General features: G+C 38.6%; 1 protein-coding gene and 1 non-coding gene across 11 annotated transcripts; both read left to right on the top strand.

The window, feature by feature from the left end:
• The first annotated feature begins 2,496 nt into the window (after positions 1-2,496).
• On the top strand, positions 2,497-2,600 carry LOC127742210 (small nucleolar RNA R71). The gene has a single exon (XR_008003397.1). It is a non-coding gene; the product is annotated as a small nucleolar RNA R71 (small nucleolar RNA).
• A 24,038-nt stretch (positions 2,601-26,638) lies between these two features.
• Positions 26,639-48,304, top strand: LOC107465441 (branched-chain-amino-acid aminotransferase-like protein 1). Of its 10 annotated transcripts, none has more exons than XR_001587346.3 (21): positions 26,639-26,820; positions 26,910-27,008; positions 27,074-27,145; positions 27,331-27,423; positions 27,697-27,834; positions 28,106-28,164; positions 28,385-28,487; positions 28,770-28,958; positions 29,040-29,140; positions 29,343-29,397; positions 29,512-29,598; positions 30,082-30,133; positions 31,639-31,724; positions 31,896-31,949; positions 32,368-32,451; positions 32,751-32,822; positions 33,345-33,425; positions 34,148-34,183; positions 47,762-47,831; positions 47,913-47,969; positions 48,080-48,303. XR_001587346.3 is itself a non-coding variant. In XM_021130407.2 (21 exons), exons 1-21 carry the CDS (start codon positions 26,710-26,712, stop codon positions 48,101-48,103), a joined length of 1,677 nt encoding a protein of 558 aa, XP_020986066.1. In that variant the 5' UTR covers positions 26,639-26,709; the 3' UTR covers positions 48,104-48,304. The 10 variants fall into 10 exon arrangements, 7 of the variants coding, with proteins under 7 accessions (XP_020986066.1, XP_015939902.1, XP_052110428.1 ...); XR_008002725.1 differs by lacking the exon at positions 48,080-48,303 and adding an exon at positions 44,330-44,461; XR_002367177.2 differs by lacking the exon at positions 48,080-48,303 and adding an exon at positions 44,330-44,461 and having other exon boundaries at positions 47,772-47,831; positions 47,913-47,927.
• Positions 48,305-63,993: the final 15,689 nt, after the last annotated feature.

Genomic DNA, 63,993 nt, shown 5'->3' with positions numbered 1-63,993 from the left:
CGTTCTACATGCAACAGAGCTTGAATGCGTATCTCTTAAATTCCCCAACAGAATCTTCGTGGTATAAGCTAGATAGATGGCGGCATTCATGAGGATCCGGAAAGTCTAACCTTGTCTGTGGTATTCCGAGTAGGATCCTGGGAATCCGGAAAGGCTAACCTTGTCTGTGGTATTCCGAGTAGGATTCCGGTATTTAATGACTGTGACGAGCCTCAAACTCCTGAAGGCTGGGCGTGATGACAAACGCAAAAGAATCAATGGATTCTACTCCAACCTGATTGAGAACCGACAGAGAACCAACCGGTGATTAGCCGTACTGTGACAGAGTGCGTGAGCATTAGTTTTCACTGCGAGGATGGGATGTAGCCATCAGCCATGGGTGATGCCTCCAGACGATTAGCCGTGCAGTGACAGCGCATAGGACCATTTTCCCGAGAAGATTAAAAGTAGCCATTAATGATGGTGATGCCCTACATACAGCTTGCCATGGAAAGGAGTAAGAAGAATTGGATGAAAGCAATAAGAAAGTAGAGATTCAAGAGGAGCACAGCACCTCCACATGCCTATCTAAAATTCCCACTATTGATCTACATAAGTATTTCTATCCCTTTTTATTTTCTATTTATTATTAATTTTCGAAACCCATAACCATTTAATCTGCTTAACTGAGATTTACAAGGTGACCATAGCTTGCTTCATACCAACAATCTCTGTGGGATCGACCCTTACTCACGTAAGGTTTATTACTTGGACGACCCAGTTCACTTCCTGGTTAGTTGAACGAGATTGTGGAAAGAAAGTGCTGAGTTAATGTTTTTATGCACATGCTAAAGAGCCATTATTGTTTATCACAATTTCGTCCACCAACCACCAAACTTAGAGTTTGGTTGTGGCCACCCAACACCAAACTTAGAGTTTGACTGTGGGGGCATTGTTTGACTTTGTACTGAGAGAAGCTCTTCATGCTTACTCTCCATGTATACAGAAGAATACCCTTGGGTCTTAAACACAAGGTAGTCCCCATTCAATTGAAGGACTAATTCTCCTCTGTTAACATCTATCATAGCTCCTGCTGTGGCCAGGAAAGGTCTTTCAAGGATGATGCATTCATCCTCCTCCTTCCTAGTGTCTAAGATTATGAAATCAGCAGGGATGTAAAGGCCTTTAACCTTTACTAACACGTCCTCTACTAATCCATAAGCTTGTCTTGCTGACTTGTCTGCCATTTATAATGAGAATAAGGCAGGATGTACCTCAATGATCCCCAGCTTCTCCATTACAGAGAGTGGCATAAGATTTATGCATGACCCTAGGTCACACAGAGCCTTCTTAAAGGTCATGGTGCCTATGGTACAGGGTATTAAGAATTTGCCAGGATCTTGTCTCTTTTGAGGTAAAGTTTGCTGAACCCATGTATCTAGTTCACTAATGAGCAAGGGAGATTCACCTTCCCAAGTCTCATTACCAAATAATTTGGCATTCAGCTTCATGATAGCTCTTAGATATTGAGCAACTTGCTCTCCAGTTACATCTTCATCCTCTTCAGAGGAAGAATAGTCTTCAGAGCTCATGAATGGTAGAAGGAGGTTTAATGGAATCTCTATGGTCTCAATATGAGCCTCAGATTCCTTTGGGTCCTCAATAGAGAACTTCTTCTTGCTTGAGAGACGTCCCATGAGGTATTCCTCATTGGAATTCACGTCCTCTCCTTCCTCCTTAGGTTCGGCCATGTTGAGTATGTCAATGGCCTTGCACTCTCTTTTTGGATTCTCTTCAGTATTACTTTGGAGAGTACTAGGAGGAGTTTCAGTGACTTTCTTACTCAGCTGGCCCACTTGTGCCTCCAAATTTCTAATGGAGGATCTTGTTTCACTTATGAAACTTAAAGTGGCCTTAGACAGATCAGAGACTATGTTTGCTAAATTAGAGGAGCTCTGTTCAGAATTCTCTGTCTGTTGCTGAGAAGATGATGGAAAAGGCTTGCTATTGCTAAGCCTGTTTCTTCTACCATTATTAAAGCCTTGTTGAGGCTTTTGTTGATCCTTCCATGAGAAATTTGGATGATTTCTCCATGATGAATTATAGGTGTTTCCATAAGGTTCACCCATGTAATTTACCTCTGCTATTGCATGGTTCTCATGATCATAAGCTTCTTCTTCAAAAGATGCCTCTTTAGTACTGTTGGATGCATTTTGCCATCCATTCAGACTTTGAGAGATCATGTTGACTTGCTGAGTCAACATTTTGTTCTGAGCCAATATGGCATTCAGAGTATCAATTTCAAGAACTCCCTTCCTTTGAGGCGTCCTATTATTCACGGAATTCCTCTCAGAAGTGTACATGAACTGGTTATTTGCAACCATGTTAATAAGTTCTTGAGCTTCTGTAGGCGTTTTCTTTAGGTGAATGGATCTACCTGCAGAATGGTCCAATGACATCTTAGAGAACTCAGATAGACCATAATAGAATATATCTATCATGGTCCATTCTGAAAACATGTCAGAAGGACATCTTTTGGTCATTTACTTGTATCTTTCCTAAGCTTCATAGAGGGATTCACCATCTTTTTGTTTGAAGGTCTGAACATCCACTCTAAGCTTGCTCAGCTTTTGAGGAGGAAAGAACTTAGCCAAGAAGGCCGTGACCAGCTTATCCCAGGAGTCTAGGCTATCTTTAGGTTGAGAGTCCAACCATGCTCTAGCTCTATCTCTTACAGCAAAAGGGAAAAGCATAAGCCTGTAGACTTCAGGATCTACTCCATTAGTCTTAACAGTCTCACAGATCTGCAAGAACTCGGTTAAAAATTGGTAGGGATCTTCTGATGGAAGTCCATGAAACTTGCAGTTTTGTTGCATTAGAGCAACTAATTGAGGTTTCGGCTCAAAATTGTTTGCTCCAATGGCAGGAATTGAGATGCTTCTTTCATCAAACTTGGAAGTAGGTGTAGTATAATCACCAAGCATCCTTCTTGCACTATTGTTGTTGGGTTCGGATGCCATCTCCTTTTCTTGTTCGAAAATTTTAGCAAGGTTGTCTCTGGATTGTTGTAATTTAGCTTCTCTTTGTTTCCTCTTCAGAGTCCTTTCAGGTTCTGGATCAGCTTCAACAAGAATACCTTTTTCCTTGTTCCTACTCATATGAAAGAGAAGAGAACTGAAAAAGAAGAGGAATCCTCTATGTCACAGTAAAGAGGTTCCTTATTGTTAGTAGAAGAAGAAAGGGAATAAAGAAAGGAGAATCCAAACACAAGGGTGAGAATAGGGGCAGTGATTTGAGATGAAGAGAAGTGTTAGTAAATGAATGAATAAATAGAATAAGATGAGAGAGAAGTTTTTCGAAAATAATTTTGAAAAGGAGTTAATGATTTTCGAAAATTAAGATAAGAAATAACATTAAAATTAAAATTTAAAATAATTAATTAATTAAAAATAATTTTTAAAAAAGAGGGAGGTATTTTTGAAAATTAGAGAGAGAAAAGTTGTTAGGAGGTTTTGAAAACGATAAGAAATAAACAAAAAGTCAAATAGTTAGTTGAAAAAGATTTGAAAATCGAATTTGAAAAGATAAGAAGATAAGAAGATATTTTGAAATCAAATTTTTTTTTGAAAAAGATAAAATTTAAAAAGATATGATAAAAAGATATGATTAAAAAGTTATGGTTGGAAAAGATTTAATTTTTAAAATTTAAAATTGATTACTTGACTAAAAAGAAACTAAAAAATATGATTCTAGAATTTAAAGATTGAACCTTTCTTAACAAGAAAGTAACAAACTTCAAATTTTTGAATCAATCATATTAATTGTTAGCATAATTTTCAAAAATTATGAAATAACGATAAGAAAAAGATTTTGCAGATTAACTTTCAAAATTTTCGAAAAATAGAAAAAAATGAAAAAGATTTGATTTTTGAAAAAGTTTTGAAAAGATAAGATTTTTAAAATTGAAAATTTGACTTGACTTACAAGAAATAACTAATTTTAAAAATTTTTGACTAAGTCAACTCAAATTTTCGAAATTTTGAGAGAAAAAAGGAAAAGATAATATTTTTTTTTTATTTTTGAATTTTTAATTATGAGAGAGAAAAACACAAATATGACCCAAAACATGAAAATTTTGGATTAAAATCAATGATGCATGCAAGAACACTATGAATGTCAAGATGAACACCAAGAACACTTTGAAGATCATGATGAACATCAAGAACAAATTTTTGAAAAAATTTTTATGCAAAGAAAACATGCAAGACACCAAACTTAAAAATCTTTTATGCTTAGACACTATGAATGCACAAATGCATATGAAAAACAACAAAAGACACAAAACAAGAAAACATCAAGATCAAACAAGAAGACTTACCAAGAACAACTTGAAGATCATGAAAAACACTATGAATGCATGAATTTTCGAAAATTGCAACAACAATATGAATATGCAATTGACACCAAACTTAAAACATGACACAAGACTCAAACAAGAAACACAAAAATATTTTTTATTTTTATAAATCAATAAAAATCCCAGAAATCATACCAGGTTAGTCTAAAGCTTGATGGCCAGCCAAGCTTCAGCATACCATTTTGAAACTCTAGAATTCATTCTTAAAAACTCTGAAGGATTTTTCAAAAATAGAGGGAGAAAATCTTTGAAAATTATTTTTGAAAACTTTTTGAAAAGAAAATAAAAAACGAAAATTACCTAATCTGAGCAACAAGATGAACCGTCAGTTGTCCATACTCGAACAATCCCCGGCAACGGCACCAAAAACTTGGTGGACAAAATTGTGATTCATACTTAAATTGTTGTTCGAAATTGATTCCCTGGTAATGGCCCCAAAAACTTGGTGCTCAATACCATGATCTAACATAATTTCACAACTTCGCTCAACTAACCAGCAAGTGTACTAGGTCGTCCAAGTAATAAACCTTACGTGAGTAAGGGTCGATCCCACAGAGATTGTTGGTATGAAGCAAGCTATGGTCATCTTGTAAATCTCAGTCAGGCAGATAATAAATGGTGATAGAGTTTTTGAATAATAATAGTAAATAAACAGAAAATAAAGATAGAAATACTTATGTAGATCATCGATGGGAATTTCAGATAGGCGTATGAAGATGTTGTGCTCCTTCTGAATCTCTGCTTTCCTACTGCCCTCATCCAATCCTTCTTACTCATTTCCATGGCAAGCTGTATGTAGGGCATCACCGTTGTCAATGGCTACATCCCATCCTCTCAGTGAAAAAGGTCCAAATGCTCTGTCACAGCACGGTCTAATCATCTGTCGGTTCTCGATCATGTTGGAATAGAATCCCTTGATTCTTTTGCGTTTGTCATCACGCCCAACAATCCCGAGTTTGAAGCTCGTCACAGTCATTCAATCCTGAAATCCTACTCGGAATACCACAGACAAGGTTTAGACTTTTCGGATTCTCATGAATACCGCCATCAATTCTAGCTTATACCACGAAGACTCTGATCTCACGGAATGGAAGGCTCGGTTGTCAGGCGAGGGCAACCATGTATCGTGCATCAGGAATCCAAGAGATACACACTCTAGCTTTCGCTTGTAGAACGGAAGTGGTTGTCAGGCACGCGTTCATAGGGACGGATGATGATGAGTGTCACGGATCATCACATCCATCACATAAGTAAAGGTCCAGGCATGGCCGAATGGCCAGCCCCCAAAATATTATATGAATTCGAAAATAGGGAGAAGGACCTATGGTCAAAAGACCGAATGGTCAAAGACACTGAATACAATAGTAAAAAGTCTTATTTATACTAGATTAGCTACTAGGGTTTACAGAAGTAAGTAATTGATGCAGAAATCCACTTCCGGGGCCCTTGGTGTGTGCCTGGGCTGAGCTTGAACTTTACATGAGCTGAGGCTTCTTTTGGAGTTGAACGCCAAGTTGTAACGTGTTTTTGGCGTTCAACTCTGGTTCGTGACGTGTTTTTGGCGTTTGACTCCAGAATGCAGCATGGAACTGGCGTTGAGCACCAGTTTACGTCATCTAATCACGAATAAAGTATGGACTATTATATATTGCTAGTAAGCTCTGGATGTCTAATTTCCAACGCCGTTAAGACCGCGCCATTTGGAGTTCTGTAGCTCCAGAAAATCCATTTTGAGTGCAGGGAGGTCAGAATCCAACAACATCAGTAGTCCTTTGTCAGCCTTTTATAAGAGTTTTGCTCAAGTCCCTCAATTTCAGCCAGAAATTACCTGAAATCATAGAAAAATACACAAACTCATAGTAAAGTCCAGAAATGTGAATTTAGCATAAAAACTAATGAAAACATCCCTAAAAATAGCTAGATTATACTTAAAATTATCTAAAAACAATGCCAAAAATTGTATAAATTATCCGCTTATCACTTCGTATGGTGCTTGGCGTTCAATTTGGGCTTTGGGTGTTGAACGCCCATTAGGGTGTGAGCTCGCTACCTTTTGCTCCCTGGCTGGCATTGAACGCTAGCTTTGGGCGTTCAACACTGGGCTTGCTCCTCTTTGGGTGTTGAACTCCAGATGTGGACGTTCAACGCCAATATTGGGCAGTGATTATGGAAGAAAAGTGTAGACTATTATATATTTTTGGAAAGCTCTAAAATTTAACTTTCCAAATCCGCTGAGACTACATTGATTGAACCTCTATAGCTTAAGATATGCTCGTTGGAATGCACAGAGGTCAGAATTTGACAACATATGCTATCCTTTCTTCGTCTCTGAACAAGACTTTGTAAATTTTGCCGAAAAATCTCCTAAAATCATAGAAAAAACACAAAAACTCAAAGTAGTATCTAAAAGATGGATTTTGAACTAAAACATACTAAAACTTAATAAAATATAACTAAAAAAACTATGAAAATGCTATGAAAAAGGGTATAAGATATTTACTTATCACAACACCAAACTTAAACTATTGCTTGTCCTCAAGCAACCGAAAACAAGATAAGACTAAATGGAAGAGAAAAATATATCAGGTCTTAGAGTTTATCAATAAAGCTTAGTTCTAATTATTCAATGGGGCTATTAACACTTTATTTCTGAATAGCCTTGGCATCTCACTTTCCATTGAAGCTCAGAAATATTGGCATCCTTTGGAACTAGAATCCGGATGATATTATTGATTCTCTTCTTTTAGTTTTTCTTGATTCTTGACCACAGATTTTTCTTTTGGTGCTTTTCACCTTTTGAGCCTAGTCGTGACTCTAAGCGTTTTGTTTTCAAGTATTACCACTGGATGCATAAACGCTACAAGTACTTAACTGGGGGAACCCTTTGGATTTGAATTTAGCTTTGCTTTAAATTCCCAGACAATGGTGCTCAGATTTCTTAAGCGTACTCTTTATTTATTTGAATCACAATTTTAACTGCTCAATCTCAAGATTTTCTTGACACCTTCACACCACAAGCGTATAGTTATGGATAGCAACTCATTTGAGCTTTTTAGGCCAATTTTGACCCTGCTGACCATTGATGCTCAAAGCCTTGGATCCTTTTTCTATTTTTTTTTCTTTTTTTTTTCTTTTTTTTTTGCTGTTTCTTTTGCTTCAAGAATCAATCTATTTTATTTTTTAGAGGATCAATAATACTTCTCTAAATTCACTGTTCTTTTAAAAGTCAACATGCTCAACCTCAATATCAATCATGCACATTTAATTCATACATTCAGAAAATAAAAGTAGAGCCACCACTTTGAGATAAGTAGAACGACTTGAAATAGAACTCAAGACCTTTTGTATTTTATTGCTTCTTAATTAAAATTTTATTTAAGTTCAATGGGGGATACGTGAAACATCTTAAAATTTTACTAATAGAAATAGAAATTAACTACTAAATTAGAAAGTGGGAAATCCTAATAGTGATCATGTAACTTAAAATTGAAAAACATAAAGCAAGGTGCTAAAAATAGGGATTGAATAGGGGAGATAGAACTCAACCACCTCACTCATGGTGACTGTCGCCCTCTCCGAAGAATCTCTGGTGCTTCAACTCCTTTAATTCTTGTCCCTGGCTTTCCTACCCTTCGGTCAGCTTGTGAAGCATTCGAGATTGGTCTCTTTACTCCTCTTTTAGTTGGTCCACAGTGGATCTCAATTATTCAGTGGATGCTGCCAGTTGAGTCTAATATTCAATCGGAGGGATGCTCTGCTCATGAGGCCACTCAAGCATCTTCCTCTTAGAGGGGGAAACTGGCCTCTGAGTTTTGGCTTGCGCCAATTTCCTAGTGTGCTCCATGCTCTCCTTGGTGATTGGGTCGCCTACTATAATTGAGTTGAAGTCTTGGCTGCGATTTTGTACATCTCACGAAGGATCAATTGATGAACTTCCACTTTATTGCCAAGCATGATGCAGTGGATCATCACAGCCTACCTCACGGTGACCTCAGACCGGTTGCTAGTGGGGAGGATAGATCGCCCAATAAAATCCAGCCACCCTTTAGCAACGGACTTGAGATCCATCCTCCTTAGTTGGAGTGGTTGACCCTTTTTGTCAGTTTTCCACTATGTTCCGGGGAGACATATGTCCTTTGGGACTTGGTTCAGCCTTGGATCAGCATGTACTCTCCTATTAAAGGAGTTAGGGTCATCCTTTAGTGTGGGTAATCTGAAAATTTCCTTACTTTATCCAAATCAAAATGCAGGGTCTTTCCTCAGACCATGGTGCGCCATAGGTTGAATTCCGGTCTCTCTTTCTTTTTTTTGTCCGTCATCCATAGATTTGCATAAAACTCTCGAACTTTTAGAACTCTAACCTTAGTTGTAGGGTTGGCCAGAATTTCCCAACCCCTCATTCAAATTCGCTCTTGAATTTTCAGGTATTTGTCATCCTTCAGTTCAAACTTGACTTCCGGAATTACTGTCTTCTTGCTTACTACATTGTAATAACGTTCCTCATGAAGCTTGGAATAAAATCGGTAAGGTTTATACGCGACTGTTGAGGGTGCTCTTTCTTTCCTATTTCTTGGCATGGATCCTCCAACCTTTAGTGCCATGGGAGATGAAAAGGGTGAGAAAGCGGAGCATCCTCAACACCAAACTTAAGAGTTTTGTTCGTCCCGAGCAAAGAGAGAAGAACACAGGGGAAGAAGAAGCAATGGGGACATAAGATAGAGGAGTGGGGCGTGAGAGAGAGAAGGAGAAAATGTGTATTAATAGGAGTGAGAAGGTGGGAATTTTGAAATTAAATTTAGAAACAGATGGGATAAGATAACAAAGTTTTGAAATTTATGGGAAAAGAAAAGAACAATGATCAAGAAAGATAAACAAGATATGAGTGAAAAGATATGATATGCAAAGATATGGGTTGGAAAGCTATAAAATATTTGAAAAAGATTGGATAAAAAGAAGAGTTAGTTTTGAAAAGATTAGAAATGGGAATATGTGATTTGAAAAGGATATGGTTTGAAAAAATAAGATTGGAAAACATTTGATTTAAAAAGATTTGAATTTGAAGAGATTTAATTTTTAAAATGTAGGTTGAAAAGATATCAAATGGAAAGATATGTTTTAAAAAGATATGGTCGAAAAAGGTTTGGTTTGAAATGTCAACTCTCTCTCCTTCTTTTGAAAATTCGAATTCTTGCCCTCCCCCTTCTGGGCGTTCAATGCCCAGATCTAACGTTGAACGTCAGTTGGGGATCAAAATATTTTTTTGCAATGGTGGGGTGTTTAACGCCATGAATGGATGTTGAACGCCACATGGGGACCAAAAAATTGGGTCTGGATGCTCCTGAGTGGATGTTGAACGCCCAATTCCCTTCCCCTTCTGGCGCTGACCGCTAGTTCTGGCGTTCAATGCCAGTAAGGGGTACCTTCAGGACGTTCTGTTTTCAATCCTAAGTGTTTCTGCTTCTGTTTTAGGTGCTACACATGATCACAATAATTAAATAAAGGAAAAACAATGGAAATAATTGGAAAATAAAATAATATGCAATCAAACTAAGATAAACGAAAGAAAGAAAAAAGAAGTACTATACATATAGTTAGTGTTCATACCCTGACCCAGCTATCAGGTCCGGGACGGATTAAAGCAAAACAACCGACCTCTTTAAAGGTTGGTCGACCAAAACGAGATCTTCCCAAAGAGCTCGACCAAACCGCCATAGAGACCCAAAACAGGCCCAAAGCAGAGGATCACAGCCCACCTGAAGGCGGCTGGCCAAAAGATAAGTGATCTCACCCACAAAAGATAAGATAAAGATAAACTAACTTATCTTAAGAAGGGTCACTCCACACTACTATAAATATACTAGAGCACCCAGGTATAACTCATACTCTAATTCTACAAAAAACCTGCCTAAATCCCATGCTAACTTAAGTATCGAAGTCTCTTGTAGGTACCACCACCCTCCGGTGACCAAGGATCAGCAGCACCTTAAGGTCCAGCAAGTCGGACACAATAGCTCCGATCACACCAGAAGATCTCATCCGAGATCGACCTTCAGTTTCAGGTAACCCTCGGAACATTGGCGCCGTTGTCGGGGACTCTGGAAGTCATCCCATCAACATGGCAAACAACCATGCCAATGACCTTAACTCCGGATTAGAAGAAGGAACGCCACTCAAGAACATGGATGCCACACCAACCTCCCCAAAAGACACACATCAATCCAAGGGAGACAAACAACCTCAAAACACAGAAATCTTAGATGCCATCCGTGAACAGCAGGATCGCCTCAAACAGCTCGAAGAAGAGGCCGAACGTCAGTGAGAGGCCGAGAGAGACCTCCAGAGAGAAACAAGATGGAGTCGAGATTTGGAGGACAAGCTCCTAAAGCTCGAAGCCGACCTCAAAACTAAGGCAGCTCGATTTGGTCGTGAAGATAGCCCTCACAAGGACCAAGACCCGTTCACAAAGGAAATCATGAAAGCTTAAAGTCCCAGAAGACTTAAAAGCCCCCGACATGACCCCGTACGACGGTACGTCTGATCCGAGCCATTATCTCAGCAATTTCAGAAGTCGGATGTATCTCACGAATGCCTCAGATTCAATCCGTTGCAAAGCCTTCCTGACCACCTTGACCAAGACGTCAATAAAGTGGTTCGACAACTTGCCACCAAGGTTGATAACAAGCTTCGTTGACCTCGCCAAGAAATTCTTAGCTAGATTTTCCATCCAAAAAGACAAAGCCAAACACGCTCCAAGCCTGCTAGGGATTAAGCAAGGAGATCAGAAAAGCCTCCGTAGTTACATGGAGAGATTCAATAAAGCATGCCTGGACATACAAAATCTTCCAACAGAAGCAGCCATCTTGGGTCTCATCAATGGCCTACGAGAAGGAAGCATCCAACATCTCTCAACAAGGTTCAAGAACGAGTGAAAAAAGATATTAATATGGAGGAGAACTCCCGATTGGGAGAAACCTCGAAGACTGGATTCTCCTACCCACCTCGGGACAAGGATAAAGAGTCCAAGAAAAAAGAAGACCAACCTACTGAGAAACCTAGAAAGTACCACAACTATACCCCTCTTCGGGTGTCTCTTGTGAATGTTTACCGGGAGATATGCAACAATGAGAAGATCCCACTGCCTCGCCCGATTAAACACAAAAGAGGAGGAAGTCGAACAGAGTATTGCAAATACCACTGAATCTATGGGCATTCTACCAACGAGTGCTACGACCTAAAGAATGTCATAGAAAAATTGGCACAAGAAGGGAAACTAGATCGGTTCTTAGCCAATAGAGTGGATGAACCAAAAAAGAGAAGAAGGGATGAAGAGGTCGGACGAATTGAACATCCCCCTCACACCCCTGAAAGATATGTTCATATGATAAACAAAGGATTCGCAGGAGGAGGGATATCTAAGTCCTCCCGCAAAAGACACATAAAAGAGGTGTATCATGTCGGAGAAGGGGACAAGTCACCCGACCTCCCCACTATTATCATCATTCAAAAAGACGCCATAGGCATCATCCCAGGGCATGATGACCCTGTGGTCATTACCATCATACTCGCCAACGCCAATCTCCACCGAACGTTGGTAGACCAAGGAAGCTCCGCAGATATCCTGTTTAAATCCGCCTTCGATAAGCTCAGCCTACAAGAGAAAGAGCTCAGAGCATATCCAAATAGCTTGTTCGGGCTTGGAGACGCCCTAATCCAACCACTTGGGTACATCCCACTGCACACAATATTTGGAAAAGGAACACGGTCAAGAACGCTGAGCATAGACTACATCGTAGTCGACGTAAGCTCCGCATAGAATGCCCTCATAGGTCGGACAATGTTAAATCAGCTCACCGAGGTGGTCTCCACTCCACACCTATGCATGAAGTTTCCAACCACAAAAGGGATTTCTACCGTAAAGGGGACCAAAAAACTCGTGCGACACTGTTACATCGAAAGTCTAAACCTTAAAGGCATCCTCAGAGGAAAACAAACCAATACTAAAGAACTCGGGGGAATCCGAGCTCGCGAAGAACTCCACCCTCAACCGGAAGGTGAGACCGAAAAGGTTCAAGTCAGAGACACTCCAGACAAAACAACAAACATAGGGGCAAATCTAAAAGGAGACCTAAAGGAGCTACTAACAAAGCTCCTAAAGGATAATTCTCGACTCTTTGCATGGAAGGCCGCGGACATGCCTGGCATTGATCCCGGACTAATGTGCCATAAACTGGCAGTATACCCTGGATCTCGGCCAATACAACAGACACGAAGGAAACTCGGCCCAGAGAGATTGCAAGCAGTCAAGGAACAAGTACAAGCTTTGTTATAGGCAGGGTTCATAAGGAAGGTAAAGTACCCATTATGGCTAGGCAATGTCGTACTGGTCAGAAAGTTAAATGGGAAGTGGCGGATGTACACCGTCCATAACAAAGCCTGCCCAAAAGATCCCTACCCACTCCCGAACATAGACACACTAGTCAACGCTTCATCGGGGTATAAGTATCTCTCCTTCATGGACGCTTACTTGAGATACAATCAAATCCCGATGTATTAATCCGACAAGGAGAAAACGTCATTCTTAACCCCAAGAGCAAACTACTGCTATATAATCATGCCCTTTGGACTCAAGAACGCATGAGCTACATACCAGAGACTGATGAACAAAGTATTTGCCAATCACATCGGGAAGCTAATGGAGGTTTATGTAGACGACATGCTAGTAAAGACACAAAGAGGGGAAACGTTGTTATCCGACCTCACTGAAGTGTTCAACACCATAAGAAAGTATGGGATAAGACTTAACCCTGCAAAATACACTTTTGCGGTAGAAGCTGGCAAATTCTTGGGCTTCATGCTCACCCAAAGAGGAATTGAAGCAAATCTGGATAAGTGTCAAGTCATACTTAACATGAAAAGTCTGACCTGTGTTAAAGAAGTCCAGCAGCTCAACAGAAGACTAGCGGCTCTATCTAGATTCCTAGCTGGAGCGGCCTTAAGATCTCTCCCTTTTTACGTAACATTAAGGAAAGGAAAGAGGTTTGAATAGACCTCAGAATACGAACAAGCCTTCCAAGACTTCAAAATATTCCTAGGACGACCACCTATCCTAACCTGACCCAGGGAAGGTGAAGAGCTAATCCTATACCTCGCTGTAGGAAGTCAAGTAATAGCTTCAGCAATGGTCAGAGAAAACGAGAACGGACAGCAACCTATCTACTTCATCAATAAGGCTTTGCAAGGGGTTCAACTAAACTATCAAAAGATAGAAAAGTTCGCCTACGCTCTTATACTTACTTCTCGACAACTCCGACCATACTTTCAGGCCCATACTATCAGAATATGAACCAATCAACCTATAAAAAGTATTCTACAGAAAATAGACTTAGCTGGAAGAATTCTATAATGGGCAGTCGAGTTGTCCGGGTTTGATCTCAAGTATGAAGCTAGGACAGCCATCAAGTACTAATATTTGGCTGACTTCGTTGCAGAATACACTTACACCCCAGACACCCCCACTGACTGGAACCTCTACGTTGACGGTTCATCAAACAAAATCAGAAGTGGAGCCGGAGTAATCATAGAAAGTAATAAAGGAACTCAACTTGAGCTCTCCTTAAAGTTTGAATTTCCTGCCTCAAATAACCAGATCCGGCTCAACTCTCTGGGGCTTGGCTCAAAAGAATTGCAGCAACAGATCAACGTGGGCGCGGCAAGTGCGCGTCCGCGTACATGTTCTTGTTCTCATGATTGGCACGTACGCACGTAGTGCGCGTCAGCGTGGATTGTGTTGGGCTCAAGACATAGTGTTTGCCCAAGAGAGGCCCAACTCTCGGGGATGTGGGTGATGATGCATCCGCTCAGGGACGCGTGCGCGTACATCGTGTGCGCGTCCACCCTTTTTTTTTCAGAAAAATTATGCTGGGTGCTCCCCATACTGCTCACAACTCTTTATTCAATCAACCATCATACAATTCACAAAAATGCAATTTGATATTATTCATCTACTACTAAACACAACATACATGTGACTAAGCTAACTCAATCACTTATTAAGTTGTACAAACAAATTTATGTGAAACATCTACCTACAATGGTAACTCAAATCACTTATTGGGCAAATTTAAAAGAGAATGGAAAGAGTTTACCATGGTGGGGTGTCTCCCACCTAGCACTTTTATTTATTGTCCTTAAGTTGGACATTTTGAGGAGCTTATTGTCATGGTGGCTTATGTTTGTACTCATCCTTGAATCTCCAAGGATACATGCTTCTTAATTGGTTGACAGAATTTTCAACCATTTTCATCGAGCTTGGGCAAAGTTCTACCCAAGATATGAGTTCCCATAAGCGGTCTTCACATAGCGAACCGGGATCCCATACCTTATCCTCACACCCGTCTTCAATTTGATCTTCATACTTTTTCTTTCCAGGCGGTTGACATATAGAATTCTCTTTAGCACACCTAACCTTCCATCGAGACCCTTGTAAAGTGGCATTCTTCCAATCATCGGTCCTATACCTTGAAGCTTTGACCTTAATGAGCCTAATTCCTAACTTGCAACCACTACACAACTCATTCTTGCTTTTAATTCCACAAAGAGCTCTAAGTTGACCATCATTTTCAATTAAGCCATATTCAAGTGAGAAAGGAAAGCTCAGGGATAAGAGTTTTACCCACTTGAATGTCGTGTTGGATGGTGACTTGGGAAGGGAGACCTCCCCACACTTAGACAATGCAAGGTCTACTTCCTTGTGCTCTTCTTTGTTTGTTTCCACCTCTTCGCATGTGGTCACGGGATTACCTTGAGTCTTCAAATATTGGTGGGCTAAAGTGTGCACCACCTTGGTCAAATTGGTCACAAACTCAAGTGTATCCAGCTTCATGGCTTCTTGTCCTTGAAGTAACAAAGTGAGAGAATCGTCTATTGGGGCTTGGGGTGAGTAGGAAGGTTCGTTGTGGAGAGAGAATTCATGGTAGGAAGGTGGTTCTACTTGATGAAATTGTGGAGGTGGTGTGCACTGAGGTGGTTCTTGGGAGTAATCTTGATGGGGTTGTGGTGGTTCCAAGGGTTCTTGCTCAAAATGGTCATAAAAATATGGTATAGATGATTGGTCATATGATGGATATGGATTATGGGAAGGTGCTTGATGTGGCGAGACTTGTGAGTATGGTTGAGGTTTATGTTGAGGATATGGTTCATAGGCATATAGTGGTGGTTCTTGAAAGTCACAAGGTGATTCACCATAGCCATTGGATTGATATGCATCATAGAATGGCTCTTCTTCATAGTGCATTGGTGGAGGTTGTTGCCATGAAGATTGATCACATGCATATGGCTCCTTTCACCTTTGATTGTCCCATCCTTGATACACATCCTCATTCAAGCTCTCATTTCCTACAACATAATTATAATCACACTCATAGCCAAAATGAGAATTCATGGTGAAAAGAGAAAATAAAAATAAAAACTACTAAGAAATAATGAAACAAAGTCCTAACTAGCAAGCAATCCAAACAAAATCAAGCTATTCACAATATTCACATATATACAATAACCAATAACATAACACCATTGCAATCCCCGGCAACGGCGCCATTTTGATGATTGGATTTTTGACGGTTTAGAATTTTACTAATAAAATCTCGTTGTAAAGTATAGTCTCTAAACCAAGCAATAATCCTTTCATACAAAAGATTGTTTATCACAAGTAACAAACCCCTAAAATCTATAAACCGAAGTATTTAAACCTCGGGCCGTTCTCCCTAGGAATTACAATAAAGTGCCTTGTTATTGGTTAGAAATGTGTTTTGGGGTTTTGGATAAGAAGCATGAAAAGTAAATGGCAATGAAAATAAACTAACAACTATAAAAGACTCTTGGCAGGTATGAAAATTAGAAGTCCTATCCTAGTTATCCTTCTCAATTGTGATGAGAATTGTTCATTGCTACCACTTAGTTAACCCTTACTAAATAAAGGAAAGTCAAGTGGATGAATTGACTTGAGCCACAAGTTCTAGCCAACTCCCAAGGAAGGACTAGCTTTAGTGCACTCCAAACCAATTAGCAATCTCTCCAATTATCAATCAACAAAGGAATTAGATAACTCAAGTGTCACTAATTACTCTACCTAGGCCAAGAGGAACAAAATCTATACTAAAACTAAAAGAGACATTTCAACAAACACATAAAGTGCAATGGAAGTAAACATTATTAAATGCAAGAATTAAAGAGAGATCTAACTACAAAAATAAGAAATCAACAATAGAAAAGCAAAGAAGACACATTTAGTATGAATTACCTCTTATTGAATTGGAAGAAAGTAGAAGAAACAAAAGTAGATCTACAACAAAACACAAGAACAACATAAAGGAAATTACAACAAAAGAATGGAAGAAGAGTGAATGTAACAATAAGGAATTGAGAAGATAGAAGTAGAAGAAGGTGAATTGAAATCTAGATCTAAGAACTAAGCCTAATCCTAATCCTAGAGAGAAGTGAGAGCTTCTCTCTCTAGAAACTACTTCTAGAGCTAAACTATGACTAATGGTAACTAACATGTGTTTCCCTCTTCATTCCTTGGGTTAAATAGCATCAGAAATGAGTTGGATTTGGCCCACAAGGCTTTAGAATTCGCTGGCCACGTTTTGCTTTAAGTGAACCAGGTGGCAGCAACGGCACATGCGTGTACTATGCGCGTGCGCGCCACCATACGTGTAGCAACTATGGCAAATCTTATATCGTTTCGAAGCCCCGGATGTTAGCTTTCTAACCCAACTGGAACCGCATCATTTGGACCTCTGTAGCTCAAGTTATGGTCGTTTAAGTGCGAAGAGATCGACTTGACAGCTTTCCGGTTCTTTCATTTCTTCATGAGTTCTCCAACTTTTCATGCTTCTTTCTTCATTCCCTTGATCCAATCTTAGTTAACCTCTAACCATGGAGGAAAATCAAGTGGATGAATCAATTTGATTCCCCAAGTCCTAATCAACTCCTAAAGGAAAGACTAGCTTTAGAGGCATTCAAATCAATTAGCAACTTCTAATTATCAATCAACAAAGGAATTAGATAACTCAAGAGTCACTAATTACTCTACCTAAGCCAAGAGGAACAAAACCTACACTAAAATCCAACCAAGCATTTCATCAAACACTTGGAAGGCACAAAAGAAAAGCATTAACTAGAAAGAGGAAGAGGAGAAGATTGAGAATTGGCAAAGGAAAAGTGGATCAAAGCATGAATTAAACCTAGATCTAAGAAGAGAGATTAACCTAAACCTAATCCTAATTCTAGAGAGAAGTGAGAGTTTCTCTCTCTAAAAACTAACTCTAAACTAATCCTAATTATCCTATATGATTCCCTCCATGCCTTCCCCTTAATCCTTCATCCTTTTATTCCTTTCTCCTAGCAATTGGCGCCAAAAATGGGTTCAGAAACCCTCTCAAATCGCCAGGCACGTGTTGCATTAATGAAGTCATGTGCGATCATCGACGCGTGCGCGCACGATACGCGTGCGCGTCCCTGGCCGATTCTGCAATGTGCGTGCGAGCGTCTTGTGCGCGTGCGCGTGCATGGCTGACTTTGCTTCTTTGACTTTTTATGCTTCTCTCCACTTGCATGCTTCCTTCCTTACTTCCTTTGACCCATGCCTAGCCTATTTCAATCCTGGAATTACTGGAAAACATATCAAGGCATCTTATGGAATCAAGGAGAAATTAGAATTCATCAAAATAAGGCTTAAAAAGCATGTTTTTACACGCAAGCATAAATATGGGAGAGATAACAAAACCATGCTAATTCATAGGCTAAATGTGACAAAAGGTTATCAAAATACTCTAAATTCAATACAAGATAAACTGTCAAATTGGGGTTTATCAGTCCCAAACTCCATTACCATAGACAATGCACTCAGTTCACCGGCACAATAAAGGAACAATCTCCAAACATTAAGTAACTCGCCAAAGGTTGGATTAACGTATCCGTAAAACAAAAAATTGAAATATTGAAGGCTCAAAGGCTGCCTAAAAGCAACCCAAGAGTTAAAAGTGATTTTTAAAGAAAAAGTTGCTAAGAAGCTCACAAAGTCATCCACAGAAGCTCACAGAAACCAACAAGTTCAACAAAGTCCACAGGTCAAACTATACCAATACATAATTGAAAACAAAGATATAAAGAGAAAATCATAAAGGATCCAAAGTTGCATCATCCTGAGAAGAAGGAGGGATTGTCGAGATGGGGATGGCTCCAACAACCTCATTCGGGCCAGTCAGGATCTCGAGGTCAGGCTTGGGAGGGACCACCTCTGCAGAAGGGGATGTAGAAGCTGAAGCTACAGAAACCTTGGACGGAGGCGCAAGGGGAGGACCCTCGTCATCGTCATTTGGGACAGGCACAATCTTGCCATCCTCCACCACATTGTCCATACTAAAAGGAGAGAGGTCGACATCGAGAGCAAGAACCCGGACCTGGGCCTTCAGGTTTTCATACATATCGGTCATACTGCTAACCATATGGCCTTGAAACTCATCATAATCATCTTGGGTGGATTGAAGCCTCTCCCTAGTCTCCAAGAGTTCGCCATATGTGCATGTATAGCTCTCCTTGTACTTTGTAGCTGCCTCCTCAGCCAGATTTGCATCCGCCTCTGCAGTAGTGGCCCGAGTCTTCTCCTTCTCAACATATATCTCTAACTTAACAACCCTGGCATCTAGCTCATCCTTTAGACCCTTCACCTAGTTATAATCAGCCTTGGCATCCTCCAGAAAAGCTTTAGTGGCATGAACGGGGGATTCCTTAATAACCCGGGACAAGGCCACACTGAGATTGGCCATCCGAACACTATTGCTTGATATAAAATCGAGATGGTGAAGGATAGACACATCATCAGTCGAAACTTGACCATATGAAGCAATCAACTCTGTGGCAAAGGCCACACCATCAAACTCTTTGTCATCTAGATTATAAGTACCAATAGTCTTTTGCTTTTTGGGAGGGGGACCAGTAGAAGTAAGAGAAGAGGCAGCACCAGAGGTCGTCTGAGACGGGTCAGACGGGACTGTCCGAACTTGCAGGTCGGGATAATCTTCCTCGGACCCTGAGACTCAGCTACCGACTTCTTCGGAGGCAACTGTGCTGAAGACCCCTCCCCCGAAGTCTTCTGTGACAAGTTCTGGGTAGCCACTACCTTCTTTGCTTTGCGAAACATTTTCATCGAATCTGAATAAGACACCATCTCTGAAAAAATCCAGGAAAATAGTTACACAAAAAAAGGACAAGACCATAGACAGTACACGAGAACCACTTCTATGAAAAAAGAAGTCGGATGCTACCTAGTTCAGAACGAAGGAAGGAATGATCTCCTAGAAATCTCTCAGTGTCCAGATGGGGAGGCTCCCCCCAATGCTCCTCTAAAACATTCAAAAAAGCATGTTCCACTTCATCTAAACTCTCCCAAGGATATTTGAGGACTACAGGGTCTTTTTGCCACCATAAAGGAAAGGTCGGCTCACCATTTTCATCTAGAAAGAAAGGGTGAGCACCCTAAACAGCTCAGACTTTAAAGTAGAAGTTCTTAAAGTCATGGATAGAGTCGTCAAACATGGAGAACACTTTCTTCCCTTGGGTAGCTTGGAACAAGATCCAAGAAGCCTTCTTCTTGGCCACCCCGGGCTTGGTCAACACAAACAGGTAAAGAAAAAGGGACAAAGTAGGTCGGACACCCAGCTCTTAGCACAGTAATTGAAAAATCTTCATAAAGGCCCAAGAGTTCAGATGAAGCTGTGCAGGGGCCACATTACAGTTCCACAAGAGTTCAGTCTCAAAGGTAGTAAAAAGAAGGGTAATACCTAGTTGGCTAAAGAAATAGTCATAGGCATAAAAGAAAGGTCGTTCTGTCTGAACTAAAGGAGGGAAACTAACTCTCTCCTCAGGGTCGGGCAACACCAATTCATAATTCTTTTCGTCCTCCTTACGCTCACAGATCCTATGAAATCGCCTAAGTTTCTCACAATACTCAGGGTCGCCCACAGTGACACACATCAACACTATAGAGTTTAACCAATCGGCCATACCAGCGGGGACCTTTGTAGACATCTCGACAATATTCTTACGAGAAGACATATAGTAAACTACACCTACAGTAAAAGAAAATAAAGAGGGTCACTACCAAACAACTCGGACAGAGGCAGAAAAGGAAAAAACAACCAACAAGCAACAGTTATGGCAGTAAAAAGGCACCCTAGGATTCACACAAAGCAACAGAGATCAACACCTAAAGCCCAGGGACATCCTTTGGAGGCAATAGTACAGAGCACAGAAAAAGAAATGTCACAAATCACTAAAACCCTAGACTTCTCAAGCAAAAATAAACATCAAGAAGTAGTAACAGAAACCTAAGCGCTTACATTTCCGAAGCAAAACAAAAATGAAAGGATTGCAACTACGAAGAAATAAAGGCATGCAATAATCACCAAGAAAGCTTCGACCTTTTCAAATCAAGGCTCAGCAAGATGAAAACTTTTTGCGAAAGGAAGAGCATACAACAGTAAAGAACAAAAAAGAACACACATAAAAGGCGAAAGGGTGCGAAGCAAAGCACCAACTTGCGATGAAGGAGAAATAACCGCAACAGATGCACAGCAGAGACACAAACGACCCACACCAAAGAGCGCCTCAAAGAAAGTATGAAGCTTAGGGCAAAATATCAAAGGAGAAAGAGCCGAAAGAAATCCTTTTTCAAGTATGAGAAAACGAAGACAAAAAAGCAAGCAAAGAGCGATGATTTCAAATAAAGTGTGAAGAGGGAAAAAGAAACGGCCAAAGGACTAAAAGGCCAATCAATAGGCTTTAAAAGCGCTCACATACTCCCAAGGAAACAACGCTCTTGAGAAATGAGCGCAGCAATAATGGAGCGAAAGCAAAAACACCTCGCTCTTTTAAAACAGCATTTAAAGACAGTTAACTCGCAAAAGGAGGAGCAAACCAGACAGATGCTTGAGCACGACTTCCTCAAAAGGATCGAAGCTAAGAAGCACGACCTCATAGGGAAGATCGAAGCTCAAGCAGGGGCACTGTTCATACCCTGACCGAGCTATGAGGTCCGGGATGGATTAAAGCAAAACGACCGACCTCTTTAAAGGTTGGTCGACCAAAATGAGCTCTTCCTAAAGAGCTCGGCCAAACCGCCATAAAGGCCCAAAACAGGCCCAAAGCAGAGGATCACAGCCCACCTGAAGGCGGCTGGCCAAAAGATAAGTGATCTTACCCACAAAAGATAAGATAAAGATAAACTAACTTATCTTAAGAAGGGTCACCCCACACTACTATAAATACACTGGAGCACCCATGTATAACTCATACTCTAATTCTACACAAAACCTACCTAAATCCTGTCCTAACTTAAGCATCGGAGTCTCTTGCAGGTACCACCACCCTCCGGTGACCAAGGATCAGCAGCACCTCAAGATCCAGCAAGTCGAACACAATAGCTCCGATCACACCAGAAGATCTCGTCCGCAATTGACCTTCAGTTTCAGGTAACCTTCGGAACAGTTGGGTTGCCTCCCAACAAGCACTTCGTTATTGTCATTAGTTGGACATCATTGTTGTCATATCAGCAGATGGGTGGAATCTTCTTGTTCCATTGGATCCCCTAGATAGTGTTTGACTCTTTGGCCATTGATAGTGAATATTTTATCAGAATGCCTGCTCCGGAGTTCTATATGACCATAGGGTGACACTCTAGTGACCACAAAGGGTCTTGTCCATAGTGACTTGAGCTTTCCAGGGAAGAGCTTGAGCTTAGAATTAAAAAGTAGAACCTGCTGGCCAGGCTGGAAGAGTAACCTCTTCTCTCCTACGACCTTGGCATCAAAGCTGAGGAACCTTGTTGCCTAGTAAGCTCTATGCTCCAATTCCACGGGTAGGTAGCATGCCTTACCATAGACCAGCTGATAGAGGGATATTTGAATGGGGGTTTTGAATGCAGTCCGGTATGTCCAGAGAGCATCATCAAGCTTCCTTGCCCAATCCCTCCTGGAGGTGTTCACTGTTCTCTCCAGGATTCTCTTGAGTTCCTTGTTGGAGACCTCAGCTTGTCCATTTGTCTGTGGATGGTAGCGGGTTACCATTTTTTGACGAACAGCATATCGCTGCATAATGGAGTTAAGTTATCTGTTACAAAAGTGAGTGCCTCCGTCACTGATCACTGTCCGTGGGACACGAAATCTACTGAAGATGTACTTCTGGAGAAATTTTAGCACCACTCGGGTGTCGTTAGTAGGTGACGCGATTGCCTCAACCCATTTAGACACATAGTCCACTGCCACCAGGATGTATGCGTTTGAATATGAGGGTGGAAACGGTCCCATGAAGTCTATTCCCCATGCATCAAACAACTCAATTTCCAGAATTCCTTGTTGTGGCATTTCATGATTATGAGGGAGGTTTCTAGCTCATTGACACTTGTCACAATTGCGGAAAAACTCTCGTGAGTCCTTGAAGAGGGTTGGCAAGTAAAATCCGCTTAGAAGAACCTTGGTAGTTGTTCGCTCTCCTCCAAAATGTCCTCCATATTCAGAACCATGACAATGCCAGAGAATCTGCTGGGTTTCTTCTTTGGAGACACAATGTCAGATTATACCGTCCGAGCATCTCTTAAAGAGATAGGGTTCATCCCACAAGTAGTATTTAGCATCATGCAAAAGTTTTCGAACCTGCTGTTTGATGTACTCCTTGGGAATGAACTTCATGGCCTTATAATTTGCAATGTTTGCAAACCATGGTGCTTTTTGGATTGCAAAAAGCTACGCATTAGGGAAGGTCTTCGACACTTTGGTAATGGGAGGGGGGCATCCCTGCTTTAGGTTCAATTCAGGATAAATGATCTGCCACTTGGTTTTCTAATCCCTTTTTATCCCTGATCTCTATGTCAAACTCTTGAAGAAGCAGTACCCATCTAATTAGCCTTGGTTTAAAATCTTGCTTGGTTAGGAGGTACTTGAGAACAGCTTGGTCAGTATAAACAATAACCTTAAAACCAATTAAATAGATCTAAACTTATCAATTACATAGACAACTGCTATTAGTTTTTTCTCGGTTGTGGTGTAGTTCCATTCAGCATTATTTAACACGCAACTAACATAATAAGTGATGTGCAGAAGCTTATCATGCCGCTGTCCCAAAACTGCTCCGATGGCATAATCACTGGCATCACACATCAGCTCGAATGGTAGGGCCCAGTTGGGTGCAGAAATGATAGGTGCAGCGACAAGCTTTGCTTTTAAAGTTTCGAAGGCATGCAGGCAATCCTCATAAAAAATAAAAGGAGTGTCAACAACTTGAAGATTGTACAGGGGTTTCGCAATTTTGGAAAAATCTTTGATTGCACAGGGGTTTCCCGAGAAACTTCTGATTGCCTTAACATTAGTAGATGGTGGTAATTTTTCAATTACTTCCACCTTAGCTTGATCGACCTCTATTCCCTTGTTTGAAATCCTATGACCAAGAACAATCCCTTCAGTTACCATAAAATGACATTTTTCCCAGTTTAAAACTAGGTTTGTCTCTTGGCATCGTTTTCGTAACAGTGCTAGATGGTTAAGGCAGGAGTCGAAGGAGTCGCCAAAAATCGAGAAGTCATCCATAAATACCTCAAGGAATTTTTCGACCATATCTGAAAAGCTGGAGAGCATACATCTTTGAAAGGTTGCTGGTGCATTGCATAGGCCAAATGGCATCCTCCTGTAAGCGAACACTCCATATGGGCATGTGAACGCTGTCTTTTCTTGGTCCTGAGGATATACTGCAATTTGATTGTAGCCCGAGTAGCCATTCAGGAAGCAGTAGAACGCATGGCCAGCTAGTCTTTCCAGCATCTGGTCTATGGAGGGTAGGGGAAAGTGATCCTTTCTTGTGGCGTTGTTGAGTCTCCTATAATCAATGCACATACACCATCCTGTGATAGTTCTCGTAGGGATCAACTCATTCTTTTCATTGTGGATCACTGTCATCCCTCTTTTCTTAGGTACCATTTGTATAGGGCTTACCTAGGGACTATCTGAAATAGGATATATGATCCCAACCTCCCACAGTTTTGTAACCTCATTTTGGACCACTTCCTTAATAGCTGGATTCAATCATCTCTATGGTTGCACAGTCGGTTTAGCGTCATCTTCAAGTTTGATTTTGTGCATACATCGAGTTAGACTGATTCCCTTTAAGTCACTTATGGTCCATCCGAGAGCTGTCTTGTGGGCCTTGAGTACTTGAATTAGCACCTTTTCTTCCTGCTGCTCTAGGGCAGAGCTTTTGATCATTAGATATGTGTCACCATCTCCTAAGAACACGTATTTTAAGGATGGTGGAAAAGGCTTGAGCTCGAGTTTAGAAGGTCTATCTTCCACTTTTGAGGGTGTTTAGCGTTTCCTCCTGCTCCTCTGGTTCATCCAGTTCATGCATGGCATCTTCAAGAATGTTGTCCAGCTCCTCCTCGAGTCTTTCAATCTCACGTACCTCTTCAACCAGGGGTTCTATGACATCAATCTTCATGCATTCCTCTAGGGGGGTCAGGGTGTTCCATGGCCTTGATAGCATTTAGTACGAACTCATCCTTATCGACTCTTAGTGTCATTTTTCCTTTTTGAACATCAATAATGGTTCTCCCTGTAGCCAGAAAAGGTCTTTCTAGAATGATAAAAGCATTCTTGTACTCTTCCATATCTAGTATCACAAAGTCTGTGAAAAATGTAAAAGGGCCAACCCTTACAATCATGTCCTCAACCACTCCTGATGGGAGCTTGACGGAGCCATGCGTATGCAAAATCCATGTTTGCTGAAACAGAGGCCATGCGTACGCATGGGAGTGCATTTGGCCCATCATGCATACGCATTGCTCCGTCCGTGTATGAAGCCTCACAGCTGATAACTTCTTCAATGGCAAGATATCTACCACCATTCTTCTCCTCAATCTCCAATGGTGAATATCCACCGATTAGCTTTCCGGCGTCACCACCTTACTACTGAGCTGCTGCTTCTTCTTCGCTGACAGCACCAAAGTTTAGTGCATCTGAAACCGACAACCGTCAGGAAAAAAGAAACCTAGATAGTTATATCCAAATTGGTTGAGCTTTCTAAATAAGAATAACATAGTGAAAGAGAATGATGACCGAGTAGCAGTAGAAGAAACACATATCGCAGTAACTATATTTGACATTGACATGAGAGCTTCTTCTCCACTGTGAAAGTTCTATTTGCCTCTGCTCCTGAAGCTTGGTTCTCCTTGTCTGCCTCCTCTGATTTCTCAGATCTTGCTCTCATTTTCTTAGCTTGTTTCAACACTCTCACTTAATGAATACTTTCTACCACTGCTCGCTAGCTTCCTCGATACGGACGAAGAAGATGATAGAGAAAACAAATCCGAGAGAGAGCGCGAGAAAAAAAAGAGAGAGAAAATCAAGGAAAGATCTGATTTTTAAAATTCTGATTTGAAATTTGTTCAATCATGCTCTGGTTTCAATGCAAGTTCAAATTTTGATCCTAAAAGAAAAAAAGCGTGCTCAACATGCAACTGATTTAGATTTATAAATTGACTTCGAATGCTTTTACAGGTGAAAGTTGTGTGAAAAAGTTGTTATTCTGCTTGTTTTTTTGTTTATATTTGTTATTTATTATATTTTTTGGTTAGCAAGGCACTTGTCAACCATCTAAATAAAACACTTGTTGAGTAAATAGCCTATACATTTGTCAAGCATTGAACCTACTATTACTCTCCTATTATATATTAAAATAGATAGATAGATTATGTGCTTGTTTGGGCGCCATTATTTTGATAAAAAAAATCTTTTTCTATTGAAAAAAGATCTTTTTTTTTATTTTTTAGTGTGTTTGGCAAATTTCTAGTAGTAAAAGTAAAAGCACTAGAAAAATCAGAAAAAACATCTTTTTTGAGAAGCTGTAATTTACATCTTATTTTAAAAGATCTTTTTTCCTTAAAAAAAAGATGTTTTTCATATAATAAATAAACAAAAAAGTACTTTTATATTATTATACCCAAACATAATTGATAAATAAAAAGATCTTTTTACATGAGATACCCAAATATAAAATTACTTTTACTTTTTCATAAGATCTTTTAAAAAAAGATAACTCAAAAAAGATCTTTTCTTGTAAGCTCACCCAATTAATAGATAGATAGATAATGTCAGTCGCACCTTCTTATCATTAATTAATTCATTCAGTAAAATAAGAATGAATCATGAGTTTCTGCAAACATTCTGATGGAATGACTGGGTGATAGAAAAGCATAAGAATTCATCAACATGAGTCTTGAGTGCACCAAGTGGGAGATGGCAGTGTGTGAGGTTACTGTTATTCACTCATGGTCTTCTCCATGCTCCCTTAGTACTTCTCTCATGTACTCTTTTGCTCAGGTCTCACTTCACCTTCATCTCTTTTCTTCAATGCATTCAAAAACGGCACTTATTTTTGAAATGCTTCATTTGTCGTTTTACCATCACAGAGGGATGATGTGGAAGTGCTTGATGAGCCTCTCTATGCTAATTTCCTTCGCGTATCAGGTCTTCATAAACCCTATAGGGACCAACTACTCTCCAAAATGGTATGTCTCTTAGGATAAAATAAAATAAATCCGATTATGAGTTCTCATTCATTTGTGTTAAACAGGAATCCGATGGAAATAAGGTTGTTAAGGACATCATTTCTCGTCCGGGAAGCAAGAAGTATAGATTCTGTAAGGTAAGGTGCAATTGGTGAAGAACTTAACTTTCATGCACTCAAGGTGTTTGATTAAAATCCTACATTAAGTTTACTTGAATTATTGAGTTCTAGGGGGCCCTGAGTCTATTTGGTTCGCTTGTGTATTCTTTTGGTGAGAATAATTCTAATGCCTTAATGATTTTTTGACACTTCAACTTCTACAGCATATGTCGAAACAAAAGGTTCTAGGTTTGACTGAAGATCTAATGAAGAATGGAAAGCACTTCATTCTCATAAGAAATCCTCTTGACATACTGGTTAGATTTCTTGTAAATAAGACGACGATTACTGCATTATTTACAATTTTTCAATCTTGAAATAAAAAATCCAATGCTGCATACTAAGATTGTTGGCTAGAGTGCTGGAATCCCACGAGCTTCATGTTTAAAAAATGCTTAAAAGATTCTGCAACCTGCATATTCATATGAGCAGCTTCTTTTGAAATTCTGTTATCCATTCCTCTGGACCTTTGTTGATGTTTATTGTATGCTATATTGATTTGGTGTGTGTGCATGTGTGTATTTCTCCAGTCATCATTTGACAATGATGCCCTTCCAACTTTTTCTGAGTTGGGTTTCGTGGAGCTAGTTTGTATATACAGTGAACTTTATGAGCTTGGAAAACCGCCGGTGGTTATTGATGCTGCAGAACTTCAACAAGATCCTGAGGTAAAAGTCATCTAGTTATATAAGTCTATGCAATATGATTTCTAAGATGAAGGTAAAAATCAAACATGTAACAATAAAATGGATGACCACATGAGAAACTGTAACATTAATGATGCTTCAAAATTAAATTCTATTATTGCTTGGTTAAAAGGAAAAGAAAAAAAGAAGCAAATTAAGAATGAAGACATCATACAGCCACTGTTACATCATATAAGCAAACCTCAATTATGTTTTTATCCTGCATCAATATCATGAATTTATTGGTTTGCAGGATACTTTACGAGGTCTTTGTAATGACTTGGAGATTCCTTATCAACCTGCTATGCTCAAGTATGAATAGATTTAAATTTTTCATCGCTAGACCTTGTGCTGCACTTTCTCTTGATCTTTTGTTATCAACATTTTCCTGTTTCCATCTCCTAATGATTGAAGAAAAAACAGAACTTGTCTATTCATTATTTAAGTGAAAAAGTTGGTGATATGAAATATCTGCAACAATTATTTTGCATACATAGATGAGAAGTGACAATTCAAATTTTAAACTTTCCAGATGGGAAGCAGGTCCAAAATCAATAGACGGCTTGTGGGCTCCTTGGCGGTACAAAACAGTACATAAGTCTACTGGTTTTAAGCAAGAAAGGAAGGATCTTCAGGTATGAAGTTGTTTTGTGGGATGCTGTAGGAATCAATAGTTGCACGGATTCCTGTTAATACTTCTTTTTCATTGTATGTACCCTTATCCAGTGTTAGTAATTGTTTGAGCTCATCCCATTTCGATATAAGCTTAAAGTATTAAGTTAGCCTTAATGTTTGTTACGACATAAACGACAAGTCCCTTATGGAAATGAAGATGACCATTTTAAGGTTGTATGATTGGTTGTAGGGGTACACAATACCTTTTCTAATGTTTTGTTGTGTTCTTATTTTCATTTCAGCCATTTCCCTTCTCTCTATATGCTTTGCTAGAGCAAAGTCTACCCCTTTACAATTTGCTTCGGCGCCATGTGAAAAAGAAGAGATCTCTTCTGAGCCCTCCTTTACCTCTTCCCGACCTTCCAGTTCCCGCAAATGAGAAATTGCTTGCATGGGTTGGTGATGAGATTGTGACACGTGAGAGTGCAAAGGTTCTCCTATCAGTAGAATAAAACATTTCTATGGGCGATGCACAAAATCTGATGGTTTTTAATTGTTACTTAACCTTTCAGGTTTCTGTTTTTGATTCGGTTGTCCAAGGAGGTGACTCAGTTTGGGAGGGTCTCCGTGTGTATAATGGAAAGATATTTAAGCTTGAGGGACACCTAGACAGGTAGTGTGATAAACTTGATAAATAGTTGATGCTGGTTTCTGTCATTTTATTCAGATAATGTCGTAACGGATTAACTGAAGATCAATAGATTGAATGACTCATAGTTTACTCTGGATTCATGATATAGTATTTTATTTTGTAACATGATCTGGTTTCCCTCACTACTGTTTGTTATCTCTTGACATTTATTGCTTCTCAACAGGATGTTTGATTCAGCAAAAGCTTTAGCTTTTGAGAATGTTCCAACACGAGATGAGGTGAGTCTGAATATGCCTTTATCATGCATCACTTCAAAAAAGGAGTGCTAATTCTGTTGTCTTCAGTCTTGATTTTAGTTTTTCATAGTGAATATTGTTGTGATGGCATTGCAGATCAAGGAAGCTATTTTCCAAACACTTGTAAGGAATGGAATGTTTGACAATTCCCACATCCGGCTTTCTCTGACACGGGGAAAGAAGGTTTTGCTTTCTCCCAGTTTCTCTCTGTAGTTTCAGTTATGTAGATTCCTCTTTTGTAATGAATCCAAACTTAAATTTATTCATCAAAGTTACCGGAATGTATGGTAGAAGCTGCAGGTTTTCAACTCGGTTTCTTCTATTTATTATACTGACCTGAAATCTCAATGATGGTAAAAACTGGGTCCATTAGAAACCTCTTGAATGAGTTGTGTCAAAAAAGTATAATAAATATCTAAGTGAAATTGATTGATACAATTGATGAAAATTAAGAGAGTCTGGTCTTATGTAAGTGTCCTACTGCCACTGTGGTTTATCAATGAATCTGATGTCAATATGCATAAGCCGAATGGTTAATCTATATTTTTATGTGGCAATATGTTATTCCATTTTCTTCAGCAACAGCTATGAAGTCATTAATCATAATAGTTCTGTTGAATAATCTTGCTTTTAACTGATGGAAAAAAATATTATTTTATTCTCAAGGTTACTTCTGGCATGAGTCCAGCATTCAATCTGTATGGATGCACATTAATTGGTAACGTCCTATCCTTTTACCAATTAACATTGATTTTGGTATAAAAAATATTTATATTCCCAAAAGATTAATTGTATATCAATGTTTGCACAGTTCGGCACGTCCAAAATTTTGGATTAGTAGACCAAGATCTGCTTTATCGTTTCCATTTTATTTATTTATTTGATTTTTGCATGGGCAAAAGCATGGGTATATTGGTATTAATTGCATACATGATTTTTGTTAAGTTTGGTGTTACCTGAAGAAATGGTGGAACTGCCGCAATGAATGTATAATGGCTTTTGATCTTCTAAGTGATAGAGAAATAACCTAGAATAACACCGAAACTATAAGATAAAGAAAAGAGTTTTCCTACTAGACTTCTAAAAAACCTATTTTTAGTAACCTAGGTAACTGAAAGAGTTTTCCCTACTAGGCTTTCAAAAAGCTTGTCTTTGATAACCTAGATCAAAGGAATAAATTGAAAGAACAAACAATTTCTTCATGCAGCAAGCAAAACAAGTTGTTCACCTTACTTGAATACATATAAATTCATGCTTCATTAGAAACTAGAGAATTTTATTCATCAAAATCGCATCAAAGTGTCTTAGAAAATTGTTTACATAGACCCCTAATTGACCGGTCTTAATGTGGGTCAGATCTCCCTAGAGTAAAACTATAAAATCTGAAATTAAACTAAAGATATGATTCTAGACTTGATTCTGATAAATTTAAATCAAATTTTATCTTAATAAATTAAGATTAGATTTTATTTAAAATTTAAACTCCTAAAGATATGCTAAAAACATCAAAACCAAATCAAATCTTTTAACGAGACCAAAAGTAAATCAAATTTAACTCTAAACTATCCTACTTGAAATTTGAACAGAAGATAAGAATCAGAATCAATTTTGAATTTAATTCTAAACTTTTGTCTCAGTTCATACCTAATGAACTTGAAACAAACTCTTGGGCTTGATCTTCTCTTCCTTGGCTAGCAATTGATTTGTTTCTTCATGTCTTGCTAAGTTCTCAAAGCTCTCCTTGAGCTTCTTTGGACATGCCCTAGTGATGGCACTGTCAGACGATTTTCATTTTGTCTGTGTTTGGATGTTCAGTTTGTCCTCGTGGGCATGTATCATCAAGTCCAATATTTGGTTCCAAAACAATTATATTAGCAGCCAGATTTTGTTCATGTGGCCTTAGACAGCATGATTTAGTCAAATTCTTATGATCCAAGTTAGGAATAATGATTTTTAGGGTTTATCATATTATATACAATGGATTAATAAACATGGGATGCTTGTAAGAGCAACAATTCAAGATTTTACACATCTAATGTGGAAGTTGGAACTATTTTGGTTTTAGAACAATGCCTCAGTTTTTTATGGAGCTATGAAGGAGGTTTTCATTTGAGTTCATTTTCTGCTTATAAATTACATTTGTTAAATTTATGGGTTATCCAATGTGCTCTTCAAATGGATAAGCAATTTTGTGCTGAGCATGGTCCCTCTTGAAATGTGCAGTTCTAGCTGAGTGGAAGCCCCCAGTTTATGATAATACACATGGTATAGTTCTTGTGACTGCTTCAACACGCCGTAATTCACCAAATGTAAGTTTCTTGTTTATATAACATTTTTAATAATTGAAATGGAGAAGGTATTGCATTGGCTATGCCAATGAATGCATTAGATTCATTTGAAACTAACAAAATTCCTGTTTGAGCTACACACTTTGTTATTCTATCAATTGACCATGTCCCCTTTTTTCTGTTTCATACCAGACTCTGGATTCAAAAATTCATCACAATAACCTCCTTAATAATATACTTGCAAAGGTATTTTCCTATTTTCCTAATGAATTATTACATGTAATGTATGTAAAAATATGTTGGGTGTTGAGTTTGAGTGGTACCGAGTGCTGATAGATTATCTTACATTGGAATTATGATGGTTGTTGAGCTAATCATGAATTTAGAAAGGTGTATTCTTCAAAAAAATATCAATCTAGAGTACTGAGCACACTATCTTAAAAGATAAATAATTGCAACTCTCTTTTTTCCTTGTGCACGCTGATACATTCTCAATTTGGGAGTGTTTACGATAATTGATTACATTTTACTACAAGAGGAACTGTTGTATATGATAATTGATTAATGCAACCATGCCGGAGACCATAGTTATTAAAACTTTGTTATGATGATATGCTGCCATTCTGAACAGTACTCCTTATTATATTGTTTTTGTCCATTGCAGATTGAAGGCAATAATGCAAAAGCAGATGATGCAATCATGCTTGACAAAGATGGTTATCTGTCTGAAACCAATGCAACAAACATTGTACGCCATTATAGATATATGAAAAACTTTGAAAGGAAGAAGATAATCTTTAGCATAGATGACCTTAAATATTGAAGATTGATGAATGTCAGTCAATTCAATGCATAATTTATGCAAAATCATCTCCCTACAAGATCCATCAGTACAAACAATTTTTTTTTGTTAATTTTCTTCACCTAGGTTGTATACTAGAAGTGTGGAAAATTCCGTTAAGTCCCAATACTTTAGAAGGATTATATGATTCTCCTTTTATAGTGATTTGCTACACTTCAAATTATTTGTTGCTTTGCTTGGTGCAGTTCATAGTTAAAAAGGGTCGTGTCCTAACACCTCATGCTGATTACTGTCTTCCAGGCATTACTCGAGCTACTGTAAGTTGTGTAAATTCACTCTTCTTTTTATACCGATTTAGATTTCACTAAAAAACAAAGTACTAGAATTACAAGGGGTTTTTATGCTCCAATTAGTCATGCTAAAGTTTTAGGTTAAGTAAAATATAGTGCTCAAACGATAAGTTTTCATTATGATTGTCCAAGACCAATTGTGAACAAGAGAATAGTATTAAAGGTGTGCAATAAGTTCTATATATACTTCAATACTGGTATTATATGAAATATTTTGTACGACTCTTACCAAACTACTATAAATTGAGGTATATTGTAGCAAATATGTTGGAACATCAAAATACACGATGACTTTCCAACCCCGGTGATAACTATATTTTGTACTCTTACTCACCTTTTTAATTGCACCATTTCTTGGCATAAAATAAATTTTTGAAGAACATAAAAGGCAGAATGGCAAATACTTTTTTCTCCTGCCTAATTAAATTCTTAAGAATGTTCACCAAGTATTTTGGCACTGATGGAACTCTAACTGTTTCACAATCTAAGGTAATGAATCTTGTGGTGGAGCAGCAGTTGATCTTAGAGGAGCGGAGAATCAGCCTATCAGAAGTGCATACTGCAGATGAGGTTTACCTATAATATATATTAACTTACATAGCTCTTAAAATTTTTTAGTTTTTATTTCACTGAATGGTGTTTATAATTCTGAAATGTCACACATGAGATGGTATGATTGTATCGGGAGAATACTTGTAGAAACTCTAATAAGAAAAGCAGATCAAACAAAGGGTAAATAAATAGTAGTGTTCTAGAGGGGGACAACAGGGTTCTTGAGAACCCATACCAGGATGAGACAATTGGGATGAACTGCGGCGAGATCTTCCTCCTTGACGGGATGGCAATCTCTCCAATTGTGGGAATTGGTAGTGTCAGTAGGAGATCTTTCAAGATACTATCAGAGAAATTGCATGATCTTTCCAATATCTTGGAGGATCTACATTGTGATCATATTAATATCAGACATGGTCTATAATGGGATATTATATAGGGTAAAGGGTTTTTTGTTGTAGCCTATGTGATTACACCTAATGGGATTTTTGTTGTAGCCTATGTGATTGTGGCCAACTTATCTAAATTAGGGATTACAGCCTAGATACTATTATAAAAAATCAATTGTTGATCCATGTAATGAAAATTCTAAAGTATTTAATGTTGGATTTGAAGTGCCTAACACAACTCCCCCGCTTTTATACACTTGGGATTATCCATTCACCCCGCCCCCTCTTCTCATTTCAAAGCTTCAAATTTATGTTGTTCGTTGTAATTTGAAGGCTGCCTTTGCCTTGCAGATATGGACTACAGGAACAATGGGAGAACTAAGCCCAGTAAGTGCTCTATACCATATGAATTTTGTCTGATATGCTAATCTGGCATGAATACTATATAAATTACTTGGTTTTGTTTTCAATTCCCCCTAGGTTCAAATTTTGACTCCATTTGGACTGTATTATATTTAACTTGATGTGCATCTAGGATATTTAACCAGTGATGGAGAATTTTCAAAATTAACTAGAGTTTTCATTGGTAACCATGATTTTCAAAATTTTGAAAGCATTTTTATGTGTCTTTGATACTAAATGATGTAGTCTAGATCCCTTAGAATTTGATGACAAGCATGATAATTGGTAATACAGGAACTTTAAGGAAACAATAAAGTCAAATGGCATGAATAAATTCCTACTCACAGTATCCAATTAAAACTTCCTACTCACAAAATACATATTAGTTCCCAATTATGGCATCCATAATTAATCATCATAATAAAGGAGATTAAGTGTTATAAATAGTTAAATACCTAGGGAGACAAATAGTCTATAGTTTTCCCTTTAAATCTAACAAAGACCACAAAGAGGAAAGTGTGAAAAGAGAATTTACACTCGTATTTCACAAAGTTAGATTGTGTAGTGTGTTTTATTCTTTTGGGGCTCTAAGGTTGTGTGTCTCAATGGAGGCAACATATGTGACTAGGAGTGGGGACTTTGTTCTAACTTTTAAGACAAAAATTAAAAAACAACAGACATATTATGGAGATATGGATTAAAACAAAAGTTTTCTATATATCCTAGAATCTTTGTCTCTTTGAGTAAATTTCCATAATAGTCTATGAGATTCACGGGATTATCCGATTTGATCCTCGAGGCTCCAATTGCACCATAGTGGTCCCCCAGATTCACCTCCGGGCACCATAGTGGTCCTTGAACATGTTTCCGGCACTGAGTCAGATGACGGAGTGGTGATGTGGCCACAGTGTGCCATGCTGGAGATCCCAATGGCTAGATGATGTGGCAAAATTGCAATTGGACTCAATTTAGTTCCTCCCCATTATAAAACCCTAATTCATCTCCCATCTTCAGATTTCCTTCCTCTTCTTGTAACTCTTATTTTTCTTCTTCATAATGGAATGTGTATGATCGTCTGCAGTTAGTTGAGGTTGAGAAACTATGATGGGAGGTGGGGGCAGTGCTGCAGCCAATTCGATTAGGTAAATTTTTGTAATTTGTAGTCTGGTGAGTTAAAAACTCAAATTTGGTGTTAATTGGCTTTCGAACAAAGTGTGGTTTTGTTAGAGGATGAAGCGGAAGCGTGGGCATATAAAGGGAAAGGGAAGGGCAGTAGCAAGCATGTAGTGAGTGGCAATGAGACTCAAAATAAGGAAGAAACCTCTGCTTTGGAAGATTATGGTACTAATAATGATAATGATGATGATAAGGATGATAACTTTGGAATGGAGGTTGACACACCTTCCTCAACTGGGACAGATCAGTAGCATTACAATATGGCCAGCATTAATCCCGATAGCTCCATTGATAAGGCTGTGGGGAAGCCGCTCGGGGTTGGGCGAATTAAGGTGAAGCTCAAGACTCCAAAGATGTTGGACTCCCATTTCCAGCATACGTCTTCGGATGCTTCGACACATAGTGACACCGATAAGAGTAGCGAGCAACACGGCTTTGGCAAATGAAAGAGTATTTTCGTATGATTAGGAATTTTGCACGATATTTTCCGTTGGTAGTATAGTTCCCAACCAATTAATAATACTCAAATCAAATTTAAAAATTTTTGGTTGTTACAAGACAAATCCCAATGAAAATTAACCGAAGTATTTAAATTTTGGGTCGTCTCACAAGGAATTGCAACGAAGTGGTTAATTATTGGCTATGAAGGAACAATGAGTTTGATTTATAAAAGAGCAAGAAAATAAATGGCAAGAAAAATAAAACAAGCAACTAAATAAAGCAAGTAATAAAGAGAGATATTCATGGCAATGATTGAGAGTATAGGCTCTCTATCCTAGTTACTAATCATAACAATAATTAACAAGAATTTATCTTATTTCGTCATCTCTAACATCGGAAGAAGGTATAATGTTACCTTCACAAGAGAGAAAGTCAAATAAGACTAGTTAATCTCAATCTAAAAATCCTAATTAACTCACTAATTGAATTAGCAAGAAATTAGAGTCAATGGAAATAATATTAACTAACAACTCTAGATCACCAACGTGAGTTGGGTCTTAATGACTTAAGATAACCTAATTACTTTTTCCAAGTTAAGAATGCTCAAAAGTCTATTCTAACATCCAACAAAGCATTTTGTCAAACACTTAGAAGATATAAAAGGAAAGCATAATAAATTGTAAAGAAAGATAAAACCTAACAATCAATTCCAAGAAAAGTAAGATCAACAACTCAAATCAACAATAAAAGAACATCAAACATCAAATTGCTTTAAAGGAGATCCAAATCCAACATGAGTGCATGAACATAAAAGAGGCATAAAAGATAATTAACACAACAAACTAAGAGAATGAAGAAATAGAAATAAGAAATTGTAAAGGAAACAATAATCAAACCCTAGATCTAAGATGCAATCACTCTAAGAACCCTAATTCTAGAGAGAAGAGGGAGCTTCCCTCTCTAGAAAACTAACATACATGATGTTATCCTATAATTAAGTGCTCTCCCCTTTTGCCCAAACTTGAATTCTACATCAAATAGTTTCAAAAATGAGTTGGATTGGGTTTCAACAGGTCCAGAAATCGCTCCCAGCGAATTGCCCTTAAGTTGGTCACATGCCGCTTGTCACGCGTACGCATGGGTCACGCGTACGCGTCGCTGACAACTTTCTTGGCGAATTTGCATCTCGCGCACGCGTGGGGTGACGTGTGCGCGTGGCCTTCAGTTAAGCAAATCCTCATTTCTTCATGAATTCTCCATTTTTGCATACTTTTTTTTCATTCCTTCAACCCAATTTTTGTCTTTTAATCCTGAAATCACTTAACAAACATATCAAGGTATCGAATGAAATTAAAGTGAATTAAAATTAGCTATTTAAAGGCCTAAAAAGCATGTTTTTACTCTTAAGCACAAATTAGGAGAAATTCACAAAACCATGCTATTTCATTAAATAAATGTGAGAAAAGTTGATAAAATTTCCCAAATTAAGTACAAAATAAACCACAAAATTGGGGTTTATCAAACTTCCCACACTTAAACCAAGCATGTCCTCATGCTAAACCAAGAAAGACAAGGAAAGGGATATGATCATTTATTCAATGCTAATAAACTATATGCACCTATTTATATGAATGCAGGTAAATGCAAAATGATTCTATCTACTTGGTTAAAAGTAAATCAATCTCCAGAACAAGTAGGGCTAAGGTCATATGGTGATTCATAAATCCTACCAATTCAAATATCAAAATGAAGTTCAAATAGACTTGCAAGAGGAAAGCTCATGAAAGCTGGGAACAAGGAATTGAGTATCGAACCCTCACTAGAAGTGTATCTACTCTAGTCGCTCAAGTGTATAGGGTTGATCACTCAATTCTCTTCTAATCATGCTTTTCAAGATTTGTTTTTCGTCTAACAATCAACAATTATTCAATACATGCATATATTTATCATGAGGTCTTATTCATATGATCAAGTGAGTTTGAAATTTGAATCTTTGATTAACCTAAGCTCTCACCAAACGCATATGACAACCTATACAATTCTAATACAATACCTAGCTACCCATGATTCACACTTTTTCATATACTCATGCATTTTTTTAATTCACATTCTATATGCATTGTTATTATTACTTTATTTTGGGATATTTTGTCCTCTTTTTATTGCATTTTTTTTATATATTTTTGTTTCTTTTATTTTTCTATTTTTTTCTTCATTTTTTTCACATTTTTTTCTTTATCATTTTTTTCACTAAAGTATATACAAACGTATCAGTGCATATGGTTTTACATATTTAATGTATGAGTATGTACCTAATTCCCAATATTTTCAATAAAAATACAAAGTACACTTTTACCTCAATCAATGTCACAAGTTTTCCATACCCAAATGATACACATCTTCACTAGTCTAAGCTAATCAAAGATCCAAATTAAGGAACATTTATTGTTTTTCACTTAGGGGTAGTGATGTGCTAAAATTAAGAACAAAAGGGATTAAATAGGCTCAAAATTGGCTAACCATGGTTGATGAAATGTAGGCTATTTGGGTAAGCGAGTTAAATGAAATGATGGCCTCAATCATATAAGTGCATGTATACATGGAATAATGGACATATATAATCAAACAAATCAAAGATTACAATCATAGAAAGAGAACAATGCACACAAGAATACAAATAAGTGGTTATATGATGTAACCAAACAATTGGGCTCAAAACTCACATGCTTGTATTCTTAGTTCAAAAACTATGTTCTAAAATAAATTCTTCAATCAAGTTCAACAATTTTTTTTTCAAATTGGTAGAGTATCCTAAAAACAGTTTCTTGGAAAAGAAATTATCACCCTAACCAAGTAGTCCTAACATAAAAAGAAGTGGTAAAATATGTACAAATTCTAACTAACATGCACCCTATTATACAATGTAACAACTAATCTAACATTGGTGTTGAAAAATGTAGTGGTTATCGACGGAGGTCGGTCATCGACCGAACCTCCCCACACTTGAAGATTGCACCGTCCTCGGTGCATGCAAAGAAGAGCAAGGTGGACGGATTTCTACAACTGATGAGTTTCTTCAAAAGATTGTGCGGAAGGACTTGTTTGTTGCTTCATTTAAAAATTTTTTCATTGCTTTCCTTCTTGGTGGCCAACCTAAAAGGAGAGGAAAAAGAAAGAAAATTAAGCCTACAACAAAGATAGCAAAGCAAATAGAATATAGGCGGGGACTAATGCCAAATAAGAGTAGGGTTCTCAACTACATGGTAGCTACAACATATAAGTGAGAAAACAATATAAGTTAAGGCATATCAATTAACACTTGATGCAAGAGTATAAAGCACAAATAAATGGCATGAGGAGAACACTCGAAGCATCAAGTTCGGATAAGAAAGAGTGGGTCATGAAAGACAATGAGTTCATATCAATGCATAAAGTATGCAAGAATCATCAAAGGTTAAACATTGATTTAAAAGTTTCATCACCCAATAATATCAAACAAGTCAAGAAGAACCAAGATAATCTAAGAAATTCTCAACAATTGATTAGGAGAATTCAACAACATTATTAAAATAAGGATCTTAGAAAAGAAAAGAAGACAAGTTATAAAAACAATTAAAATGCAATGAATAAAAGTATACAAATGCAACATATAAAAGAAAATGAAAAATTATGAGAAGTGGAATTTTAAAAAGAGAAAAGTAAGAAAGTAAGAAAGAAGAAGGAGAGAAGAAGAAAGAGGAAAGAAGAAGATATGAGAAAGAAGAAAGAAGAAAGAAAAGAAGAGAAGAAGGGACAAAGAAAACAGGGCAGAGACGGGAAAAACAGGGCGCGGAAGGTGACGCGTACGCGTCGGTAAGCAGGAGAGACAAGCGACGCGTGGAATGCAGAAAGTCCAGCGCGTGGGTGTAGATTATGCTATTCGCACAAATTCTGCACCACTCCAGCACAACTCTTGGATTTTTGTACCAGGAGTCCCAATATGGCATACGACGCGTACGCGTAAGCGTGGCTCGCCATTTTTTTTTAACATGAAAACAGAAACAGGGCACTCTCCTAATTTACAAGCATTTTAAAACAATCAAAATTTAAATTTAACAACAAATCTTTTTAGTTTTTGAAAAAATTTCAAATACAAAACATGCAAAACTTACACTTCAAGCAAAATACAACAACTATTCTAATCAAAACATGAATCTAACAAACAACCTAACAATCAAAGCAAAATGTATAAGAGTATAGAAATTAAGAAAACTACCTATAATGGCAACTCAATTCATTAATTGATTATATCTACAAGAGAATGGAAAGAGATTATCATGGTGGGGTGTCTCCCACCTAAAACTTTTAGTTTAAGTCCTTAAGTTGGACCATTGATGGGGTCCTTGATGTGGTGGCTTATGCTTGAATTAATTCTTGAATCCCTACCAATGTTTGCATCTCCAATGTCCACTGGGATCCCAAATTAGGCGCATAAAGCCCTCAAGTAAGCTTAAGTAAATGACAAGACCCCAAGAGTTATGATTGTTGAAATGAATTCCGGGGTCCCAAACTTTGTTCTTGCACCCATCTTCTTGTTGACTATCATAGTTAAATCTGGGTGACAAGGGTTGTGAATTTTCAATTAAGCATCCAAACATTCTCCTAGACCTATGCAATTTGGTTCTACACTAACCATTGCTATTCAACTTCGAGCGTGCAACCATCATGAACTTAGAGTGATGTTTGCAACTACTACACAACTCTCTCCTACTCTTAACTCCACAAAGAGCTCTAAGTTGACCATCATTTTCAATCAAACCATATTCAAGTGAGAAAGTAAAGATTAGGGATAAGAATTTTACCTACTTGAATGTTGTGTTGGATGATGGTGACTTTGGAAGGGGGACCTCCCCACACTTAGCCAATGCGAGATACATTCCCTTGTGCTCTTCCTTTGCAACTTTCACCTCTTTGCAAACTTCTTCAATTTCAATTCCTTGCTCATCAACTTTTTCTATACACCCCTCATTGCTCAAACCATGTGTTGGAGGTTGTGCATGGTCCTCCTTGTCATCAATTTCATAACACTATGAGGGGGTTCATCAATTCCAAAAGATACATTGGTTGGTGTGGAATCATCTTCAATAATGGAATTTACTTTTTGCTCAACCTTTTTCTCTTGGTAGCTTCCTTCCAACTCGATCTCTTCTTCATTGCTTACCAAGTGTATGGGAGGTGAGGTATCTTCTTTTTTACTCTCTATGTTAAGCCCAATGGGAGTGGATTCAATTGTAGATAGGAACTCCTCAATGATTGAATCCATCTCTTGATCAACCTCTTCAAAGTCTTCAATCATGATATGCTTTGGAGGTTACGCACCCTCCTCAACATCAATGTCAAGCTTTTTGGAAGAGGGCTCTATGATTCTACATTCCCATGGACTTTCAACATCTCCTAGGTTTTCAACTACTCCTTCCATTTCAATCATTTCTACCTTCTCCTCTTGTTGCACTCCTTGCTTCAACTCCTCTTCTCCACCTTGAAGCTCCAAACTCATTCCCTCACTATGCTCCTTGATTGCTTCTCCACATTCAACAATGGGAGTGCCTTGATCCCATATGCTTAGACGGGAGGAGACCATGTTGCGAACGACTTCTGTCACGGTGGCAAGCACGGCTTCTATCTTCTTGAACTCCTTTTGTGTCTCTTCTTGCCTTTGGAGGTAAGAGCTAATATCTCTTTGTTGTGCTAGCTTGAAGGCATGGGGAGACTCATCCATTGGAAGTGGTGTAAGAGAGGGTTCATTGTTTGGGAGAAATGACTCATAATTGGAAGGCAGTTCATCATGGTAAGGGTATGGAGATGAGGTATATTGAGGTGGTTCTTGGGAGTAATTGTGTTAGAATGGTGGTGGTTCTATATATGGTTCATGTGGCTCATAAGGTGGTTGGTATGGTGGGTAAGGATTAGGGTCATATGGAGGTGTTTGGTGGTAAGGGGCTTGTGAGTAAAGTGGTTCAAAACTATGTTGAGGGGGTGGTTCATAGGCATACGGTGGTGGTTGTTGACAACCACAATGAGGGTCACCACATCCATTAGATTGATATGCATTAGGGGTGGAATTATACCTATAAGGAACGGAGGAGGTTGTTGTCAAGAAGGGTGATAAATTTTTTGAGACTCTTCCCACCTTTGATTGTTCCATCCTTGATGCATATTATCATTGTTGTTTTCATTTCCTACAACATAATTTAAGCAAAACTCATAGCTAAAAGGATGAGATAGTAGCAAATAAAACAAAAGCTAACAAAAATAAGCAACAAAGCCCTAAAGCTAACAAAAACTAACAAATAAGCAAAATGCAAACATATTCACAATATTCACAATAGCCAATAATATAACACGATTGCAAGTCCCCGCCAACAGCGTCATAAATTTGAAAGAGTATTTTCATATGGTTAGGAATTTCACACAAAATATTTTCCGTTGGTAGTATAGTTCCCAACCAAGTAACAATACTCAAATCAAATTTAAAAGATTTTGGTTGTCACAAGTACAAACCTCAATAAAAATTAACCGAAATATTTAAACTTCGGGTCGTCTCACAAGGAATTGCAATGAAGTGGTCAATTATTGGCTATGAAGAAACAAGGGGTTTGATTTATAAAACGGCAAGAAAAAAAAGCAAGCAACTAAATAAAGCAAGTAATAAAGAGAGACATTCATGGCAAGGATTAAGAATATATACTTTCTATCCTAGTCACTAATCATAACAATAATTGACAAGAATTTATCTTATTTCGTCATCTCTAACATCGGAAGAAGGTATAATGTTATCTTCACAAGAGAGAAAGTCAAATAAGGCTAGTTAATCTCAATCCAAAAGTCCTAATCAACTCACTAATTGAATTAGCAAGAGATTAGAGTCAATGGAAATAATATTAACTAACAACTCAAAAGTCTACTCTAACATCAAACCAAACATTTTGTCAAACACTTGGAAGACATAAAAAGAAAGCATAATAATTTGCAAAGAAAGATAAAATCTAACAACTACCAATTGCAAGAAAAGTAAGGTCAACAACTCAAATCAACAATAAAAGAACATCAAACATCAAATTGCTTTAAAGGAGATCCAAATCCAACATGAGTGCATGAACATAAAAGAGGCATAAAAGGAAAATTAACACTACAAACTAGGAGAATGAAGGAGTAAAAACAAGAAATTGTAAAGGAAACAAAAATCAATTCCTAGATCTAAGATGCAATCACCCTAAGAACCCTAATTCTAGAGAGAAGAGGGAACTTCTCTCTCTAGAAAACTAACTTACATGGTGCTATCCTACAACTAAGTGCTCTCCCTCTTTACCCAAGCTTAAATTCTGCATCAAATAGCTTTAGAAATGAGTTGGATTGGACTTCAGTAGGTCCAGAAATCGCTCTCAGCGTATTGCCCTTAATTTAGTCACGTGCCGCTTGTCACGCGTACGCGTTGCTGACAAAAAATTGTGATTAGTTTTTTACAGGTGTTTAACGCCATAATGCTTTTTGGAACCAGGACTATTTTAATATCATTGACACTGCAATTGATTTTGGAACTATATGCAGCAATCTTGTAAAGAGAGATAAGTACATGAATTCTGAGGATGTTTATAGGGATGTTCAATACATTTGGACAATTGTTATAAGTATAACAATAAAGGTGACTATATCTTGGACCTTGTGAGGTGAGTGAAGAAGAATTTTATGAAGTACTGGACTGCAGCTAGGTTATATTATGAACTACCAAAAGGGACTAAAGGTGAGACTTCCGCATACCCCTCCATTATTTCTTTCTTTTGTGAAAAGGATAGGTATCAAGCATTTAGCATTTAGTGAGTTACAAGAAGAAAAAGAAGAGTTACAAGAAGAGGAAGGCAATCTGAAGATTGGAGATGAATTAGGATTTTAAAATGGAGAAGGATTAAATTGGATCCAATTGCAATCTTGTCACATTATCTAACAATTGGGACTTCCAGCGTGGCACACTGTGGCCACGTCACCACTTCGTCATCTGATTCAGCATTAGAAATATGTCTAGAGACTATTATGGTGTCCGAAAGTGAATCTGGGAGACCACTATGATGCAATTAATACCTCAAAAATCAAATCGGGTAATCCTGTGAATTTCAAGAATTATTATGAAAATTTACTCGTCTCTTTATATCTGTATTTTGTTTCAAAGAGTAAAATGCAAACACAATCTATAAGATAGATAATAGATCTAGCCTTTCCATCATGACATTCGTTAATAAGAATGCTTAATATTATTAAGCCCAATAACAAATTACGTATTAACCAAAACTTTGTGCTACAATTTAATTACTATAATTCTAATTTTATACCAATCATGCAAATAATCCATGTGGCTTTGAATTCGCGTGACAACTCAGAATTTTGATATTTAGATTAGCATGACTTCTTGCAGCACAATATATTTCATAAAGAATTAAAACGACGAGCATATAAACTCTTGTATGGCACATATATATATAGGTAGTGAAGGTTGATGCACGCATCATTGGTAATGGAGAAGTAGGACCAGTCACTAAGAGATTACAAGCTGCCTACAAAAAATTGACTCAAGACTCTGGTGTGCCTATACAAAACTGCCACAAGAAATGAAAAGTAATGTACAATATTTTCATGCTCTCAGCCTATTTTAAAAGCCTTTTTCATTTTTCAAAGAATTTGCTACACCAAAAATTTTGTCCTTAATTTCAAGACGATCTATGTTTTCCTTTTCTATTGTACGTTTGGTATTGAAAACTGCATCAATTTGTGGCTCATTTTTTTCTACGTGAAATTTGTGTGTGTTTCTGCTAGAAATGGGGTTTATTTGGTATAATTGCAGGTGAGTGAATGTTGCAGGTGGAATAAGCCCAACACGTAGCTATAATTATAGATTTCACCTTTAAGGATGGGTCAGTTTCAACCAATAGCCTTATAACCTCAGCAACCATGTCTGAGTCCAACTTGAAATGATCCTGTGAGATCGTTTCTTGGTGCACGTGTGTCTACCGTTGTATTTCCATATCTCTCAACAACCTTTCTTCCGTAGATTGCTGCGACGACCTTCTAGAATTGTATTTCATTTTGATCTTGAACTCTCCATCCTTAGGATCAACAACACTTATAGAAAAAACAAATTCTCACTCATCAATCCATCCAAAATATAAATTAAAGAAAACATATTGCTTACTCTTTATCTACCTATGTTTGCATATCCAAAAAATTCCGGTGCATGCATGATATCAAGATCTAAGCTACCTATGGGTGGAAGCATTACATTTTTCACGATGACTTTTACTCCCCATTACCATCCTCGTACTTGTCACTGGCTTTGTAGGTAGCTTCAAAGTCATCATCGCTATCACTGTTCATTCCTTCATATATTTCAGCTCTATCATTTTTCATGTTTGAGTGATGTTGAAACCCATCAGCAGCTATATGTTCAAACTCAATATACAACTCAATCTTTAGTTGTTGCACCTGAGTTTGCTGGTGAATATAAAATGTACGGTGCAAACTTGCTTCATCAATGATCGGCATGATATCAAATTGTATTAGCCCACTAAATACGATAATGTGATTCCTATACAGAATACTGTTCACCTTCTTTAAGATATCACTCTCTATACTTTGACATAGATTGTACTATAGCTCTGCGAATGTCATACTGCATGGAACCATAAACGAAATTGGATTTTCATCCGCAAAACTCACCCACTCATGTATTTTGAATAATCCCATAGTTGTGATATGCCATCATATTTGTGGTATCCTCCATGACACCACTAACACACTAAAACAATTCTCCTTACAATGAAGTAAATGGTAATGCGCTTTGCTTTTATAGGCAGAACGCTCAACATGCCTCTGCGTGTTGGCTAAGATTTCGCCACATGACCAACACGCCCTTTGCATGTTGGCTTGGATATTAACACGTCGCCAACACGTCCCCCTGCGTGTTGGCTTAGATCTAGACATGTGGCCAACACGTGTCTCGCGTGCTGACTCAGCGCGCCTCCTAGTTCAGTCTATGTTTAACTACATCACCAGTTATCGAAAGATTTGGTTAGCAAAGTAGAAGTCGATCAAAAAAGTTTTCGATGGTTGGAAGAATCTTACTAAGCTTTGTCATTGTGGTGCACCGTAATGGTTTATAAGATCTTGACTTAGTTGTTTAAATTGAAACACAACCCAAGTATAATGAGAGTGAAGAGGTACACGGTGTTGGGATACTCCACTGGATATTCTGGAGTTTCAATCCAAATATTAGAGCATTCTGGCATTGTGAGCATTTGGTTCAAGTTGTCGACACATACTTTTATGAAAAATACAAAGATGTCTTTCTGGTTGCAGTTGCACGAGATAAGAACCCAAACATTGTGCCTATTGCTTTTGCCCTCGTAAAGGGGGAGACTACTGATTCATGGTACTTTTTTCTCAGTAATTTACGAAGGCATGTTGTTAGGAAAGACGACGTGGGGATAATCTTTGATTGACATGAGTCAATACAAGCAACAATAAATCGTAACAATGGTGATTGGCAACATCCAAGAGCATGGTGGATGTATTGCAGTAGGCACATCAATAGCAACTTCTCAAAGGTGTTCAAGGCTCCGTACTTGCATATGCTTGTTGTCAATAGAGATATTTGACGTTACTGTTATTTCCACTTATGATGTGTTGGTAGTGCCTAATACGACCATGTACGATGTGATTTGCAAGCTATTCAAGGACATCGGAGGAGTGCAACAACAAGTACAAGAAGTCGCAAGAGTGAGGTCAACATATGCCTGGCGGTGCGACAACATTGAATTTCTCTAGTGGGTATTGGCATTTGACGAGGGACATCGATGGAGATCACATGACAAACCTAGTCGACTGCATTAATTTAGTGTTGAAGGGTGTCCGAAATCTTTATGTGTTGGCTTCCACAAACATATTATAGGTTGAATGGACTATTTAAGCAGAAGAGTGGTGAGACTCATGAGTGCAAGCATGCCAGATTTACTTACTCTGAATTTGCCACTCAGAAGATAGAAGCAAATATGCAATGTGAAGGAAATATAATTGTGCACTAGTTTGATAGAAGAAATGAGGTGTTTAAGGTGCGCAAAATGGCTAGTGAAAAAGTGTTAGTAGTTGATCTTGCGCGGCGGGTGTGACTGAGGCCACTTTCAAGTGGAGCGACTACCTTGTCGTTCTGTTATTGCTTGTTGTGCTAACTAGTACCTTGTTGGTAGGTGTATGTCAACTAGGGGGGTGTTCAAAACCGATCCAGACCGAACAAAACAAAAAAAATCAAGAATCGACAAATCGAAAACTGAAAAAATAAAAAAATAACGTTTTGCTGTTTTTTTTTTTGCGATTTGGTTCAGTTTTCGATTGAGACTGAAAACCCTAACCGAATCGAACCGAATCGGTCACAAAAAAATTCTAAAAAATCAACCCCCAAACCCAATGGGCCAAACATCAGATAACCCCTAATAGCGCCACTCTCAGTGTTTCACAGTCTCTATCTAATGAAGGAAGACCAAGCTCCAAGCCCCAGCCGCCAAACCCGTTCCTCCTAGCATCATTGGCACCCACAAGCCACAACACCGTTTTTGTCGCCGCGTTTTCCTCTTTTCGGCGCGGTCCTCTCTCCCTCCCTTCCTCTTTGGTCGTTGCGCTTCCCTTGCCGAGTCAGATATGGAGCCTCCGAGTCAGGTATTCAATTTCTGTTCAATGTATTTTTTTAGTGTATTTGTTCATTGTTGTCCATTGTTCATTATTTGTTCATTGTTGCTGATTGTTGTTCATTGTTGCTGATTGCTACTAATTTTATTTTGTTGTATTTCTGCTTCTATTTTTTTAATTATTTGTTCATTGTTCATTGTTGCTGATTCCTAGTATTTGTTGTTCATTATCTGGTATTAGTCTTTGGCAGGATATAAGAAGCGAATTTAGAATCAATATAATTGATGAATTGAAGGTGCAATTGTCCAAGGTAATGCATCCTGGAATAAGTCTAAGGTCATGATCATCAAGTAGGTATTTACTTTCTATTAATGATCTATTTTATTGACAGGTCAACAAGAAATGTGATAAATGTGGTCATGGTGAAGCTACCTTCTATACCAGACAGGTAAACTACCATTTATTCTATATAATGAAAGATTTGCCAGTTTAATTTTGAAAGCTATATTATATATTTGTATTCCTAGTTTATTTATGTGAAATTCTTGTAATCTTTAGATGAGATCAGCAGATGAAGGGTAAACTACTTTTTACACGTCTCGGTTGCGGCTTTCAATTTCAAGAGAATTAGGTGGGCACAATGTATTTATGTATTTCCTGGATTTTTTTTTGAGAGAGCGCATTTCAATTGCAAGTTATGAAGTTTTTTTGTACCATGAAAGATGTCTTGATCATTCTAAATATACTGACATAATAGTATTAAAATAGAAAGGAAGAATTTTATTGTTTTTAATATACTTTAGATCTTTTATCTGTGTTATTTTGTTGCATAATGCAATGACATTTTTGTTAGTCTTGTGTTATTTTCTGTCATTTCATTGAGTTAGTTCATTTGTTTTAATACATTTAGGAATTCCTCGACACGTGCTGTGAAATTTTGATGCTGAGTTTCATTTATTTTGATTTCTTTTGTCATTGAATTTCATTGGATCAAGACTTTTGTTAGTTGTTATGTATTTGTGTTCTATGATTTCAATGTTATGACTTTCTAAAAAAGTATGGCAGTTTTTCTTTGAGTTGATTGAAAAAACCGAACAAATCAAACCAAACCAAACCGATTTCGATTCGGATGGTCTTGATAAAACAATTGAACCAAATCAAACCCTAGTTTATTAGAACTATTGGATTGGATGAGTTTTCTCTAAAAAAACTGAACCAAACTATACTGCTGAACACCCCTAATGTCGATGATGTGTATAAGATGTCAGAGATTCGCAAAGTCTTCAAGGTGGAGTTTGTCCCTTTAGGCGATCCAGAGTCATGACCTGCTTACCCGGACCAACGATGGTTGCGAATCTTACCTTGAGGGGAATGTCAAAAGGTCGTCCCAAATCAAACACTAGTTGAATAAAATGGTCTTCAAATATACCATCTCTACGAGAGACAAGGTCATTGCTAGGGTAGATGTCCTCAACGTGCTACACTGAGGGGATTGGTGGCAGTGGTGGTTCATTGGTCTTTGTTGGTCGATGTATTTAAATAATGTGTTTGCATTTTTGACTTAATGTTATGAATTAATGTATTTTCATTTTTCAGTTAATGTTATGAATTAATGTATTTGAACTTATTTGATAACTTTGTTAATTAATGCAGTTGAAAATTTTGGTTTATTTTACAACTAAACATGGCTAAACACAAATTTTTAATGAATAAAGTACTTTTATTATTGATACAAAAATTCGATACAATGAACTTGTACAAAAATTTAACAAAAACTAAAACACCTGCTTACTTTTTTCTAGTCATCCGCTTCATCCCCCTCTTCATCAACTTACCAAACCACGATGGAGAAAACTTATTTGGCGGATTGATTTCAGTCCGTAGGTTATAAGGATGACCCCGGCTAGAAACACTGACCTTTTTCGTACTCAATCCACCTTTCTCTCCCTCTACCATGCCTGACTCAGCAGCCTTTCTAGGAGCAGTCACACCGGGGTTGTACTCGTCAACATCCACCTATTGTGCCACGTTCAAGTCAAGATTGCTCGGTCTATTGGGTGGTACATCAACACGAGCTTTGTCGATTGTAAAGTGCGAAGCGGTGCTACCACTCCCTCGAGAATTAACTAACATACGACTTGAGGTGTTATGAGAAGTAGTATGCCTTCAATGATAGGAACTATCAGTCGACACCTGTTGTGGTTGAGACAGTTGTGGATCATATATGCTCCAATACAGGAAATTACCTACACCAGTGGCAACCAAGCCTTCGATTTGATCATCCCTAATAAAGGCATCTACAATGGGATTGGGGAGAAGTCTGAGTACAGAAGATTATAGATTGAGCTCTCGTGTAATGTTGGTGATGGCAGTGGTGGTGGCTCGTAGTGGATGTGATAGCTGTGACGGGTAGGGTGGCTGTGATGGTTCTGGTGGTTGGTGGTGGGGGTGGTGGATATTGTTGGTAATAAAAAAAATTGTTGACAGACTAGAAAATGTTGCAGTTGTTGCTGAGGTGGTTGCTAAGAAACTCCCTCTGACAATCTCAGCCATACTCCGAAAGCACCGAAGTACTAAGTCTGGTATTCAACAAATGATCAAAAGTCCGCGATTGGAAGGGGATATTGTTCTCGCAACCAAATGTTGCGGTGGTTGTCCCAATTCTCTATCCATCCCGCATGGAACTTGTTGCAGTCATGGTTTTGCACTCTGCAAAGAGTGATGCAATGCTCATCCATGCTAACGACTTTTGCAGGTGCAGGTTTGGGTTGTGCATACCCAAACTGACGCATCACTTGGTCCACGTGGTTTCGTTCGACACACTCAAACTACAACAACGACGCCACTGTGTCACATACTTCAGGACGTCCATGTAGCTTGTTGAGTATGATCAGTCCTTCGTACGGCTGCTAGATAAACTGTAATATATTGTTGGAAAATTAGAAAATTACAACCGTGTTTAATATTAACATACACAAAGCATAAACATTGACCTCCGCCATGTCTATTTTCTGCCTAAAAGACATTGTGGTCTTTGATGTCCACACTTTAGATCATGGGCAATGACTCCACCTACAATACATAATGTTTACAATCATATAAACTATGTACCATCAATAAAATATAGAAAAAATATGATCTGTTACCTCTGAGCAACTGGTATTTCAACTGGTGCAAGCTGTTGTTCCGAAATGGGCGCAAGTCATGGCATTCGCTCCCATGCCCAAATAAACAAAAGATAAAGAGGGTCATCCATTTTCTTGCAATTGTATTGTGATGCATGACACAATACCATTTAAAGATGTGTGAGACTTTCTGCCCTCGAATTGTAAGTGTGGATCCGTTAAAAATTGCAGCATTGGTAGATACGTCATGTGAGCATAGGCCGTTGACATATCCGTGAAGAGGACGGTACCAGAAAATAGAAGATGTGGCACCTAACGTATCTTCCAATAGATTCCAATGTATCTAAAGGCTCTTTGTCTCTGATATGGCAAACTCATGCCAACTTTATGTAAGATTTAGAAGAACTACTCACAATGCTATGCTCTAGTTGACCAAGAAGTCATAACTGCTATCTGTCTAGCCAGTTACAACTTATCCATCAATAGGTAGGTCATATATATGTGCCACATCTTCCAGTGTAATGATAATCTCATCCACCGGCAATATGAAGGTGTGAGTCTTCGACCTCTACCATCATATGTAAAATCTGGTCAAACCATAATTATTAAATAATAAATTAAATATGAGCAAATATGGTTAGAAAATTTAGCAATCAAAATTTGATTATTTAAATATGATATTTGGACTTAGTGGATTTTTCTAGGTCAGAAACATAGTTTTATGCATAAAAATATGCACTAAAAATTTAACTGATAGTACCGGCTGAGATTTGTCTAGTACTGTAGTTGAGAAAATTAATTATGAGTGAGAAATGTTAAAAAGTTAAATATTTGTTGTTGAGGTGGTAAAAATAATTAAAGCGCACATTAAAACACTAATCTTAAAGGTTTTGGCCCAAAATTGGGCTAACGGGCTAAAACAAGTGAATCGAGCCCAAGCCCGCATATATATATCCACATTTAATGAGTTTTCAGCCACCAATTCCCCAATTTTATGAGAGAGACACGGAATTGAGAGAAGAGAAAAGAGAGGAAAGAAAACCCAGCCACCCTCACCTTCACACCACTATAACTTTTGCTACGAAACTCCGATTGATGAGCCATTTATGGCCATGCGTCGCTCTCTTCGTCCTCTTCAATTTTATCTAGGTATTGTGGTAATTCTCTAAACTCTTCTCAGTTTTGTTTTTCCTCTGAAAACGCATTTTGGCTTTGGGTTTTGAGAAATTTTGTGGTTTTGATTGTTTAGGGGTGCTCTAATATGAACTATTGGTGAGTTCCACTAACTAATTTTGTGGGTTAAGGTAAGGAATCCTCTAACCCTTGTAATTTATGAGATTTTGTGATCCCTAAGTTGATATATGTATGTGTTAGAGTATTGGGTACACTTTTAGAACTTGAATCTTGCTTGTGAAAGTACTTGGTGGAGCTTGGAGCTGAGTTTTGGTGGAGACTCCCAAGTGAGGGCTTGAATTTGACTTCCAAGAGGTACGATTTAAGTTTCATTTAAGTACCATATGGTGTGATGAGAATTCCTAGGTTAAATGCCGCTAGGATTAGGTTTGAATTATGTATTTAGATGAATTCGATATTCGTAGATATTATGTTGTGGTATTTGAGGGTTTGGATGAGATTTGTGTAACAGTGCATAATTGATGTGTTGTTGGAATTATTATTAGATAATGAATTTTTGTGATTTGTGAGTTATTGTGTGATGTCATATGAGATTGAATGGATTTTGGATATTGAATGTGTTAATAAATGGAATGATTGTTGAATAAAAAGAATTTAGGAATTTAGGAGTGGAATGTAATGAATTTGGGTTGGATTATGTAGATGAGATGAGTTTGAATTTGGTTGAGTGTAAATTGGTGAATTTGGTTGGATTGGGGTTAATTTGATAGATAAAAATGAATTTGGCTTGTGAACCTTGGAAAAATGGTGATTTCTGTTTTTAGGTAAAAACTAATTTTTGACCAACTTCGGTGGTCCGTAATTCGGTCCTCGGAGTTGGAAATTATTCAAAACTAGATTTTTATGAAAGTTCATTCAACGATCTTTCCAATGGTTTAATAATGGTTGAAAAAAGAATTTTCTGAAAAATGTTATGAGGTTTTGAAAATTGGACTGAAAAACTAATTTCTGCAACATATCAAATTTTTTGTTTTCTTATATGGATGCGTAAGCGGCATTTGACATGTGTACGCGGGCATTGGCCTCTGCCAAGTGCCTCTGCGTATGTGGACACTACATGCATACACGTAATGGTCCAAAATTAGGCTCATGCGTACGCGACACCATGCATGCGTACGCAACTTACTAAATTTTCACCTTATATGTATGCGGGCCTTTGCATACGTAAGCGGATTCCCAAATTTTCTGCCTGTGCGTACGCACACTACATGTATGCGTACGCATACTTCCCAGAATTTGGAAAAATGTGTTTATATGGTTTTCAACCATTATTTTGGCCTTCTAAACCTTTTTAAACTTCGATACGAGTCTAGAGTCGGTGGAATTGAGGATGGACGAGTTAGAGGTAAAGACAAATGAATTGAGTTAGTAAAATTGAGAGAAATGGACAAGATGTTAAGTGATATATGATGATTATGAATGATATAATTGATGATGAGAGTGAATGTGTAAGAACCACGACTAATTAACCGTTGAATTAGATAATTAATATTGCCCAAAATAGGATCCAAAAATTTAGAATGAGAATTTGAGGATTTAAATATGATTTTTGGATTTAGTAGATTTTTTCTGAGTCAGAAAATGTATTTTTTGCAAAAAATCGAGAAAAACCGTGAATCGACAGCCAAATCGGTTGAACCGGTTCAAGTCTGTCTGATACTGTGCGAGAAAAATTAAAAACAGTAAAAAAATCTTAGAAAAATATTAGAAATGAAAAACCGGGTGTTAATTTTAAAAGTTTGGCCCAAAATTGGGCCAAACAGGCTAAAAATGCTAACAAGTTGGAACGGGCCCAAGTTGGGCCCAAACCCAACATATATATAGGTTCATAACTGAACCCATTCAACACATCAACACTTAAACACAACATACCTACCAGCTGAAAAGGGAAAGAAGAGAGACCTGATAGTTACTATTCATCATCATCTTCAAACGTTCATAACTTGAGCTACGGAGCTCTGATCGCTGCACCGTTTGTGACCATGCGTTCCTCGTGAAGAGCTCTACAAAATCCACCCAAGAAACTGGTAAGGTAATGACGAAATCCTTCTCAGTTCTTCCTTCCAAAATTTTGAAATTTTAGGGCTTTGTGTTAAGTGAAATTTTGTGATTTTGGGTGTTTAGGTACTCTCTAGCATTTGATTACCATTGGGTTTTGGCTTCCAAAACTGTTGGGTAAGGTAAGAGGTCTTGAACCCTTGTGAAATTTTAATTATGATGAACCCCAGGTTGATTAGTTATGATTTGTGTGTATATAGCTTGATTATTGTGAGTTTGGAAGCCTTTGGAATTGAGTTGATGCTTGTTGGAGTTGATTGGTGGCTTGGATTGTGGTTGGAAGCTTAACTTGTGCTCAATTGGTGTTTTGATACATATTGGGAATCGGCTAAGGTATGGTTTCGGTTTTCTCTATATAATATATAATATTTCTGGACACTTAGGCTAGTGACCCATAGGATATGATTGAAATAAATTGGTTGTTGGAATTGTTGAGATTTGATGCATGATGAATTGATAAGCTTTGGCTATTTTGGTGAATTGTGCTTGTTAATGTTGATAAAATGATGTTGAAGAGTGATATTAAAGTTGAATGAGTTTAATTATGATGACTGTTAATGATATAATGATGATGGATGATTGTGTGGATTGAAAAATGGTTTGGTATGATATATGTGATGTTGAGGCCGATGATATAGTAATATGGACGGAAACTTTGGTATGAATGGTGGAAAGTGAGATGAAGGGTGAGTTATGATGTAAATTGGAGTTTGGAATGGTTTGATTTGGTTTTGGTTGTGTATTGCAAGGAATTGAGAAATTTGTGGAATTTGGTAAAAACTGGTTTTTAGTGAACTTTGAGGGGTCATAACTTGTGCCTTAATTTTCAAAATTTGTTGAAATTTGTTTAGAAATAAAGTTCATTGAAAAATCTTCAAATTGATATAAAGTTTGTAAACTTTGGATTTTTGTAGAGAAAGTTATGATCATTCAAAGTTTGGTGTAGAAATTTAAATTCTGCAATGTTGCAGAATTTTGTTATTTCTGGTTTGTGTGCGCATGCAGATGCCTTGTGTGCATGCACACCCCTGTGATTTTTCAAACCTGTGCACATGCACAGCCTTGTGCGCACGCACAGCCTTGTGCGCACGCACACACAGGGGAAGGCCTTTGGTTGAGGGCGCTAGCACAACCTGTGCGCGCACATAACCAACGAAGTTTTACAACCTGTGCGCACGCACATGTTGGGAAGGGCATTCTGTTGAGGGCGCTAGCGCACCTTGTGCGAGCGAATAGAATCGTGAAATTTTGTACTCATGCGTACGCACACCTATATGCGTACGCACACGTTTCAAAAATCTCTTTGGGCATGCGCACGCACACCCCTGTGCGTACGCACATGCCCTGTTTTTCAACTATTTCACCTTCCCAACAAGCTTGTATACTTCTGTGACACCTAATTAAGACTCTTGGGATTGTTATCGGGCATTAGAAAATGGTAAAGGTCCTAGGAGATTTGAATTGGTATTATTTTGAAAAGTTAGAAGACGGAGGCATTGGTTTCTGGTGTACTGCGGATGGGTTTGGTGGAGTGAGAAAGAAGAATGTTATATGAATTGAGAAACTGGTGAACTAATGAGTTTTGAATGAAAATGTTGAATTGTCAGTGGTTGAGATGAGTCGAGGACTCCGAATGAAATGATGGATCCATGATATACTGAAAATGTTTTCTGAAAACCACTGAATTACTGTTTTATACTGAGATTGTTAAGACGATATGCGTCCGGCAGGGACGCCGGTTGGATCCTGCTTGTCGAGGTAGCAACGGCGGCGTAAGAGCGGTGTTTCTTCCTGCTTGTGTTGAGATGTGAGGTCTGTGGTAAGAGTATCCCGCTCGCATCCCTTCGGATCAATAGAGTGTGCAGGCACAAAATCCTGGATGGTGTTTCGAGCACCATATCTCGGGTGTTCCCAATGATGATTCCGAAGGGCGACATTTCCATGGAGATGTGTGGGGTTGGCAGTTGAACCGACAATGTGATATCACAGTCAGTAAGACAGGCATTCATTTTGTGCATCTTCTATCTGTTTGTTTTCTTTGCCGACTTGTAATTGCTTGCCTAAGTGTATAACATTTCTAATTGCCTAGTTGAATTATTTGCCATATATGCATATACTTGTGTTTTACTTGCATTGATATTATCTGTGCTTTCTACTGGGATTGAGGAGGTTTGGAAGGCGGTGGCGATGGGATCGCATGGAGGATAGGTTGGTGAAGGCTGTGGGACAGCGAAGAACTGTTAGATTAGAAAATCTCTTAAGATAGACTACCCCTTTTATCATGTTAAGATTTTATGTTATGCTTTACTATTTAGTTATGCTTTAAGATGAATCTTGTGATGGATATGAAGTTCTAGGATTGCCTTTGGCGTCCCGGGGTCTTATATCTTACATCACTGGGTACTGTTACCATACTGAGAACCTCCGGTTCTCATACCATATTCTGTGGTTGTTTTCCAGATGCGGATCGCAACCCACCTCGGTGAGTTGCTTTGATGGTGACAGAAGCGGAGGATCCTGGATATACTTTTGGAGTCTTTTGTTTATTTTGTTTATATCTCTCACTTTTGTATTTTTCTTTGCCTAGAGGCTTTCTTTGAGTGAAAAAATTGTATAAGTTGTCTTAACTGTGAGGTTTCTGTATGGTTTATTTATAGCTAGCCGGCTTAAACTTCGCGAGCCTTGGCTAGATTCTTATGCTATTATTCTCTTATCTTTTGTTATATTATATCGGTTCCTTGTGCGTTAAGTTAGTAGCTTTGTGAGTATGTTTTGCGCTTTTCAAATCCTGTTTTTGAGCTATATCCTTCATCGGACTTCTAGAATATATTAATTCTTTCTATATATTATATGTATGAGCTTAGAACAGTCATAACCTTTGATTAACCTTTGCTTTACGATGCCAGGTAAGGCTTATGCTAATTAGGGTGTTACATTTAGTGGTATCAGAGTGGCTCGTCCTCGTGAGCCTAAGGGATGGACCAATTCTGCTTTATTGCATACTCTGTGTGTCTTTTTCTTTGATGCTATTAGGTTATCTACTTGATATTGCATAGCATGCTTGTTTGAGTTCCTGGTTGGGATAATTGGAGCATTAGGCCTTTGATATTGAGACTGATCACCTTGATATCGATTGTTTGATGTAGACAAGAACCCTAATGGCCACTCGCAGAATACACATTCACGACCAGAGAATAGAAACGCGCAACCGGCCAATAACCATGCCGAATTCATGGCGGCAATGGTGAATCTTGCAAACACCATGGTGGCTAATGCTGCTGTGACTCTGCAAGCCGTGTAGAGGTTAGGCCAACCAGCTGGGAACGGAAACAAAAATGGTGAGGGAAATGCAAATGATAATGCTGAGGGAATGGCGATAATATGGGAGGTGCTCTGATGACCTTGGCTACTTTTCTCAAGGTTCATCCTCCAAGTTTCAGAGGATCAACCAACCCCATAGAGGCGGACATTTGGTTCCAGGCTTTGGAGCGTGCGTTACAAGCATAACATGTTCCAAATAACCAATATCTAGAGTTTGCTGCCTACCACCTTTTGAGAGAGGCACAACATTGGTGGCAAGGAGAATGCCGCTTGCTCCAGTTTCAGAATGCCGATATCCCTTGGGATGTATTCCAGGCAGTCTTCTACAAGAAATACTTTCCTGAGTCTACAAGGGAAGCGAAGGAGATGGAACTTATGCAGCTGAAGCAAGGTTTCTTATCTGTGGTGGACTACACTAGTCAATTTAAGGAGCTTTATAGATTCTCTATGGTGTGTCAGGGTGCCCCGGAGACCTACGAAAGTTGGAAATGCATTAAGTATCAAAGGGGCTTGAAGGATACCATCATGACTGCAGTGGCTCCTATGGGATTCATATTTTCTCTGATTTGGTGAACAAGGTGATGGTGGTTGAGGAATACGTGAAGACAGTAGTCTCGTCAAAGGACACTCATAGAGGAAACACTAGTCGGGGACGTGAAAAGTACTTTCAGCTGAGGGAGCAGAATTTCAAGAGAGGAGGACATGCGCCTCACAGACAAGGAGGCTTTAGAAAGAACACTCATGATCAGTTTCAGCGTGGCAAAGGGAGAGGAAATCAGAGTAAGGTTTCTCCGGATTTAGCCTATGATCGTTGTGGATGTTTTCATCCATATGACTCTTGCAAGATTGGTTTAGGTAGTTGCTTCAACTGTGGTTTGCCAGGTCACATTGCGAGAGATTGCACTCGTGAGAGGAACCCGAATGTGGGTCAGAGTCAACATCAAGGGCAAATATTTGCTGTGAACGCCAAGGATGTTGCTAAGGCGGATCCACTGGTGAGATGTATATGTTTAATTGGCGATAAAAACCTTAGTTGCATTGTATGATACTGGAGCTTTGCATTTGTTTATTTCATTTGACAAAGTTGAGGAGCTAGGCTTGAAAGTGTCAGAATTAGCTTTTGAATTGCATGTACACACTCCGCATTAGACGGTTATGACTAGGTCATGTTGTAGGCAAGTAGGTTCTAAGCTTGAGGGTAGAGACTTTGTGCATGACTTGATTTGTTTACCAATGGTTGGATTGGAGATGATTTCGGAGTTTGATTGGTTTTCAAAGAACCGGGTTTTGTGGGATTGCTTTGAACAGACAATTTAGTTTATGACGGTAGGAGAAAATGGAGTAGTGGTAGCTGAGTGTTATTACCTGAACTCTGTAATGGTGCACTGTAGTGGAAAAGAGTGTTAGGGCTATAACTTGTTTGCTGCTAATGCTTTGGGTGATGCACAGAACTTAGATTAGATTCCAGTAGTTAGAGAGTTTTCGGAGGTATTCCCAAAAGATATTTTTGAGTTCCCACCTCATAGGGAGATTGAATTTACGATTGAATTGGTGCCGGGAGCCGAACCAGTGTCGATTGCACCGTATCAGATGGCTCCGATAGAGCTGGCTGAACTAAAGACTCAGTTGGAAGAGCTTCTGAACAAGAGATTCATTCGACCGAGTGTATCTCCGTGGGGAGAGCCAGTTTTATTAGTAAAGAAGAGGGATTGAGGAATGCGATTGTGTATGGATTATCGACAGTTGAACAAAGTGACTGTGAAAAACAAATACCCGTTGCCAGGAATAGATGATTTGATGGATCAACTGCAAGGAGATGGATTATTTTCAAAGATTGATCTAAGGTCAGGTTACCAACAGATAAGGGTGAAAGAGGATGATATTTTGAAAACTATGTTTAGGACGCGCTATGGACACTACGAGTTTGTGGTGATGTCCTTTGGGTTGACGAATGCACCTGCTGTGTTTATGGATTACATGAACAGAGTATTTCGTTCTTTTTGGACAAATTCGTGGTGGTTTTCATAGACGACGAAGGAGCATGAGGAACACTTGAGAATTGTGCTGCAAATTTTAAAGGAGCGGAAATTGCATGCTAAGTTGTCCAAATGCGAGTTCTGGAAGGAGGAAGTAAAGTTCCTAGGTCACGTGGTGAGCAAGGGAGGAATAGCTGTAGATCCTTCTAAGGTAGAAGCGGTGATGGAATGGGAAAGACTAACGATGGTGACGGAAGTCAGAAGTTTCTTGGGCTTAGCCTGATATTACCAGAGATTTATTGAATGATTTTCCCGGATTGCACTACCGATGACTAAGTTGACAAGGAAGGAGGTGCCGTTTGTGTGGACGTTGTAAGACCCAAAACCTTTGAAAAAGGGCTATCATTAGCTAATTTCAAATTCAGTATTTCTGTAGCTTTAATTACAAAAATTATCTTATTAAAGATAATTAGAGCAAGTTTTGATTTACTAAATTTGAAATAAGTTATAGTTATTATCTAATTTTATAATTTATATTTTAAGATATTAATACTACTATTTGGAAAAATGAAGAAATTATGTTTATTATTTCTAATTTTTGGATTTGAACATTTTATTGAAAATAAAGTGTGAAATTGATGAGCAAATAGTATTTTTATACGTTATTATTGTTGGATTAGAATTCATTTCTAATTACTATATTATCCCTATTTTTAAGTGAAATTACTAAAATGTCCATAATCCTAATTAAAAAAAAGAAACCCTAACCCATTACCCGGTTTCCTTCAGCCACACTCCCCAACCTTTCCTTACTCTCAGCAGCAGCAACACGCTGAGTTCCCTTTGTGTTCCTTGAAAGAAAGAAGAAAGAAAGAAAGATGGGGAAATAGGAAAGATAGGGCCGCAGGAGGAGAGAGGAGGAGAGGAAGGAGATTTGTGCCGGCGTGCTGGGCTCCACCGCTGTCGTCGCAACACTGTGAGATACCATCCGCGTCACTGTCGCTGAAGCTCCGCGCTGCTATCCAACCACTGCGCCTCGCCGTCAGTTGCTGTTCATCTTCATCGTGATCAGAAGGGAGCGAAAGACCAAGAGAGAGGCGTGGAATCAGCGTCGTGCAGAGAGAGCCCTCGTCATCCACGGTGAGCCTGAAGGGAGAAGCCCGAATGGAGGAGAGGTGAATCGCGACGGAAAGAATTAGGGAAGTCGCGCCAGCTCTGTGGGGGTCTCACCGCCACCATCCTTGTTGTGGCTGGTGTCATGCCGGAGAACCACCACCGTGGAAGCCACCTGCGTCACCACTGGAGGAGGGGAGATTAGCGCCGTTGCTGTGGTTTATGCCGCTGGAATTTCCTCTTCCGCCGCTAGAATTTTTGGTCACTGCCATTCTGGTGAGCTTGCCCTGTTTCTGGTTCCTCCTAGTTCTGCCAATTCAATTTTACTCTGAAACTGTCACTGAAACTGTTGTATTTATTGAAGTGGCTGTCATAAGTTACATTGTCACTGCCGTAGAAGCTGTTGTGGTCGTCGGAACCATCACTAGAGCTTCTGCAGTTTGATTCAGTGTTTGATCCTTTCTCACGGTAAGCATTTTCATTCCGGAGCTCTTGAAAATCAATATGCTGGTATGTTTGGCCAGAGATTCTGAGGTTTTGTATCATAGGGTCAAGCTCCGGTTATTGCAAGTCATGATTAAAACTGTCACCGAACCGGTTCAGAGACCGCCACTGTTTAGTTCAGCCGTTCTTTCTTCGTTTCGGTAAGCATGTTTGATTTTTGAAAGCCCTGCGTTGGTGTTCTGTTCCGTGGAGTAATGTGATTGCAATGTTAATAGTTTTAGGAGTTAGAATCTGGTTTGTTTATGCCGCTTGTAGCTGTTTCTGCTTTCGAGAGAGAGAGAGAGAGAGCAAGTAGGGCCGAGGTTCGGATTGTCGGTGATTTCAGGCTGAGCAAAAAGGAATCAGTTAATGAGTTGGGTGATAGTTTTGATTTACCGAGGTAGGGGCGCTTTCCAAAAACTATATTTTATGTATTGGAATTATTACATATGGATACTGTTCCGAGGGTTACCTGAAACTAGAGGTCGATCTCGGATGAGATCTTCTGTGCTGGTCGGAGCTGCGGAGTCCGATCTTGATGATGGTGATTGGAGTCACTGTGTCCGACTCATTGGACTTGGTGATGATGCTGATCCTTCGTCCCCAGAGGGTGGGGGGTACCTGTAAGGGACTCTGATGCTTAAGTTAGCAAGGGTATTAAGCAGGTATTGAGTAGAATCAGAGTATGAGTTATACCTGGGTGTTCCAGTGTATTTATAATAGCGTAGAATGACCTTCTTTGATAAGATAAGTTAGTTATCTTATCTTATCTTTATCTTATCTTCAAGTGAGGTCATCTTATCTTCAAGGGAACCGCCTTTATCTCTACGGGCTTGGGTTGCCCTTGGATTTGGGACGTGTTCCTCTATTTGGGCCCTTTATTTGGGCTTTCTGTGACTTGGCCGAGCTCTTTGAGAAGGGGTCGGGTTGTGCTGACCTGAAGAGGTCGGTCGTTTTGTCTGTAGAAAATCCCGGGTCGAACAGCTCGACCCAGGGTATGAATAGTGCCCCTTCTCGAGCTCAGTCTTCTCTTTGAGGTCAAGTCTTTAGTTTTAGGACTTCGATCCTTCTTTTGTGAAGCCGAACTCGAGCATTTTGTCGATTTCTTTTTGTAGAGTTCTCCTTCTTTTGAATGCGGAACATTTCTGTTTCGTTTCCTCTAAAAGCGCGCGCTTTTGCATTTAGTGACATAGCCTTGGAATGTGCGAGGGTTTTAATGCCATCATTAATTGGTTTTAATGCCCCGTTTCTCTTGGTTTCCTTTATTCAAATTTTGTATCCAAGAGACGGTTTTCCTTTCCCTGTAACTTCCCTTCTTTTTCGCCGTTTCCTGTCCTACATTTCTCGTGACGCTTTGGCATTCGCTTGGTGCTTCCGCTTTGTGATCGAATCTCCACTGCTCCTTTTAAAAGTTTTCTTCCTTCTTCCAGGTTGGCTTTGCTTTTCTCTTCACCTTTTTATTTCTACTACTTTTGTTTTTGATTTCTTTGATGACGCTCTGATTTTGTACGTTGGAAAGTTTGAACCTTTTTCTTGTTTATGTGCTTGGTTTATTGCTGTGATGCCTTTTTTCTGGTCTTCTTTCGTCCTTATGTATGCTTTGGGTGATTTTTCTGGTTCTGGCTTCCGTTTAGGGTTGATTTCTGTACTGCTGTTTCGAAAAAGGTTGCTCCTTTGATAACTTGTTTGCTTCGTTGATGATTTTGCTATACTGGTTGATGACTGCTCTTCAATAGAGATGATGGTTTTTGATGACTTTCTTTTGAATTTTGTTGGGATGTGAAAAGATGTAGGCTTTGTTGGCTTCCCTAAATCTTCTTTCTCCCTCCAAAGGATGCCCCTAGAACCTTTTGGATTGGGTCCTGGGGTTTCCTTTTCTTGCTTTTTCTGGTTTCTCTGACACCTATATGCTTTAGTTTTGTGAGTTGCCTCCGTTTTTGCCTTTGTTTATGCCCGAGTTGTTCAATTAGTGTCCGAGGTGTTTTTTGAGTAATCCAATCTTCTTTTCTTCTTGTAGAACTAGTTAACCATGTCTTCTCGCAAAAATATTGTCGAGGCATCTTCTAAAGTTCCCGAGGGAATGTCTGACTGGTTGGACTCCCTTGTGCTGTTATGTGTGTCTCTGGCTAATTCGGAGTTCTGTGTGACACTTAGAAAACACCATCGGATATGTAGTAGTGAGAATCAAGAATGCAATTATGAGTTGGTGGCACCTGACTCTGATGACCGGGTCTGCTTTCCTATTTTGACCCAGGGGGAGTGTCCTTTTTTCTATGCATATGATTTCTTTTTTATCCAGATGGATATTACTCTTCCTTTTTCTTCCTTTGAGACCGAGTTGTTGTGGTCTTGTAACGTGGCCCCATCTCAGCTTCACCCAAATTTTTGGGGTTTTATTAAGATTTTTCAGATGGTTTGTCATGAATTTGGCATTAAGCCCTCTTTGACTCTTTTTCTGTATTTGTTTGTGTTGACCAAACCTGGGACTACCAAAAAGAAAGCTTCTTTCTTTTAGGTCTGCCCAGGGGCATAAAGTCTTCTCTATGTATGATGAGTCTTTCCGCGATTTTAAGAATTACTTTTTCAAGATCCGAGGTGTTGAAGGAGCTCGCTCTTTCTTCCTGGATGAGAATGACGAGCCTCGTTTTCCTTTAGAGTGGCAGAGAAATGTAGTTGTGTCTAGGTATACCTGGGAGATGCTTGATGAGGTCGAGCAGGCCTTTGTTGCTGCTTTGGAGGATATTTGGGGGGGAACCTCCTCATCTTGAGACCAAGAAATTTCTAGGGGATCCGTCCTTGATTCGTGCTGTGCTGGGTATTTTATAGACTGTGTTCTCCTGTCTTTGTTTTCTTGCTTTCTTTTTTGGGTATTTGGTGCACGAAATTGCAATCACACTTTTGCAACTCCGCACAACTAACCAGCAAGTGCACTGGGTCGTCCAAGTAATACCTTACATGAGTAAGGGTCGATCCCACGGAGATTGTCGGCTTGAAGCAAGCTATGGTTATCTTGTAAATCTTAGTCAGGATATCAATAATTATCAGGGTTGATTGTGAGAAGTAAAAGAACATGAAATAAGTACTTGTTTTGCAGTAATGGAAAACAGGTTGAGGTTTTGGAGATGCTCCATCTTCTGAATCTCTGCTTTCCTACTGTCTTCTTCTTCAAGCACGCAGGGCTCCTTCCATGGCAAGCTGTATG

Source organism: Arachis duranensis, chromosome 9 (genome assembly GCF_000817695.3).
Source record: "Arachis duranensis cultivar V14167 chromosome 9, aradu.V14167.gnm2.J7QH, whole genome shotgun sequence".
Lineage (NCBI taxonomy): Eukaryota > Viridiplantae > Streptophyta > Magnoliopsida > Fabales > Fabaceae > Arachis > Arachis duranensis.
Note: the sequence above shows the minus strand (reverse complement) of the source record. Positions and strands in the feature narration are given on the sequence as shown.

What these genes read in the sequence shown, in the direction of transcription:
- LOC107465441 (XM_016084416.3), top strand. Translation starts at nt 26,710, where the DNA reads ATGAGTCTTGAGTGCACCAAGTGGGAGATGGCAGTGTGTGAGGTTACT. An exon ending in TGACACGTGAGAGTGCAAAG is followed by an intron (nt 28,959 to 29,039) that starts GTTCTCCTATCA and finishes TTAACCTTTCAG; the next exon opens with GTTTCTGTTTTTGATTCGGT. An exon ending in CTTGAGGGACACCTAGACAG is followed by an intron (nt 29,141 to 29,342) that starts GTAGTGTGATAA and finishes GCTTCTCAACAG; the next exon opens with GATGTTTGATTCAGCAAAAG.